Below are 72089 nucleotides of genomic sequence, written 5' to 3' on the forward strand. Positions count from 1 at the left end.
AACATGCAGAAAAGCAATTTTACGGTTACAGCAAGTGGTACGATGGATAGAGTATCAGACTAGGAGTCAGGAAGAGCTGAGTTCAAGGCCTCCCTGAGATATTTGCTAGCTATATGACCATACAGGTATTTACCCTCTCTCAGTCTCTGTTTTCTCATCAGCAAAAGGAAATTATAATAGCATTTATTTATAGAACTGTTACAAGGATCAAATGAGAGAATTTGAATAACTGCAAACATTACAAGGCATTTAAATGCTGGTTGTTGCTGCTGCTGCTGGTGCTGCTGCTAATGATGATGTCCCTCCTGAGAAGGGGATCTCAGTTGGGCAGGATGATCTCAGGGTCCATCCTTCTCCATAGTTCAGCTCCATAGCTCTGTCTTAAGTACATAGCCAACTCTCTTCCTTACAGCCAAAGGTCATGTTCCTTGAAGCTGCTTCTAGCCTCAGATGGCTGTTTCGCTTTCTTCTTGGTTTTTCTGGAGTGTATTTGTGTGTTTTCCCTCAACCGTTCCTCATACCCTTCTGCTACATTTGCTTGGCTGATGGGAGAGTGTGAGGGAGGAGAGGAGAGAAATTCCCCTCCTTCTCTCTTACAGGGAAATAACTGGCTCTCTCTTCCTCTGACTCAAACTGACTAAACTGTGTCTTTTCAGGTTATCTTGGGGGAGAGCATGACCAATCATCATTATGTTCTATGATGTGGCTCCCTTTTGAATCACAAAGAGAGAGAGGTTCATACTTTATAAAGGTATAAAAGAGTGTTAGCATATTAACAGCTTATCATATGTGGTTACATTCTGTGACTACATCAAGTGAGTTGGTGAGGCAATCAAATCTCCTCCCAACTCCCTGTCTTTATATCAATAACTAGAAGGATCAGGAAAAACCTCATATGGGAAGTGATATCTTAGTTATCCTCTGATAGATACTAGAGATTCAATGAGATACAGACAAGGATGGAGAGCATTCTAGAAAGAGTGGGACATTTATGCAAAGGCAGTAGATAAAATGTCATGTTTTAAAAAAAAACAACCAGCAGACTGGTTTAATTGGAACAGAGTATGAATGAAGTAGCACAGTATAAAAAATTAAAAATATAGGTGGGAACTATATTTTGCAGGGCTCTGTATGCCAGGCTAGGATTTTGCATTTCATCTCAAAGACAATAGATACAGGTAATTTAGCAGGAGGCTGAGGCAAAGTGTCTGTGATGTGGTCAGATGTAAGTTTTAGGCACATCAGTTAGTAAGTTGTTTAGAAGGTGAACTGGAGAAAGTACATACTGGAGACAGGCACCAATCGGGAGGCTATTGTGATAATCCAGCTGAGAGGTAATGGGGACTGAATGGTGAGAGAGACTTTGGGAGTGAAGAGATGATTACAGAGATTCACGAGGCTTATTTGTGGAGGTAACATTAACCAGATTCGATGACTGATTATTGCAGCTTTGAGGATGTAAATACAGTGATTAGAAAGACGGGAGTTCCATAAACAGAAACAGGGAAATTTGGAGGAGGGATGCATTTGGGGAGAAATACTATGTGTTCTATTTTAGGAATATAGAACTTGATATGTTTGTGATACAATCAGGTGGGCATATCTAACAAGCAGGTAGTAATATAATACTAAAGTTCAGGAGAGAGATTAAGGAAGTATATTGAGATTTTGGAGTTGTCTAGGTAGTGTTGATAATTAAACTCATGGAAGGTAATGAGATAATGAGGAGAGAATATAGCAAGAGAAAAGAAGAGTCTGCGGAACCGAACCTGAGGGAATGCTCATAAGAAAGAATATTAATGATTCAACACAGAAGACTGAGAAAGAGTATTCATACAGAAAGGAGGAGCACCAAGAGAGAATAGTATGTCACCATGTCAACAGAGGAGACAGAGCCCAGGGGAGGAGATAGTTGACAAGGTCAGAAATAGCTGGATGTCAGGAAAGGTGAGGACTGAAGAAAGGTTATTGGATTTAGCAGTTAAGAGGTCATTAGTAACTTTGGAAAGAGAAATCTCAGTCAAGAGGCTAGAATTCATGAGATTGAGAAGTGGGAAGTAGGAAATGGAGACAATGAGTATACTAGTGTACAAATACCCCACTTTGAGTTAATTCTGAGGAAAGCATTTCATAAACTTTAAAGCCCTATGCAAATGGAAGTTAGTATTACTTAGCTAGTACCTTAATTAATATTGAGCATGGAGCATGAAGGTGGAGAAACTTACCCAGGGCTGATCTTCTGGATGTTAAGAATGAAAGGGTTAGGATGGCGGCTGGTAAGCAAGGAATAGCATGAGCTCCGAGTTCCTCCAAAAACCTATAAAAAATGGCTCTGAACCAATTCTAGAATGGCAGAACCCACAAAACAGCAGAGGGAAACAGGGCTCCAGCCCAGGACAGCCTGGATGGTCTCTAGGTGAGGTCTATCCCACACAGAGCTGGGATCTGGGAGCTGGGAGCTGGGAAAGGAGTGGAGCAGAGCCCAGCCTGAGCGGCGTGGACCAACAAGACCAGCAACCAGGCGGAGCATGCCCTAGCGCCCTGAATCAGTGAGCTGCGGCAGTTACGAGACTTCTCAACCCACAAACACCAAAGACTGCGGATAAGGTTAATGGGAAAAGCTGCGGGAGTAGAAGGAGTTCACCATTCAGCTTCCAGCCCCGGGGGCAGCGGAGGTGGGGCAGCTACGGCTGTTGCTGCTTCCCGCTCCAGGCCCACCTGGTGGGAGGAATTAAGTGGCGGATCAGAGCAGGGGTGCACAGCCTGCTGAAGATCTAAGCCCAGTTCGGGTTGGGGGTTCTTGGGGAAGGAGCAGTGCTGGTGTGGCAGAGCGGGCACCTCCCCCCCAAACGTGGAACATAGAACTCTGTAGTCTACAAGCAGTCATACCCCACTGAAAAACTCAAAGGTCAAGTTAGTTGGCTGGGAATATGGCCAGGCAGCAAAAACGCACCGAGATTCAGTCTCAGACTTTGCATTCTTTCTTTGCTGACAAAGAAGACCAAAACATACAGACAGAAGAAATTAATAAAGTCAAAGAGCCTACAGCAGAAACCTCCAAGAAAAACATTAACTGGTCCCAGGCCATGGAAGTGCTCAAAAAGGATTTGGAAAAGCAAGTTAGAGAAGTAGAGGAAAAATTGGGAAGAGAAATGAGAAGGATGCGAGAAAACCATGAAAAACAAATCAATGACTTGCTAAAGGAGACCCAAAAAAATACTGAAAAATACACTGAAGAAAACAACACCTTAAAAAACAGACTAACTCAAATGGCAAAAGAGCTCCAAAAAGCCAATGAGGAGATGAATGCCTTGAAAGGCAGAATTAGCCAAATGGAAAAGGAGGTCCAAAAGACCACTGAAGAAAATACTACTTTAAAAATTAGATTGGAGGAAGTGGAAGCTAGTGACTTTATGAGAAATCAAGATACTATAAAACAGAACCAAAGGAATGAAAAAATGGAAGACAATGTGAAATATCTCATTGGAAAAACCACTGACCTGGAAAATAGATCCAGGAGAGATAATTTAAAAATTATTGGTCTACCTGAAAGCCATGATCAAAACAAGAGCCTAGATATCATCTTTCAAGAAATTATCAAGGAGAACTGCCCTGATATTCTAGAGCCACAGGGCAAAATAGAAATTGAAAGAATCCATCGATCGCCTCCTCAAATAGATCCCAAAAAGAAATTTCCCAGGAATATTGTCGCCAAATTCCAGAGCTCCCAGATCAAGGGGAAAATACTGCAAGCAGCCAGAAAGAAACATTTTGAGTATTGTGGAAACCCAATCAGAATAACCCAAGATCTGGCAGCCTCTACATTAAGAGATCGAAGGGCTTGGAATACGATATTCCAGAGGTCAATGGAGCTAGGATTAAAACCAAGAATCACCTACCCAGCAAAACTGAGTATCACGCTCCAAGGCAAAATATGGACTTTCAATAAAATAGAAGACTTTCAAGCTTTCTCAGTGAAAAGACCAGAACTGAATAGAAAATTTGACTTTCAAACACAAGAATCAAGAGAAGCATGAAAAGGTAATCAAGAAAAAGAACAAGAAAAAGAAATTGAAAGGGACTTACTAAAGGTGAACTGTTTTGTTGACATTCCTACATGGAAAGATGATGTGTGTGATTCATGAGACCTCAGTATTAGGGTAGTTGAAGGGAATATGAATACATATATGTTTATGTATATATATGGGTGAATGTGTATGTATGTATATATCTATGTGTGTGTATATATCTATCTATATTATATATATATATATATATATAGAGAGAGAGAGAGAGAGAGAGAGAGAGAGAGACAGAGAGACAGAGAGACAGAGAGAGAGAGAGAGAGAGAGAGGACACAGGGTGAGTTGAAGATGAAGGGAAGATATCTAAAAGAAATAAAATCAAATTAAGGGATGAGAGAGGAACATACTGAGAGAGGGAGATAAGGAGAGATAGAATGGGGCGGATTATCTCACATAAAGGAGGCAAGAGCAAGCAGTTCTGTGGGAGGAGGGGAGAGGGCGCAAGAGGGGGGAAATGAGTGAACATTGCTCTCATCAGATTTGGCCTAAGGAGGGAATACCATACATACCCAACTGGTAATCTTACCCCACAAGAAAGAAGAGGGAAGAAGATAAAAAAGGGGGGGGATGATGGAGGGGAGGGCTGATGGGGGTGGAGGTAGTCAAAAACAAACACTTTTGAAAGGGGACAGGGTCAAGGGAGAAAATTCAATAAAGGGTGATGGGTTGGGAAGGAGCAAAATATAGTTAGTCTTTCACTACATGAGTATTGTGGAAGGGTTATACATAATGATACACATGTGGCCTATGTTGAATTGCTTGATTTCTTAGGGAGGGTGGGTGGGAAGGGAAGAGGGGAGAGAATTTGGAACTCAAAGTTTTAAAAACAGATGTTCAAAAACAACAAAAATTTTTTTGCATGCAACTAGAAAATAAGATACACAGACAATGGGGTGTAGAAATTTATCTTGCCCTACAAGAAAGGAAGGGAAAAGGGGATGGGAGGGGAGTGGGGTTACAGAGGGGAGCACTGGCTGGGGAACAGGGCAACCAGAATATATGCCATCTTGGAGTGGGTGGGAGGGTAGAAATGGGGAGAAAATTTGTAATTCAAACTATTGTGAAAATCAATGCTGAAAACTAAATATGTTAAATAAATTTAAAAAAAATTAAAAAAAAGAAAAAATAGAATGAACAACAATAAAAAAAAGAAAAAAAAAGAATGAAAGGGTTAATGGATATGGTTCCCCAATTGAAAATGGTCAAAAGATATGAACAGGCAATTTTCAGATGAATGCAAGAATACAGGTTTTCAGATGAAGAAATTAAAGCTATCTGTAGTCATATGAAAAAGTCATCTAAATCATAATTGATTAGCAAATGCAAATCAAAACAACTCTGAGGTACCACATCACACCTATCAGATTGGCTAACATGACAAAACAAGAAAATAATAAATGTTGGAGAAGATGTGGAAAAAATGGAACACTAATGCATTGTTAGTGGAGTTGTGAACTGATCCAACCATTCTGGAGAGCAATTTGGAACCATGCTCAAAGGGATATAAAACTGTGCATACCCTTTGGCGCAGCAATACCACTTCTAGGTCTATATCCCAAAGAGATCATAAAAGTGGGAAGAGACCCCACATATACTCATCAATCAGAGAATGGCTGAGCAAGTTGTGGTATATGAATGTAATGGAATTGTTCCATAAGGAATGATGAGCAGGTGGACTTTAGAAAAACGGATGCTGAGTGAAGTGAGCAGAACTAGAACATTGTACACAGTAACAGCCACAACTAACTTTGATAGACTTAGCTGTTCTCAGCAATGCAAGGATTTCAGACAACTCGAAAAGTCTCATAATGGAAAATGCTATCCCCATCCAGAAAAAGATCTGTGGAGTCTGAAAGCAGATTGAAGCGTACTATTTGCTTTTTTTGTTTTGTTTTGTTTCTTCTTTCTGTCATTCCTCCCATTGGTTTTAATTCTTCTTTACAACATGACTAATGTGAAAATGTTTAATATGAATGTATATGAAGAACCTATATTAGATTGCACACTGTCTTGGGGAGGGGAGAGGGAAAGTAGAGGAAGAAAATTTAGAACTCAAAATCTTACAGAAGTGAATGTTGAAAACTAAAGATAAATCAATTAATTTTTTAGAAAAGAAGTTCATCTAAGGATGTGCCCCCAAGAAGAGTACCAGGAGCTCTTCCACCTCTTCAGCTAGTAAGCCAGGAAGCAGTTTTTAAATTAATTTTTCAATGCCTCTGTTCTGATGTACCCTCATCACACTTGTCCAACATTTGGGCAAGTCACTGTGTAGTATATAAAAGAGTGGGGAAGTTTGTAGTAGCTTGACTGTGGTGGTCCAGAGTTTTCACTTCCTGTTTTCCTTGATGCTTTATGTGATGCTAACTTTGAGGAGTAAACAGGCAAGAGTTCATGTGTCCACATTTGTGCACTGTACTGCTTGGTAGCTAGGACACAGAAAATATCAAAGTAGGAATATGAGACATCATGACAGTCTGCAGATTCAGTCTCAGAGCTGTGTATCTGAACCTTCGTTTTGCTGGATTGCTACATCTGAAACAAGTAAATAGAATATGAAATCTGTAAACAATTACTTCATTTCTCATGTTTTGTTTTTGTATTAATTTAATGATTTGGCAACAACAGTGGCTAGGAATGATATCACAATGACCTCGCCTTTCTGGGCCTCCTCTTCCACCTCTCATATTTGGTTTGGGATCATTCCATAAAATACTTCTTTATTGATACATCTCTTATGTCTGGATCCTTCCTAGAAACATTCTTAAGTCTGACACACTGTCTGGACCAAGTAGAGGAGATAAAGCAGAAGGAAACTGATCTTCCTTTCTGACGCATTCTTTTTTCTTCTGATGTAAATTTTCCATTTGAGAATGAAATTTAGGGTAAGAAAAGGAAGATATTAGACAGAGAGGAACTTCCAGATTTTCCAGTATCTATAAGTGAACCATTACCATCCATGGATTCTTATGCAATATCCTTCTCCCCAAACATCTAAAAGCAAAGAAATTTGGGATGGGGGAAGAGTATGGAATAGGATGTAATTTTTCCTTATCCAAGGGTAGGATAGTACCAGTCCGAGAGAGCATCATGCTGTGGGGTTAATTCTATAGGCATCTCAAACTCAACATGTCCAAATCAGAGCTCATTATCTTTCCCCTAAAACCAATCCCTCTTCTAAACTATTACTATTACTACCTAGGGTACAACCATCCTTTTAGTCACACAAGTCCACAACTGCAGGGTCGTACTTGACTCTTCACTCTCATACTATTTAATCAGTTACCAAATCTTATCATTTTTATCTCCACAATATCTCTTACTCACAACCTCTTCTCTCATCTCAAACAATCACCACTTAATTCAGTCCCTCACACCTCTCACTTGGACTATTTCGGTAACTTCTCACTGAGTGTTCCTTCCTCATGCCTCTTCCCACTTCAATCTGCCCTTCATACAGTTGCCGAAGTGACTTTCCCGAAGTATCGGTCTTATCACATCATGCACTATTTCGAACGCAATTGCCTCTATGATCAAGTATGCATTTCTGTTTGGCATTTAAAGTTCTTCCCAACTTTAGCCTATCTTGTCTTTCCAGTCTTCTTAAACCTTACTCCTCTCCACAGACTATACAATCTAGTCAAATGACTGCACTTGCTGTTTCTCATGTACAATATTCCATCTTCTGCCTCCATGCCTTCTCACTGGTAGTACCCCCATGCCTGAGAATGTTCTCCCTGTTCATGTCTGCCTCTTTGAATCTCTGGTTTCCTTCAAGATTCAGCTGAAGCATCACTTTCTGTATGAAGTCCTTCTCAGTTCCCCCAGAATTCAAATGGGAATTTGTTCTGTGAAGTTTGGATTCAGTCAATGGGCCAAACTTGAGGACCTAGAGAGCCACATGTGGCCTCGAGGCCACAGGTTCCCCACTCCTGTCCCAGATTCTAGTGCCTTCAAAGTTACTTTGTATCTTCTTTATATATGTTTTTAATATACCCATAAATGTTTTTACATATAATTATTTAATGAACTAGAGAACTCTTTCCCAGTAGTAAATACTCTTAGTTTTCTAGATAAATATGAAAATTACTAAGCATATATGAAAGACCCACTCTGGGCTATTTTCCCTAACTGCCACTTAAATTGGTGGGCTGTGTCCAGAAGACAGCAGATTATTTCTTTCCTAAGGGTTCTATGGATAGACTTAAAGGGCTAAGGGTATCTAATATTGTTAATCATGAGTTCCCATCTAGTTTGCTTCCCACTGGTTATCAGTCAAGGTGAATTAACTTTTAGAAAAGGTATTTACAAAACAGGGATAGCAAGGATAGTTGTTAGAGAAATATTATCCCCAAATGGGGTCACATTCTTTCCTTACATACACAACATCTCTAATGAGAGTGAATTCAAACCTGAAAATTATACGTGGCCAAAGAGTAAACTCACAACTTTTGGTTAATGAAAGTTGTTTTTTCCCTTTTGATCTTCCTTCCTGGTCACTCAGCTACTAGAGTTCTCCCTCCCAAACTGCCTTCTGTTTAATCATGTTGTATTTCTTCTTTTTATGTTTATTCTATGCATACATAACAGTGTTTTTCCTGTTAAAGTGTAAGTTCCTTGAGAGGAGGGATTGTTTCATTCTTTGTATTTCTATCTCCAGAACTTAGCACAGTGACTGGTAGATAGTAGGTATGTAATAACTATTTATTGATGGGTCAGCTCGCTTTCCTAGTTGCATGACATGTATAAATTGGATAAGCATCTATGCCTTTATCCAAGTGACTGATAAAAATGTAAACAGCACAGGGCCAAGCACTGATCCCAGAGTCCTTCACTGGAGATCTCCTGGCAAGTTGATCGATAAGAACTATGTTTTAAGTAGGCCGTTTGACCACTTCTAAATATATACAATTGTTCTGTATTATTGCATGGTGTAACAACAATGTTGCTAGCAGCTGTTGTGGGGGTGAAAGGTCAACAACACCAGCACACAGGAAGGCTGCTAGCACAAGTTCTTTCATCTGCTTTTATAAGGAAAGCAAGTTTAAGGGGTTAAAAATCTCACTTTAATCAAACATACACATATCATTCATTTAGTTCAGGGGGAAAAGCCAGCACCCTGAACTTCAGAGCAAACACAAACAGAAATTACAAACAGAGCAAATAACACAATTCAACAGACAGGCTTTGTCTGATCAAGACATCATATACATAGTTACCAAAAAGAGAAGCACCAACATCTGGGTTTTTAAAGCTGGGGGGCTCTTAACAATGGCTACCCAGAGTCTTGTCTGGTCAAATCGCATGACACTCTTCCAGTGAGTGAGAGCACCAAACAAAATGCTAACCTCTGAGTTTATATACCCTATTCAGGGTCAAAGGGTGTCACAACCATGGGACTCAAAACCATGTGATGCTTCTTCAGGCATCATAACTATGTGACTCAAACCTATGTGAAATAGGCTTTCTTGTTTCTTTTTTTTGGGGGGGGGTGGAGACTTGGTTATTTTGGCAGGGCAATTGGGGTTAAGTGACTTGCCCAAGGTCACACAGCTAGTACACGTATCAAGTGTCTGAGGCCAGATTGAACTCAGGTCCTCCTGACTCTGGGGCCGGTGCTTTACTCACTGAGCCACCTAGGTGCCCTGGCTTTCTTGTTTCTTAAGCAGGATATCAAAGACTCCTAATTTAATCAAAGAAACAAAGCCCAACTCATCAAAGGCGCTTGATTACTTCAGTGGTCCAAAAAGGAAAACAGTAAAAATGTACCATCCTAATTACCATTACATGTGGTAGTAACTACTAAGCAGCCCCAAATCAGACTATAGGCACACCTTAAACCCTGTAGGTCCTGAACACAGCCCCAGTAATTATACTAAACCTATGTCACTAAAGGCTATAAGGATCCCCCATGTGCTTTCAACCCTTATAATTATTCAGTTGTTTTTCAGTCATGTCTGACTCTCTGTGACCCCATCTGGAGTTTTCTTGGCAAAGATACTGAGTTGTTTGCCACGTCCTTCTCCAGCTCATTTTACAGATGAGGAAACTGAGACAAAACAGAGTTAAGTGACTTGCCCAGAGTCATGCAGCTAGTGAGTGTCTGAGACCATATCTGAACTCAGTTCTTCCTGACTCCAAGTATACTGCTCTATCTACCTTGTCACCTAGCTGCCCCTACCACTTCCCAAATGGTCAAAGTCCAGTCAGGTAACTCAGGAATAAGGGCAACTATTTGCTCTCTGTATCCTCTTTAAGGGCAACTACCAACAATCTGGATTAGGTTGTTCATCCCTTCTCCGACTAACACTACGTGTTCACTACTCTGTTCCAAAGATGCCCCTAGCCTCTCCTGCCTCCCTTATTGCCTCGTGAGCCTATTCTTGCTGAGAGGCACACTCCTGCTATCTTAAGGCCTTTCCTAAAAAGTGGCTGCAGGGCCAGAAATAGGATCTCTTCTACTCAGAGTCCAGCTCAAATCTTGTCTTCTGCAAGAGGCCTTTTCCAACCTCTCAGATGTTAATGCCTTCCCTCCCACCATGAGATTTTCTTCCGTCTATTCTCTCATTATTTCCATATTATCCATCTATTCATCTCATTATTTATATGTTGTCTCCCTCATTAGAACATGAGTTCCTTGAGGGTAGGGACTGTTTTTGCCCTTCTTTGAAATCCTAATCATTAGTTCTGTGGCTGTTATATACCAAGTGTAACATACTAATACATATACTAATATGCATACTAAGTGTAACATGCTAATAAATGCTTGTTGATTAATGGATTTGGGCTATCTTGCCTACCAATGCCTTTCCTTCTCCCTTAAAAAACTTGAACTCTGCCCACTTCTCTTCTCCCACCTTCAGCTCGTTCCATAGCTCCTTCAGAAGTGTCAGAGATGAAGTCAATCCAACCCACTGGGTCCATGCCTTGGTCTTTCCTCCTCCATCTCCTAGTAGAGAAATCAAAAGGGGCTACAAATACATATATGCTATGTTAAGGTGATGCTTTCTACATCTGATCAAATTTAAGTTCCAGAGATCAGTGGAAATGTTTTCCCCTTTTCTTCACCCCACTCCAACTAAAGCTTTTGATGCGATGTTGTTGACTTTGGAACAAACATGGAAAGGTGTGAAGGGAGTTTCCAAAGGTGTAGGTGCTCACTTTTATTCTCACTAGCTCTTGGGGAAATTTGATCTCAAGAAGAGACTGTGACTGTGGGTTTCTTGATGGAAAAGAGGGGGCCCAGGACAAGGAGGCAGGGATGGGTAAAGTTGAGCCCCAACCTTCAAGTTTCCTTAAGCTCTCTTTGGTAACTCCATTTCCATCCACTGTAATCTTATAAAATAAAATCCTTTTTGCCCCTATAGTTTCTAACTATAATTTTTTCAATACAACTTGTTAAAAGAGTAGCTGGACTTTTTCCAGATAGCCAAACAAAAAAGGAAATTACTTAATCGTGGCAGGCAGCAAGAGCTGAGAAGATTTCTCTAATAAATATTCTGCCCTGCCCTTCCAGACTTGCGTGCGGGCGCGCGCGCACACACACACACACACACACACACACACACACACGTCCCATATCTGTCTTCTTCCGTTCCTCTGAAGAGAAAGAGAATCAAACACTTCTCTACCCTCCTCCCAACCCATTTTGGAGTTGACAGTTCCTGGAAGACCAATTTACTGATGGTGTAGCACTTTGGGTTGCCACTCACACATGGATCCCCTAAAAAGCTAGCCCACATTTGAAGTCCTTTCATAGCCATAATCCTCTCAGAACCATGGCTTATGAGCCCACACTGACATGTTCATGTTTGCCAGCCTACCAAAGGAAACATTAGTTCCATACTAAAGATATTTAATCAAAAGGTATGGCAAACAAAATGAGAAAAAAAATCATGTGGACATCAGGTATACACTTTCACTCTGCCAATGGGAAGGGTGGCATACCCAGAAAAAGACACATGCAACCACGAAATAAGCATCAAGGGGCACATGTCACGAATCTGTATGGCCAGGACATATGCAGATGGAACAACACATATCTCCTCTACTGTAGAGCTGACAGTGTCCTCTGGAGATGTCATCATGCTGCTCTTTACCACACTCATTTTGGTTACTTTGCCTGCTTTCCACCACCCCCCATCTGCCCTCCAAAACACAGGAGAACTGTGTGGAGTCTGAGACCACAAAATCTGCCATATCCCCAAGGTCTTCTCCAACTGGCAAAATGCTTTCACTATGCATATCTGCCAGCAAAACAAACAAACAAAACCCCAAGCTTTTACCTATGTTCAATTCAGTACAGCATTTAGTTATTTTTTTACTCTGGGCAATGGAAGAATCCTACAGTTGGGGGCAGAAGAGGCAGAGGAAAGTCATGGAAGGGAGCAGAGAAAGATTCCTGCATCATAACTTGAAGCTTTAGAAATATTGATGAATAAAGGAATTTCTGATTTTGAGAAGGAATATGGGGTTTGAGTCAAACCAAATAAATTCAGACCTGAGCAAGAAAAGTGAGCATTTCACTGTGGGCCCCAAGGACCAAACAGCCCAGCTTGCACCTCTGACCCCTCATTGATAAGCTAGAGATATAACAGGAACGTTATTTTTGATTGACTCATAGACTCACAGAATATCAGCACTGGTGAGATACTTAGAACTTAGGAAGCAGAAGTCAGAAGATAAATGTCAGCATTTTGCCCAGAGTCCCCCCAATTCAAAACTGAGGCCAGTCAGGTCCCTCAGACTAGTTCATTTTGGAAACTTTCTCAGGAATATATGACAGGCATATTAGACTCTGATCTCATTGCCCCAATGGCTGACTCCCATCCAATCTCGTTGTGTTTAATGATTGCAATCAAAGGAGCTTTCACAGACTTGGGGAATTCCCTAAATGTGAGAAAAACATGAGATGTGTCTGGACACAGAAAGAAGGTGGTATAGGCACAGGAGGTGTAGGCCTAGTAGAAGAAGAGAACCATAGGGAGAGAGTATGGATGGTAGTCTCTCTTGGCTGCAACGAATCTTGAACTGTCTCCTTTGCATGTTATATAGAGCATGCTTAAGAGGGTCAAAAGTTGGAATTATCTTAAAAGAGATGAGGTTTACTGAGCGAGGAATAACGACATACATCCCTCAATTCAGATTGTGGGGCAATAACATAGAGAGATCAGCTCCATACAGAGGGAATGGGCTACCCAGCGCCAAAGCTAAAACCAACCCCTGACTCAAGGTACATTAGCAGATCTCAACGCCAGCACGGAAGTGCAAGTTTTATCACCAGGCATTTGAGTTTCCTTAGGAATTGGTTACTTCCTCCCTGACACATGAACCTTTGGGAGGCTGTGCCCTTGTTTATATGTGGGGTTGGGGGCAGGGCAGGGACTGAGAATGAATCTATTGTCTGTTTCATTTCCTATGTATTAACCCTGCTGTTCTTTCTTTAATACTTGGCTAATTTGATTTATGGTTCCTGTTGTCACTGTGAACAGAATGTGCATTGTAAGAGAGGTACAACCTGTATTTACAAAATTAGGATTATTCAACACATCTTATCAAACCTGAAGTAACTGAAGATGCCAGTGCTGTGGAGGACTCGGGTTCCATGAGAAAGGGTTCATGGGATACACAGTGATTCCCCAGGAGGTGCAGGGAGAGAAATAGAATGGAAATGCACACACACATACTCCCTCTCATCTATCCTAGCCATTTTCTGGCCCACTTTTTACTCTGGGTTTTTCTGGGGAGGAGGAGAAAGACGCACAGAAAAAGCAAGAATAAGGAAGGGAAAAGTTGGGATTGAGAAGCACTTAATAGCTAGATAACTAGAGAGATAGCAATTAGATGGATAGAGCATTTATTAAACATGAAGCAGTGAGGATACAGTTACAAGAAAGTATAAATCTCTGCCCTCAAGGATGAGAGAGAGAGAGAGGGAGAGAGAGAGAGAGGAAGAGAGAGAGAGAGAGAGGAAGAGAGAGAGAGAGGGAGAGAGAGAGAGAGGGAGAGAGAGAGAGAGAGAGAGAGAGAGAGAGAGAGAGAGAGAGAGAGAGAGGAGAGAGGAGAGAGGAGGAAGAGAGAGGAGGAAGAGAGAGGAGGAAGAGAGAGAGAGAGGGAGAGAGAGAGAGAGAGAGAGAGAGAGAGAGAGAGAGAGGAGAGAGAGAGGGGGGGGGGGGGGGAGGGAGAAAGAGAGAAAGAGAATTTATTAAACAAGAAAACATGAAGCATTAGGGATACAAGCACAAGCAAGCACAAGTTCCTGACCACTAGGACTTTAACATTCTAATTGGAGAAGACAACATGTAAAGGCAGCTATGTAGAAGGGTAGAAGGGAAGGGTTTACACACAGAGCCATGGTGTAAAGAGGGTTAAGATGTAGTATGGAGGCCTAGTTCCCAGCAAGATAAGGCGACAACTCACCAATCAGCCGTGGTCTGAATAGATTTGTTGGTGTGGTACAATGGAAAAAGAGCTGGATTTGGAGTCTAAGGAACTAAAGTAAAGTCCTAACTTTGAGACTTATTGCTTATGTAATCTTTGGGGAAAGCCACTTAACCCTTTGGGCTTCATTTTCCTTATCCACAAAATGAAGCAGTGAACTACATAAACTCTATGGTCTTTTCCAGCTCTAAATCATGATAATCTGATTGACTGGATGAACCAATGAATGAATAAATTAATTTAAAGGAATAGTTGAAGGGATGGGAGGTTTAGCCTGGGGTACAGGACAGATGGCTTTAAATATGTGAAGGGCTCTCATGTGGAAGAGGAACTGACATTATTCTCTGTAGTTCCGGAAGGCAGAACTAGCAACAGTATGTGGGAACTACGGCAGGTTAGAGTTCAGCTCAAGATAAAGAACTTGCTAACAATTACAGCTTTGCCCAAAGTGAAATGGGCTGCCTTGGGAGGCAGATAGTGGGCTCCCTAATCAGCTGAGATCTTCAAGCAGACATTTGATGGTCTCTTGTTGACTCCAATTTCCAGGTCTCCACTTCAGGAAGGGATCATAGAATGCTAGACCTGGAAAAGATCTGGTTCATTGTAGTCCAATGGCCTCATTGTACAAATGGGAAACAAAAGGGAAGTTCCCTTTCTAAGGCCATATAAGTGTTGGTGCCGTACTTGAGCAAAGATCTTTTAATTTCAAATCCAGTGCTTGTTTGTTTTACTATTGCAGGCTGCCTACTGTTTGTCTTCTAAATACGCCTTGAGCATCCCTAAATCCAGGTTTTTATTCCTGGGGTTCTCCCATACCTGAAATCAGGGGTGTGCAGGAGCCAATTCATAGCTAAGCTAATTTGTAAGCCCATTCCTAAATTTTCAAGTGTGAGCACTTACTCCTCAGAAATTGGCAAACACTACAAACCATGGGCTTATTTTGTTGATTGTCTCAACTTCCAAAAGTGGTGTAGAAGATGTCAATAACAAAGAATAAATTTTAAAATGTATAGTGTTTCTTTTTTCCCCAGAGAATCACTTGTTAAACATTTATCATCACGCCCTTCCCTGAAATGACCTCTGCAAGTACCCTTGAATACAAATTCTTAACCATTATTTGTCTCAGTCATGAGGCCCCACTGGAACAACTCATCCCTCATTGAAATCTTTCTTCTATGAATCAAAATCTTTGAACTCTTGCAGTCCTCACTTGTGTGTATCATATATTTTGGCCCTCATTGAATTAATGGATTATTTCAATTCAATTCAAAAAGAAATATTAACCTATATGTACTAACCTACAGAAGAGATACTAAATATTCTAAGATATTCTAAGATGCTAAATAATTACTTGCCGAAGATGAGAAGAATACACATCAAACCCAATCTCCCTCAAAATTACTGTGGAGGTGCCTAAACGTCCCTAAAAATTACTGTGGGGTAATTTACATTGCAGTAATTTCAATAGCAGCAATGTACCCAGCAGAAACAAGAAGCATCTAGTAAATATGTTGAATGAGTGAATGAATGAATGAATGAATGAATGAATGATCAGGCCCTTTAAGAGGTAAGACAGTCTTACTGACCACCAGAGGGCACTATATAAGCACTTTCAAATCATTAGCATTTTTAGGCTTTTAGGATTTAGAGCTGGAAGGGGCCTTAATGACTATAAGATCATAGATATATGCGGTGGTGGGATTCGGCCTGTTCACACTGGTTCGGCAGAACCGGTACCTAATTTTAGGTTTAGTTCTGCTAACCGGTTGTTAGTGGGGACAGGCCCTGTGAACCAGTTGCTCGGGGTGGGGGGGGGGGCGGGAGGCTGCTCTTGGGTAGAGCCTCAGCTCGATTCCATGGGGAACCAGTTGTTAATTCATTTAAATCCCAACATTGGTATATAGCAGGAAGGAGTTCCAAGGGTCCCAACTCACACCCCACTTCAAACACACATACAACACCATTTTACAGAATTGAAAACCAAGGGAGCTAAGTAACTTAACCAAGGTCACAGAGGGGATAAGCAACAGAAGTAGGATTTTAAAGTAAGTCTTATTATCTAGGCCAATGGTTTCCAAACTTCATGTAGGAAAAAAAAAAAGGTTGCCACATCATCCCAGGCTTTTGATAAAACCGTGTGTATGAATAATTCTCTTAAGTAACAGTGCTAATCAGAGGACTTCTGCCTGGGGCAGGGAAAGATAGAGGGAACATCCCATGGAGGGATGGGTTAGAACTCTGGGCAGCTGTAGGAGAGACATGTGCTTTGGTTCATCACTGAAAGACTTGCACACTGTGATTACACAGCAGTCTTGTGTTAGTACTTCAGTGTAATAGGAGTGATGAGTGATACATCTGCTCTGCATCCTATGCAAGTCAGGAAGGCTTCCTGATTACTCTCATTATATTTAGCTTGTATTTTACTAAATGCAAATAAGAATTTGTTATAATTTTATAACTCTAATGATTTTTAAATCTTAGACATACAATAAAAGTGACTTAATTAATTATTGCTTTGCATTCACAGAATCAAAGATCTAGTGATGAAAGTAATCTTAAAAGTCACATAGACCAATAGTGTCTAAAGGCAAATTGAAAATGGGTCATTGAACCATACATAAAGATCCCTGTAGGCCACATATTAACTTAGAAAAACATATGTTAAGATTGCCTGTAATCTGATGTATTTTTATTTATTTTGTCAAACGTTTCCCAATTACATTTTAATCTGATTCTGAACACACTAAGGAGCAATGTTAACCTTGTGTATGACACCTCTGATGCAAATTAATCCCATTATTTTGGAGTCAAGGAATCTGAAGTCCAGAGAGCTTTGGTGATTTGTCCAAGGTTGTCTTGAGTATCAAGACTAGGCCTTGACCCCCCAAACCTCTGTCTCTGAATCTAGCACACACATACGAAACTGCACCCTAAAGGCAAAGGAGAAAATATCACATTGGGAAGGGTAAGATCTAGGATTCCCCTGGCTGGGGAACCCTGTACTTCCCTCATAACTGTGAGGGGGGTGATTCTTTTTATGCCAAAGGAAGAGGCCAAAAAACTCCAGATTGATCAATCATTATAAATACTTCCAAACAGGGGCAATCTGTGGTGTGGGGCAGCAGCCAGACAATTCTGTGGATCCCCACTCAAGAACCTCAAAATTCTCATGGTACTTACAGAAAACAGACAAAGGCAGGAGAAGCTAGAGAGTGCATCACCACTGATTGGTGGATATTTTTTGGTTTTCTGCCTAGTAATGAGCTTGGCAGTTAAGCCAATGTTATATCCAAACATAAGTTTGTGTATTGATCATGTCCCAGTCACAATATCCTTATTTTGGCTTTCATAGGTCATAGTATCTTAACTTCTGACTCAGTAACACAAATAAAATTTTGTAGCTAAATTATAGTTGTAAACAGGTCACCATGTCTGCCCTTCCACCTTTTACAAAGTTTTTATGGCTTTTCACTTATTACTGTATTTTAGGGCTTTTTCTCAATATGAACCCTATCGCAAGTAACCTCCAAAGTCTTTAAATCTTGGCTTTTAGATGGATTAGGTACCTGGAACCAAGGACAGTGAAAAAGTGAAGTGTTATTATCCCACCTCCAAGCAATGAACTTGAATTGGGCTTTAGTAGTCTATCACACCTTTCTAGCTGGTTCCGCAACCTACTATCCTCCTTAATCCTAGGGTTATAGGGGAAAATAGAGGTCTAGGACTCTCACTTATGTGTAAGGGGAATTGGAGTGGACTGACTAACATGGGCCTAGTCCTTAGGTTTGCCCTTCCTAGTGAGTTATTCAGAGAGCAAATGCAGGTATTTCCCAGTAGGCTAGAAACAAAGGGGTCCACAGAACAGCAGCACCCAAGTACCTCACTTCCAGAAAGTCTCTGCAGACCTCTATATCCATAGGAGTTATCAGAGCCTCTGGCCTCTCCTGTCAAGTTTTTTTTTTAGTTGTTTCAGTTGTGTCTGACTCTCTGTAACCCCATTAAAGGTTTTCTTGGGAAAGATAGTAGATTGGTATGCCATTTCCTTCTCCAGCTCATTTTATAGGTGAGAAACTGAGGCAAAGAGATTTAAGTGACTTGAACAGGGTCACATGGCAAGTAAGTATCTGAGACTACATTTGGAATAGTTTAAGTACACAAGACTCGGTAGTAAATGACACATAGTAATATAGTGTTTGATAAACCCAGAGATCCCAGCTTTTGGGACAAGAACTCACTATTTGACCAAAACTACTAGGAAAACAATATGGCAGAAACTAAGTATAGACCAACATATGTATACTAAGATAAGATTAAAATGGGTACATGATTTAAATATAAGGGATGGATAGCATTAGCAAATTAGGAGAGCAAGGAACAGTTTACCCGTCTGATCTATAGAGAAGGGAATACATTGTGACCAAACAAGAAATAGAGAGCATTACTAGGTGTAAAATGGGCAATTTTGACTGTATTAAATTAAAAGGTTTTTGTACAAACAAAACCAATGCAACTAAGATTAGAAGGAAAGCAAAAAGCTAGGAAACAATTTTTATAGCAAGTATCTATGATAAAGGCCTCATTTTTCAAATACATGGAGAAATTAGTCAAATTTATAAGAATACAAGTCATTCCCCAATTGATAAGTGGTCAAAGAATATAAACTGGCAGTTTTCAGATGAAGAAATCAGTTATCTATAGTCATATAAAACTACTCTAAATAACTTTAATTAAATAAATTAAAATTAAAATAACTCTGAGGTACCACTTCACACCTATCAGATTTGGTTAATATGAAAGAAAAGGAAAATAATAAATGTGGGAGAGGATGTGGGAAAATTGGAACACCAATGCATTGTAGGTGTGGTTGTGAACTGATCCAACCATTCTGGAAAGCAATTGAGAACTATGCCCAATGGACTATAAAACTGTGCATACCCTTTGATCCAGCAATACCAATACTAGGTCTGTATCCCAAAGAGATCAAAAAAAGGGGAAAGGGACCTATTTGTACAAAAATATTTACAGTAGTTCTTTTTGCAGTGGCAAAGAATTGCATGTTGAAGGGATACCCATCAATTGGGGAATGGCTGAACAAGTTGTGGTATTGTACTAACAACCACACTGGCACAGTCAGGATGGCTGCTAATGCAGGTTCTTTTATCTGCTTTACTAGGAAATCAACTTAAAAGGGGTCAATGACCTTCTTTAATTACATAAAATACAAACAGAAAAAAAATACAAAGAAGATAAATAAAGACCAGCAGACAGGGCTCTACTGCATGAATCAAACAGTACTGCTATGTATACCTTACATTCACCACTGGATCAAGAGAGCCTTTACCTCTGAGCAACTGAGGAGCTCTAAACACAGTACTACTCAGAGTCTCAACCATTGAATCACAATATTCTTCTTGTAAGCAAGCCCCCAAAGCAAAAGCTCACCTCTCAGAATATATATTCCTTCAGCTTATTAGCTGAAGGAATACACTGACTCAGTGTATAATTAGAAATTAACAAAAGGTGTGGAAGCCTTCCTACAAGCAAGAAAGCTTGCCTTGATGGGCTCCACATGAGGCTTATTGATGGGCAGGGAAGATCTTATTCCCCATTAACCTTACAGATACATAATTGTAATGGAATATCACTATGCTATAAGAAATGAGCAGGTGGACTTCAGAAAAACCTGGAAAGACTTACATGAACTGATGCGAAGTTATGAATATGCTCAGATTTGACCTTCCTGATAAGTTATAAAGCATATGTAGAAATGTCCCCACCTGCTTCCAATCCAACCATATGTGGAGGCATGGTGAGCCTACATCTATCCATGAGTAACTAGGAGCCTAATGCTATGTGATAATGAGGAGTCTTCTAACTGGCCATATGCCCAGAAAAGTTGAGTCAAAACTGAGTTAAAATACAATGGTATTGATATAGCCCTCCCTCAACCCCTTTTGTTCTTCTATTTCCTAGCAGTCAATTGGGCAAGAGTGGCTGTGAACTGCTGGGTGGAGGAGTGCCAGTGGCTGCCTTATTTCCTGTCTGGCTGCCATGTGTCCATGAACTCACAGCACCTCTGTTTGTTTTGTGTTTATTCTTTCCTGATCTTAGGTGAATGAGTATCCAGAAAAAGAATTAATCAGGACCTAAAAAAAGATCAGAGGGTCCATCAGAGAGATCCATCCCCTAGCAACCAGAGTTGTCAACAGAGTCCATGGGAGGGAATAGCCATGGCCAATGGCAGAGGAATTGCCTGAAGAAGGAAGTAAAAACCAGCAACCTGTAGGTGGTAGCAACTTTAGAGATCTGATGGAGGGAAGTGCTGACTATGGACTCAAGGAAAGCACAGATTTTGAAGCCCAGTACAAAACTGCACCTTTGGAGTACATCATGATGACTCCAGAAAAGAGAAAATGACTCCGAAAGCCCAAAGTCCTGAGGTATCCCTCAGCCCTATGTGTTCTCTACATGTGTATTTCACTGACTCTATACTTTTAAATCTGAAGTCATTCTTCCCTGAGATCTTTTGGGTACAAAGGTGGAGTGCCTTCCACCCGTTTGGGAAGATTGTTTTATAACTACCGCTCTTGCTATTTTCTTCTTAATAAATGTCCTTTTCTAAAAGCTAACAGAATTCTACTGGCTCATTCATATTGAGGAGGGGCACAACAGATAGTGATTATAAGCAAGAGTGTTAGAAATCCCAACCTCTTAGGATTACCCATGGAACCCAGAGGAAAGAAGTCAGCCACCTTCTGGGGACCCAACCTGCTGGGCAGGTGCACAGTTAAAGAAGGAGCCCAGAAGAGATATTAAAAATGCATTTTAAAAAATCTACAGTAAAATCTCGCTAACTCTGAAATTGTGATAATTTGCCCTAGGGCTAGCTGAAGTTTATCTTTGGATTATATAAAAAAAAATGTTCCCACTAAATAAACAAAACAAAAAATAAACAATAAAAATAAACAAAATAAAAAATAAAATCCAAAAGGGGGTTGGGAACATTGTAAAGGGATTGTGAATTAATAGCCTATTAAAGAAGAATAAGCTGCTTTTAAGCATATTAACATCCTGTTAAGTACAGAATTAGCCAAAATTATTGGAATTAAAAATTGATTTTAGCTAATCACTTAAGCAAGCCTAGCAGATCTATTCCACAGATATCAGCTTAGGCTACTATAGTTGTCATAGGTAATAAAGACTGCATATTCCCCTCAGACTTTACATAAGCCCCTGTCTTGCATCTCTTTAAAGTATTTATCATCTAATATCGGAAATTATTATAGTTATCAGTACGTATGCAACATTTTCCCTACTAGAATGCAAGTTTCATTTTTCAGTGAATAATTGCTACTAGTTAAGTGAAAATAACTCTGGCTTTTCTGGGATTTTATACAGTGATGAGTTTTGGTTTCCTTTACCACCATAGCAGTGGTTGTAAGAGAGTTAAAAACAAAAACAGAACTCAGAACTGTTTAAGGAGGATCTTATGCATTGCACAAATAACAAGAACTCCTATTTCTATAGCACTCAAGGGTTTTCCAGAACTTTTCCTCACAATAGCCCTACCTATAAAGAGTGTAAGCATCATTGTCCCCATTTTATAGATGTGAAAACTGAAGCTCAGAGAGCTTGAAGGACTTGCCCATGATCCCCAACTGGTAAGTGCTTGAAGGAAGATTTGAACTCTACTCCAAATCTAGTGCTCGGCTCACCTAGAGAACCTGCAGTTTCAAAGAAGCCACTTTCCTAAGAGGAAATGCCTGGTGGCATCTTCCATTAATGTCATGAGGAAGGGGTTTTGTGTGTTTTCACATATGACAAGGTATGGGCACAGTGGGTGGGGGAGGTAGGCAGGGAAGCAGGCTAAACAATGGCAAAAAATAAGAAGATTCAGGACTGCCAAGGAAGAGAAGAGAATTAAGGTGAAAAATTGGGAGGGGATGATTTACCTCTAAATTGATGAATTACTGGGAAAGTAGAATTGCTTTTTCACATTGATGATAGAACATCTATCATCCAACATAGGTTGGGGCCTGATGGGAAATCATAGGAATAACTTTGCCCTTAGGTTCTCATCCAAAGACCTATTGCATTTATTTGTCTTTTACAATGTACTACCATGTAGTGTTATGTCCCTGGTGCTCTGCAACCTTAGGGTATTTCAAACACTTGGGCTACTGTTCCCCACCCTGAAACTTCCCCCTTCCCTTTTAAAGTATACACAGATATCTCAGTTCTCCCCTAGGGGATTGAATGAAAACAAGCAAAGATATTCTCAACCTGTTTCTGGCTCCGAATTAGATCCTATGATTGATTGCTAAGCAGGAAGCACTGATGACAACAGGTTACCATATCAGGGTAGAAGAACATAGTAGTGGTAGTAGTAGTAGTGGTATTGATAGTAGTAGTAGTAGTGGTAGCAGTGGTAGTAGTAGTAGTAATATAGCAAAAGACAGTTTCAGTGTGGGCCCTACCTGTAGTGAGGTCCCTCGTTCAGCAAGGGCCTGTCATTGCATGATTCAAAGGGAGGAAGAACAGACATGTCTACCCTCTTCTCCTCCTACCCTTATCTGATGGAGATTTTCCTTCCTGCCCGGAGTGGAACTAGGAGGTCAGGGCCAGGAGTCTCCATTTTGCTCTCAGATAGGAAGGGGCACTGAACGAGAATTCTATCTATCCGCTCCCTTAAAGACTCTTGGTCAGCATATGTGATGGGGTTCCATCTAACTTCTTATCGCTTTGTCATTTCTAGGGGCAAGGGGGACTCCAAGCTCTGTATCCAGGGCTTGTCCCTTTTCTGGCCAAATACCAGTTCCATAATGGACACACATAGAGAATAGCAAAGAAATCCGTTCACCCAAATCATAGCGACATAGAAATCAGAGAAGGTATGTATAGGACGATATATATCAGGCGATGCAAGTGAAGAAGCTCTCCCGTTGTGAGTGAGATAACTCAGCTCCACAAAAGGAGAGAGGAAGCTCTCCAAAATCTCTAGTGTAACAAGCTGGGAATAAGGATATGATGAACACCGCCGGTTCCTTTCATGTTTTCCCAAAGTCTTTTCCTTCAGCAATCTGAAGTGGGATCAGCCTCTTCCATCTTTCCTCTCAAAGCTGGAAGCCCAAAGTACCCAAAGTGCCTCAATACTTAGAGCCCTGAAGAAGGCTGGCACTCCAAGAGTCCCAAAAGGACCTGGCTCCAAGGAGTCCCAAAGTGGGGCTGGTGAAGGCTGGAGCTCTCTCACCTTTCACCAACTCCACCTTGCCTCTCACTCAGGGCAGGGCCTTCATCTCTACCAGTCAGGAGAGAATCCCGCTTTATTTTGCTTGAAGAGAAAGAACTCCCCTTGTTTAGTTGTTGCAAACTATTTTAAGTGCACTGGCTTTTTTCATAATAATTACAAAAGATATTCAAAAGACACCAAAATGTACAACCCAGCTGGTTGGTTTTTTAGAGGCATTTGAATAGAAAAGATAACACAAGGCTGACTAATTGGCCACAAAGTGAAGGTTTTAAAATTCGACTCTTGAAAATGCGTTTCTCTTAAATTGTTTTTCAAGCCGACTGAATGATTATTTTAGACTTGCCATCGGGAGCAAAGAGGAATACAATGGGAGGGGCAGGTAGAGCTGTGGGATGTGGTTATAATAATAATGTTTATATAGTATGGTTTATATATATGCTCCAAGCACTGTGCTAAGCCCTGTACACACATCATCTCCCAACAACTGGGACTATCATCATTCTTTATTTTAATAAACAAAGATAAAAATAGCTAACAGATGTGCCAGGCATTGTGCCAAGCGCTTTACAATTATTACATCATCTGAGCCTTACAAGAACTCTGAAAGGTAAGTGTGGTTATTATCCCTGTTTTACAGATGAGGAAACTGAGGCAAACCAAGGTTAAGTGACTTGCCCGGGGTCACACAGCTAGCAAGTATCTGAGGCTAGATTTTAACTCGGGTCTTTCTGACTCCATCCATGGTTCCACTTAGATGCCCTGTATCTTCTTCTTGGTGAGTCTTTTTAGGGTAGAGTTTGAGAAGACCAAACATGACTCCAGTTGGGAGATAAAGGAGGAATAATCCTTCTCTCCCTATCCTGACATATGGGTGCGGCTGGCACTTTCCGAGCCCTCGTTTCCCAAACGTAGCGTGACCAGGCTTGCGTGGGACTTGCTGGCTGCCCTGTCTCTACTTTTGTGTTTCCTTTCCTTAATATTGACCTTGTGAACATCAAAAGGCCTGTCAGTGCTGGCGGTGAGGGCAGGGTCTGGGCTGCAGCAGCAGTAGCCAGAGCAGAGGGGGAGGACCTGAGAAGGAAAATACCTTGTTTGCTGTCTGTCTGTGCTCTGCAAGGTGAAATGTGAATGGTTTATTAGCAGCTTTGTAAAAAGGCTGTACATGTCTCACTGAGGCTTGGATATTAGTGTCCTAACCGATTGTACCAATGTTGGCATTGATAGATTCTGTTCTAAGCATTCTATGATTCTTTAATGCTTATCGTTCTCTCTTCTGCCTCTTCCATACCTGATTCATATTTGTACACTAGGTACCTTTTTGTTTTTAGTACCCCTACACCCATCTCCACCCCACATTTGGGAAAATGCTAGCCTTTGAGACCATTTTTGTTGTTATTGTCCGGTCTTTTCAATCATGCCCAATTCTTTGTGACCCCTTTGGGGTTTTCTTGGCAAAGATACTGGAGTCGTTTGCCATTTCCTTCTCCAGTTCATTTACAGGTTGGGAAACTGAGGTAAACAGGGTTAACTTGTCCATGCCCATTCCTGTAATTAGTAACTTTCTTTGGAAATCTGATGTGGGGATGGAGTGGAGGGGGTGTGGGAAGAAGTGCTGGGGCAGCTTAATTCTTCTATTAAGAAGCAACCCCAGAGCAATGAGGGCAAACTGATGGCAAGTAAAAGACAGGGCAAGTCTACAACCCCTGTGACCTCAGCTGAGCTGGTTATCTATTGTGATAGACTCAATTCTTCAAGAATCCATGATTTTTTTTTCTATTTGCCTTTCCTATGTCCAAGTAGTCCACAACTTCTTAGCACCTTAATAGATAGCCATCTTGAGTTTCTTCAACCAGACAAGAAAAGTCATCACCTGGTGGCAAACCTAACAATGAGCATCTCTGAACTTTGTTAAATTAGCAGACACACAGGTCTTTGGAGTTACCTGCTTGAAGCCTCTTCGTTGTCATACCCCCCTTGGGAGATGCCATTCTCTCCCCCACCTCCACTCCTTAAAAGCAGGAACAGATGCTCTAAATGTTTCCTGACAGTCATGAGGACTCTTTTAATTGGCTGCCAACCTAGAAGCTGTATTGGTAATTAAGATGGGACTTTTTTTTACTGTTTTCTATTTTAGAATACTAAAGTAATCAAGTGCCTTTGATTAAGTCTTACTAGGTGCAAAGCCCCAGGCCCACACCCTTTTGCTGATTAGGTTTGCAGCCTCCAGGCCCTAAGAAGAGCATATAAACTTAGAGGTCAGCATTTTGTTTGGGGCTCTCGCTCACTAGAAGAATGTTGGTATGGAGACTCTGGGTAGCCGCTGGAGCCCCTTGGCTTTGAAGAAAACCCAGATGTTGGTGCTTCTCTTTTTGGTAACTGTATGTGATGTCTTGATTAGACAAAGCCTGTCTGTTGAATTGTGTTATTTTATCTGTTGATATTTTCTGTTAGTAATTTTTTGTTGTTGTTATTTTTTTTTGGAGGGGAGAAGGCAGGGCAATTTGGGTTAAGTGACTTGCCCAAGGTAACACAGCTAGTAAACATGTCAAGTATCTGAGGCTGGATTTGAACTCAGGTCCTCCTGACTACAGGGCAGGTGCTCTATTTACTGTGCCCCTGTTTGTAATTTCTATTTGTATTTGCTCTGAATTTCAGGGTGCTTGCACTTCCCCCTGAACTAAGTGAATGGTGTATGTACGTTTGATTAAAGTGAGATTGTTAACCCCTTAAAGTTGCTTTCCTTAGAAAAGCAGATCAAAGAACCTGCCCTGGCAGCTCTTGTTGCTGGTCTTGGGTCTTACACCTCAGCAGCAGCTGCAAGCCACATTGTTGTTACAGAACTCCATAATTACACTAAAGCGGCAATCTCTGCTCCTCAGGCTTCTTCTCCCTGCTGGCATGGAAGGATAAGAACTCTAGAAGCTCCAGAGAACCAGAGAGGGTGATTCACTTCTGTTCACCTGGCCACAAACCATGAGCTCACAGCCTCCTATGTAAACCTGTACCTGGGATGGGGCTACCTCCTGTTGATACCTTCATTCACAGAGCCTTGTGAGATCTTGAAACATAACTTTTGAAAGGTACTGACTACTGGAGTAGGTTCAGCAGCAACGACAGCAATCTCACTGGCTGGGAGGGAAGGAATAATTTTCCCCAGAGAAAGAGAGAATGAGGAAATAAAAGCCTACTTGGAACTGATCAGTCTGTTTGCAGTAACTATGTGGCAGTCCTTTCCGATAAACTATTTGCAAGTGTTCCAACAAGGCTTGAATATTAACCTCTCAATTCATTGCAGTCATTCCATGATTCCTTATTCCTTAGCATTCTTTTTGTGATGGGAATACAATTACTTTTTCCATAGCTGATTCATTTTTGTACTCTAGGTACTTTCCCACCCCTTCCCCCACTTTGTTGGGGAGGTTCCCTTAGAATAGAGTCAAAAATGAAATTGTCCTTTAGGAATCTGAGATGGAATGAATGAGGCATGGGGAGCTTAGTCCCCCTCTTGAGGATACAGGAAACCCCAGAGCAATGAACCCAAAGCAAACTAGATCAGTGAAGATCTCCAATCTCAATGGCTCAACCACCATCCTCAACTGCCACTGTGCTAGATGAGCTTGTTAGGACCTTCCACAGCTTGGGCTTTGCTGGCACAGCCTTGAAAACCCACTACCACTTCAATCCCTTGATGGGGGATCAGAAGAAGACATTACATTCAAAAGATGATAATGATGATGAAGATGATATCACCTTCTGTGGTTTCACAGGTCTATGGAAAATTAATTTATCTTTAAACTTCAAAAAAAATCTGAGGGGCAGAGGCAAGATGGTGGAATAAAAGCAGGGACTTGTTTGAGCTCTCCCCCAAATCCTTCCAAACACATGTAAAAAATGACTCTAAAAAAATTCTAGAGCTACAGAACCCATGAGATGACAGAGTGAAACAAATCTCCAGTCCAAGATGGCTGGGAGGGTCAATGGGAAAGGTCTATGCCAGCTTGCTGGGAGTGGAGCGCAGCCAACACAGAGCAGGCAGGAGCAGACCAGGAGCACGCCTCAAGGCACTTAATCACTGAGCTGTACGAGAAATCAAGAAATTATAAAAACAGAACCAAAAGAATGAAAAAATAGAAGACAATGTGAAATATCTTCTTGGAAAAACAACTGACCTGGAAAATAGATCCAGAAGAGAAAATTTTAAAATTATTGGACTAGCTGAAAGCCATGATCAAAAAAAGAGCCTAGACATCATCTTTCAAGAAATTATCATGGAAAACTGCTCTGATATTCTAGAACCAGAGAGTAAAATAGAAATGGAAATAATCCACCAATCACCTCTTGGAAAAGATACCAAAAGGAAAACTCCTAGGAATATTGTAGCCAAATTCTTGAATTCCCAGGTTAAGGAGAAAATATTGCAAGCAGCTAGAAAGAAACAATTTAAGTATTGTGGAAACACGATCAGGATAACACAAGATCTAGCAACTTCTACATTAAGGGATTGAAGGGCTTGGAATATGATATTCTGTAGGTCAAAGGAGCTAGGATCAAAACCAAGAATCATCTACCCAGCAAAAATGAATATAATGCTTCAGGGGGGAAATGGATATTCAATGAAATAGATGACTTTCAAGCATTCTTAATGAAAAGACCAGAGCTGAATAGAAAATCTGACTTTCGAACACAAGAATCAAGAGAAGCATGAAAAGGTAAACAGGAAAGAGAAGTCATAAGGGACTTATTAAAGCTGAACCATTTACATTCCTACATGGAAAGATGATATTTGTAACTCATGAGACCTTTCTCAGTATTAATGTAGGTGAAGGGAATACACATATATAGAGAGAGCACAGGATCAGTTGGATGTGAAGGGATGATATCTAAAAAATAAAATTAAGGGGTGAGAAAGGAAACATTGGTTGAAGGAGAAAGGGAAGGATAGAATGGGATAAATTATCTCACATAAAAGAGGCAAAAAAATGCTTTGATAATGGAAGGGAAGAGGGTGAAGGTGAAAGGGAATGAGTGAACCTTACTCTCATGAGATTTGGCTTAAGGAGGAAATAACGTACACACTCAGTCGGATATCTTACCCTACAGGAAAGTAAGGGGAAAGGGAATAAGAGAGGGGATGATAGAAGGGAGGACAGATTAGGGGAGGGGATAGTCAGAAGCAAACACTTTTGAAAAGGGACAAAATCAAAGGAGAAAATAGGATAAATGGGGGGTGGGATGGGATGGAGGGAAATATAGTTAATCTTTCACAACATGACTATTATGGAAGTGTTTTTCATAAAGATTTTCATATAGGTTATACACGTGTATAACCTATCTTGAATAGCTTGCCTTCCCAAGGAGTGTGGGTGAGGAGGGAAGAAGAGAGAGAATTTGGAACTCAAAGTTCTAAAAACAAATGTTAAAAATTATTTTACATACAACTAGGAAATAAGATATACAGGCAATGGAGTATAGAAATCTATCTTGCCCTACAAGAAAGTAATTGGAAAGGGGATAAGGGGAGGGGGGAGGGGTGATAGAAGGGAGGACACACTGGGGAAAGGGGCAAACAGAATACGTGCCATCTTGCAGTGGGGGAGGGGAAAGATGGGGAGAAAATTTGTAACTCAAAATCTTGTGGAAATGAATGTTGAAAACTAAAAATAAATAAATTAATCTTTAAAAAAAGAATCTGAGTGTTTGTAATGTGGAGAAAGAACTCTCTGAAAGAAAAAGAGAAAGAAGGCTCTTCTACCCACAGGGAGCCTCGAGATTTTCTAGTACATAGGGTTCTTAAACTGAGGATCATAAGGTCTGTGGATAGATTTTAGTGGTCCATGAACTTGGATGGAAACCATAGTACATCTTTATTACAATATTATTGGTTTCCTTTGCAATTCTTATATATTTCATTTTATCCATTTAAAAGTGTGATTCAGAGAAGGAGTCTATAGGCTTTACCAGACTGACAGAGTAGTCCAGGATACAACAAAAGTTTATGAACCTCTGATCTAGCCCAACCCAATTTTACAAGAGAAGAAGCCAAGCCTAGAGAGGGGAAGTGACTTTCTGAACCACGAAATATTTATGTTTTGAAGAAAAGTTGCAGAAATGTTGCCCCAGAAAAGAAGAAAACTAATGATTCTCCTTCCCTCCCCCTCCCACTCAATTCCTTTGGAATATTTACTCTCATTTCATCTTTTTCTGAACAGCTCCCACCTTTAGGAAACTGGAGGAGGGCCTCTTCTGACCTTTCAAGTAGCCATTTCCTCAACCCAAAAGCTCCAGGGAAGCATCTGCATCTCTCCCACTAGCCCCATGAAAGTTGTGCAGAGAGAATTTATCCCTATTTGGAGTTTGTTTTTCTCTTCTTGGAGTTTGTTCCCAAAATAGGTATTCAGGAAACATTTCCATTTTACCCACTTGGGGAAAAGGTGTGTCTCAAACATCACATATATGTTTGAGATCCTAGCTGGGGAAGGAAAAGGAATAGGAAAAAGATACTGGTCTCTGGCAGACATTAAGGTAGGACCCTCATGTTAAATATCAGTTAGGTGGGGAGGAAGAGGACAGGGCCTGAGCTGTGGCCAATTAGTTTTACCCAAGTATATGCCATAGTTAAGAAGGTTTTGTTTTCTGTAAATTGCCTCTACTCTCCATAACTTGTCTCCATAACCTTGCTTGTATTCTTCCCTATACCGGCAATGTCCTCATTCTCCATTTTTGCCTTTGGAGTTCCTATCCATTCTTTAAATAGCAGTTTTGAAAAGTTATCTCCTCCATGAAACCTTCTGGGATGATCCAGGACACCCAATCTACGTACATGTTTTCATGTCCCCAGTAGGATCAGGTTATAAAACAATAACTATGCTATAGCCAGGTTAACAAACCTAATATTCAATTATCCAAGAGTGCAATTAGCAACAGTTCAGCACTTAGAGGGCTGTGGGGCCAAAGAGCCCACAGTAACAGGTAAGAATGCCATTTGGTCAGGGTTGGGGTTTGTGAATGAATTACCACCTAAGGCATGACTCTTGTTTTACCTGACCCTACCACACTTAGGAACTTCATAGTATATCCTGGTTCTTGTAATTTGCTGAGGTTTGTTGCCCATCTCCTTTTGAGGAGAATGTCGCATAGCTGATCAAAAGGTTGCCATTGTTAATGCAAATCATCAGATGTTAGCATGAAATCATCAATAGAATGTTAATAACGAATGCCAAAGGGGCCAAGATGGTATCCAGATCTTGGGCAATCAGACCATAGCATGCAGTTGGGCTGTGTATATATCTCTAGGGTAGGACCAGGAAAGCCCATTGCTGGGCATCCCATCTGAATGCCAATTGCTCCTGCATCACCTCTGCCAAAGGAATAATAAAAAAAGGCATTAGCTAGATCTAGTACAGCATGCCATTGCCCCACTTTGGTAGTCAGTCTCTCTAAGTTAATAACTATATCTAGGACAGTCGCATGCATCGGGGGTGTGACCTTGTTTAATTCGCAATAATCCACTGTCATTCTGTAAGTCTTCTTGGTTTTTTTCACAGGCTATACCAGACTATTAAGGGGGGTTCTGAGTTCATGGTATAATATTTATACTAGCCAATTCCAGAATTGTTTTCGATGTTCCTTCACACCCTCCTGGCCGCTCATATTGGCTACTGTTTACCATCCTTCATGTTGGGGAGAGGAAGTGGGTGTCCATTTGGCAAAACTGCAAAGAATCACTTTAACATTCATACCCATAACCAGAATTTCCCTATGGTAGTTTGCAAGGCTACCCCCAAGAATAAATCTATTCCCCTATAACATTTTCAGGAGTTAGTGAAATACTCATATGTTCTTGGTGTGGCAAATACCCAATTTGTAACACAACCTTAGTTCTCTTTGCTAGGGTTACAGCATTCCCATAATCATCAATGTAAACCAGGGGACCAGAGAACTTATGTGGATTTCTATGAATAAAGGTGCATCCAGGCCCAGTGTCTACTAGGGCAGTCGTGCCATGACCAATGTAAAGTTATTTCAGTGGATGTTCTCCAGTCTCCTTCTATCCATCTTACTCTTGGGGAGCCTGGGCCCCACCACTAGTCCTTTAGAGGCTCAGGTGACCTATAGACAGCAAGAGAAGGGTATAAATTTTTTATCCCCTTCCTCAAATCTGAGGCCTTACTTTCTTTAGGAAGGGCTAATGTAGTCTTTCTTCTACATTTCTGGTGGGGTCTCAGCATCCTCCTCCTCCTCCTCTTTACTAACACTGTTCTGGGTTGATTATCTATTTCTTCTCACAGTACACTAGCCCATATCAAATCAAGCCACATTTGCTCCATTGTAACTGTCTTTGGCCTATTTGTTGCTGAAGTCTTTTCTGACTTCAGAAGACTGTATTCAAGTCTTACTGTAGTAGGGTTTAGATCTTGAGTCTCAGTCAACTTGTCCAGTGCTTCCCCAAATTTATAGGCCAATGCTCCTTTCAGGTGGTCTAAAATAGCTAATTGGGGTCCCTTCCAATAAAAGTTTGTTCTTCCTCCCAGCTCTAACAGGTTCTGCATCAGGCCCATGGAATTCAAGGGCATATATAGTAGATTGCATGACCATCTCCCTAATAGTAACATGGACTTTCTCCACAATCCTCCAAGGAGTCCATTCTAATGGTATATCAGTAGGGTCTGACCAAACATCCCTACAGGCAATAGTAGTCCAATCTAAAAGGCAATGATTCTCCTGAACTCCTCTTGTGCCATTCAATCTTTGTCATAAAGCTAGGTGTGTGATGACCCTACTCTTCTTTTCAGTCTGGGACCAGATAATCTAATTCCACCTTTTCCACTATCCCATAACCAAATGACCCACCCAGGACTAGATTCCCTTAGTTTCTAATGATAGCTGGCTACCAAATCTGTTAACTCTCCTGGGGTATAGTCTCTGAGGCTCATAATATGTTGTGACCAGGGTGGGGGACATTAATGATTCCCCATGTCTCTGCTTCATCTGACTCAGTAATAACTGGTTTAACTTGGTATAATTACAGAGGGCCTGCCTCCTCCAACTCCTTCTCAAACTCAGAAGCTACCTCCCACTCCTCCTCTGAATTCATTTCCTTACAGGCCCATATCCCCAGGCCCAATTCTTAGATGTTACAAGAGTTCTGATCTTTGCCTTTGTTGTTCAGTCCTGTCTGACTGTTCATAATCCCATTTGGGGTTTTTTTGACAAAGATATTGGAGTGATTTGCCATTTCTTTTGCAGGCTCATTATACAGATGAAGAACTGAGACAAATAGTGATTAAGTGACTTATCCAGGGTCACACAGCCAGTAAGTGTCTGAGGCCACATTTGAACTCCGGTCTTCCTGACTCTAGGCCCAGAATTCTATCCACTGCACCACCTAGCTGCCCCATCTTCACTCTGATCTTACATTTGGTATTTGGCACTTTCTGGTCCTAGCAAAATGACACACTAAGACAGAGAGGTAATTTTCTCCCCTTTCGTTCTTTTCAGCCACGTTCTTCATCAAGGGGGAGGTGGTAATCTGAGAATCTTTTTCTAGTCCTGGATCTTTTGTGACATAGACAAAACAATTAACAAAGGCCAAGTTATTTGGGCAATTGCTGCCCTAGCCTCTTTGCCAACCACTGCCAATTTAACATCAGCTAGCAGGGTATTCAACCCTTGTGGAGTCTTGAGGGTACCCCCCCACTCCCCAGGTGACTCACATGAATCTATAATTCATGCTACCAGTGCCCACATTCCTATGGACAGCCATCTGGGAATGTCCCCAGTACTTTCCTCCCTTCTCCAGCCCATTTCCCAGGAATCCTTCTGACTATGCCAATTGTTGGACATCAAATGTCCCTATCGCACCTGCTTGCGAGGCAAGAATTCCAAAGAAGGAGGAATACAAAGCCAGGGTGATCATTCCAAGCTTATTAAGGGATTTACTTACAGGAGGCCCTAGCAATAGCACTTTGCAATGAACTGTGGGGGTACAAGTCCATGTAGAGACCTTGTTCTCAAGCAATTTATGTGTTTTACTAAAAATCTTTCAGGAGGGAATAGGTTGAGTCAAAGTAAGCAGCACCTGTAAATGTTCGACCAAGACAGAGTTGACCGCTAGCCACACGTCATCTTGACCTAAAGAGAATACTTATGAGCTTCTAGCTTCTAATTGCAACCACTATCCATTTAACCATCACTCACTCAAAGTTCTTATCTTCTGACCCGCCTGACCTATGTTGCTCATTCCCCTGTTGCTGTTCATCATCTCTTCTGAGAAGTTGTAGTACCAATAAGGAACACCCAAACCCCTGAATTCTAAGGTAGCCTCCAAGCTAGAAAGGTCATCCTTCATAAACTCTTTTTGGTGACCCATCAGGGGGCCTTGAAATCCAGTCTCATGCTCTCACTGCCACATGTGAGGAGCTTCCATAGCTGCTAAGGGAGTGGGGAGGAGTCCCATTCCACACTCATGGAAAGCCTGAAGGATAGGTTCAAAAAGTCTTTGAACACTGGACAAGTAGCAAGAGAGAGCCTGAGAGAAAAATCAGTCCTTTTAAAGTCTGCTGAGTACAATGCCTTTTATCTGACTCAGGAAGCAAACAATCCTGTTGGATTTAGCCCCACTTTGGAAGGGAGAGGGCTAGAGCACACGCAGAGACATGTACATGTTCTTTATCAAAAAGCCTATAAGAATGGATCAGAGAGTGACATCCTGGTCCTATGTATGCTCCATGGGGCAACCACTGTGTCTACTAATAAAAAAAGACTGAGCTAGCTCTTGTCAAGGAATAGAATCACCTCTGATTTTTAATCTATTGTTTCATTTCTTCTAGGTATCCATCTAGTGCTTGTCAGATCTCTGTTTGCAGTTCTTAGGGAGTTATCCTGTTCTTCTTTGGGGGAATCTAGAGAGCTACAATAATTTTCAATACTGGTTTTATCTTCTTTAGAGTTTACTCATCAGTCCACTCTTAATTCTTGAACTGGGACTTTGTGCCAGGCTTCCCCCACACACACACACACACACACACACACACACACACACACTTCTGTTACTTTTTTAGATGGGGCGGTCAGACTTACTTATTCTTGCCCTAGATTGCCTGGGTTCCTGCACTGACCTCCACCTCCAGGCTACAGGACTCCCCTGAATCTGTGAAGTTCAGAGCACTGTACATAGAGGGCTCTCTATGATATTTCAAATCTAGGTTCTAAGGACCTTGTAGCACTTGGGTATCTGAGATGCCCTGTCCAAGTGCTACCATACTGCCCTGGTTGCTACCTCTTGCTCCTTGGTGTTTGTCCAAGGACTTTCTCAGAAAAGACCTTTTCTATTGCTGCTTCCAGAATCAGACAGAATCTGGTAGGCTACATATATGTCTCTGGCTGGCCCATGATCCTGCTCTGCAGTTGCTGCCTTGCTTCCCTATGCTGGCAGCCCCCTTTCCTATTATCCATGGGCTTCTGGTGGGCTTTTTCTTCCATAGTTTTTGTATAGTATAAGGAGAAAGTTCTTCTAGTTGTTCACTGGATTTATCATTCAGGACAGGACAAATTTCAGATTGTAGAATTATATCTCATGAAGATCAGGAAAAGGATGTTTGGAAAGAGATGTGATAATCTCAAGAGGACTTTGAAGCATTTTTGGCAGGAGAAAATTAAATATAAGCCTCATGTTGGAGTTTCCTTCCTGACATGACAACTCAAGCATAATTTGGAGAGATCCAATTGCACAAATCCCTTTGACTTATGCCCCACCCAGAGAAACCCTGGGAACTTGAGTATCTGACTCTTTTTACTTCTGCAAAAGACAACAGGCTCCCCTAGAAATACTCAGATGGTTAAACATGTTAAATATTTTTTAAAGTTTTATTTGCGTGATTAAGAACAAATGGAAAGGATCTGAATTAGAACAGTCAGGAAAACTTTCTTAGTTTTCCCAAGGATAATAGAATGGACTTGTTGTTCAGTCACTTCAGTTGTGTCCAGTTCTTCATGACCCTATGTGGGTTTTCTTGGCAAAGACACTGAACTGGTTTGCCATTTCCTTCCCAGCTCATTTTACACATGAGGAAACTGAGGCAAACAGGAAAAAGTTACTTGCCCAGGGTTACACAATTAGTCAGTGTTTAAGACTGGATTTGAACTAAGGTCTTTCTGACTCCACTGTACCATGTAGTTGACCTAGAAAGGTCTCATACTCAACACCATAAACACTCAAGAAAAGTCTTCCACCATGTCTGCCAGAGACCTATATAATCTTTCTAACTTATAGAGCTACTCTGTACAGTTCAGAAAAATTAAAGAGTCAACAATCTACTACTGATTTCAGTATCTTCATCTTCTTCACTTCCCTCTGGGGGCCACAGGAGATATATGTAGAGGTGCACACCTCTCCTCATGTCCACAGGTGGCCTAGCTTCTCCGTTGACATTTGGCACCAGTTCCTTCTCTCTGGGATCCTGGCAGAGGTTACACAGGCTTCCTTCTAGATCTGAGGAGTCAGTGCTAAAAATTCTTTAATAGTGCCTTAAGCAGTAAATAATTATAAAGAATTATGAGCGGTACATTAAATTACCCTAGGAGTTCACAACACCTTTTCGAAGTTTGAGAACCACTACATAGACCACCCAGCCACACAGAGCCTATGGACAATATTGTCCTGAATAGCACCATGGTTACAGTAATTGGTTTGATTTAAGCCTAGGAGCAACACATCGTTCCCTCCTCTGCTCCTGTTTGGGTTCATATTAAATGAGAAGTTAAGAGTATTATGAAAATCACTCTGAGCCTCCAATTAGGAATATTCCTAACTTTTTGGTGGGGGTTTGACTCTTTGCCTTGACTTACATGTATATTTATCTCTTGCTAACCCTTGACTTCTTTGTGGTTGAAGCAAAAATCCACATTATCAGAAATATTTGGGTAAAGAAAAAGCAGCATATGTAACAGTGTCTACTAGTAGACAGGCACCTGGAGACAGCACAAATTTATTATAAACAAGTCATACTAATCTGATCCTCCTTTTGTGATGGCCTCATTAGGCTGATTTACTAGAAATATATTGTAACACAGTATAATTTGATTTCACCTAGCATTTGACAAGAAAAGAAGTGTTCAGCATGATAGCCAGTTACATGCATTCTTAGTTTATCATACAACTATCTTCCAAAAGTAAGTTTAATCAACAGATCGATGTTAACCTAGAAAGTTAACAGAAAAGAAACTGCATGAACACTACTGTAAAGGAGGGTGATTTGGTTCCTCTTTCCTCCCACAGTTCATGGAGCAGAAAGCTAGGAGCAGATTAGAGAGTAAAAAATGTGAACGTGTTAATAAATTATAGGTAAGGGGGTGTTAAGGAGCTAACAAATTGTAACAGCTAGTAATTTCTTTACTAAAAGTGAACACTTCTCTCTGGTGGAATTAAAGGAAGCAACATCATCGGATAAGCAAAAATTGAATACCCCTCTGGAAAGGTTTCAATAGCTAAACCTTGAAGGAATCAGGCAGCTCAGATGAGTAACAGGGGTGAGTGCAGGCCAAGAGATGCCTGTAGAAGAGACTGAGATCTGTAGAGGCAAAAGAGAGGATTTTCTCACCTCCCCTTCTCCAAGGGCCAGGTTATGTAGGAGAGGAGACACTAATCCAGATGGAATTATCTCATCCAACATGGGGAAGAGTCAGTCTGAGAGAATTTTAGGTAGAGTTGGGAGAGCAGAGACATTAATTTCAGACCATGGAAACAGAGAGACATTCACTCATGGAAGAGACCAGCTTTGAAGAACAGGAAAAAACATCTGGTAGCAAAGAAGAGGGTTTGCTATAAACTCGAGAGTTAGACCCGATGATAGAGAGTTGAGTTACAGAGGAAATTCCTTGAGGAGAGAAAGGACTTCCTGGATCACTAGTACCAGAGTTGTGAGTAGCCTTGGGCATATGTGTTTGTTACATGTGTACTAAGTTTGTGATTAGTGTCATAAGTTTCAGATATTTCTAGAGAGATGAGGATTGAGAAAAGGCCATTAGATTTAGTGATTAAGAGATCGCTGGCCACTTTGGAGAGGGCAACTTCAGTTCAATGACAAGATGTGAGACCAGATTGCCAAGGATTTAAAAGAGAGTGAGAGGAAAGGAAATAGAGGCATTGGTTAATTAAGTAGAGGCCACAGCAGGTGTTCAAATAGGATGCATAATATAATGGGGGATGAAAGGAATAAAAACATGTTATGGTAAGTAGCTCACATTTCTGTAACACTTTTAAGCTTCAAAGTGCTTTACTCACAACTATCCCATGAGGTATGGAGCACAAGAATTATAATCCACTGTAAGTATAACTGAATTATTTAATCAGGTACTATTTTATTATAATCATATAATCTATATTTTAATTTAACATATTATAACTATAACTAATATAACACATGTAAATTAGTATTGCATTATGTGTTACCTATCATGTTTTATTATAACTACATAATTATAATCTTACGGATATGAAAACTGACAGGCTGAGAAAAATTCCACGATTTGCCTATGACCAGACAATGAGAGTAGAACAGCTGAGATATGCCTTCATGATCGATGTTCCTTCCATTACATCATGTTGCCTTTTCTCCAGATTTTAGCTTTGAGATGTCACAAGGCAGTGCACAATTAACTAACAAATAAATGGTAGAGAAAATTAGGACTCTAGAAGCTCAGAGCAAGGAATACCCTTCTGCTTCTCCAACCTGCCTTTCCAATCTTATTATCCAATACTTTTCTTCATGCACTAGATGGTCCAATTCAGCTGACCTTGCTGTTCTTCACATATAACACTCCATCTTTCCTATATTTGTGCCTTTTAATTCACTTGTAATGTATTCTTTCCTTCAATCAATAAGCTTTTATTAAACACAAAATTATGTGCCAGCCACTGTGCTAGACACAGGGTTAAAATTCAAAAATGTGAAACAAATCTGTACTCACAAGGCGCTCACACATATCCCTTGCCACTTAGAAAGCCTGGTTTCCTTCAAAGTTCAATTCAAAGGCACCTTTGACAAGCACCCTTTCCTGATCCCTCTGCTGTTACTACCTTCCTCTCCCAAATTATTTTGTATTAATTTTGCCGTACTTATATATTGTTTGCCCAAAGAATGCAAGTCACTTGAAGGCAGGGTTATTTTATTTTTGTCTTCACTTCTCTCTGTACTTAGTATGACACTGAGCACATGGTAGGCATTTAATAAGCACTTGTTGGTTGGTTGATTAATTCTCCTGTGGGCAGAGAAGACTTCATAAATGACCTTTGTTCTGTCAGGATCCCCATGCCAAGACTAGCCCTCTCTTTTTACTCCTCTTTTTTTACTATTAGGAGACCCCCTATTTTCCAGAGTTAAGAACAAGCAAGAAAGCTGTCCCCTGAGTTTGGCATAACAAGAATCCTTTGCCTTCACCCTCTGGATGATCTCAGCCACAGCAAAATCCCAGGATTGTTTCACACCAGCATCAGGTGGTCTCTGAGCTTGGACAAACACCTGTAGTACCCATGTTCCGGTCATGAAGTCTTGCTATGAATCAAGCTTGTCTCATTGTTGCTGTTACCCCTCATTGTCAGGGCTACAGCTCACTGCGTAGCCATTGGTATAAGCGTTGAGATTTGTCCACATTAAAGAGGGTGTCCTGGTAGTGGGGGGGGGCAGCACATATGTATCTAGGACTAAAGAAAGCTTTTTGTTTATAACTACTCTTAGCTCTTTGGTTTTATTTTGTTTTACTTTTAGAGTTAGCTCTGGTTTTGATAATCTGTGTAAGCTCTCTGGTTTTTTAGAGTTAACAGCAATTACTCATTTGGTCATGATTGATAGTTCAAAGGTGGAAGAAAAATTAAATAGGCAGAGAAGAAGAGGGTAGAGAACATCTCAGATGAGAGCAGGTGAGCAAAGGCACAAGAGTGGAAAAGCAAAAGCAAAAAATATTTAAGGAAAATGAAGATCAGTTTATAACAGAAAGTTCATGGTGGAGACAGGTTCACATAGTTCTCACCAGCCTGAAAGTTGAAAGAAAAGCTAAAGAAATACCCTACCTGAAATTCACAAAGATAATTTTTCAATTGGGTGGTCAGGATCCATCTTTAGCTGTACTGGATGAATTGCGGGAAAAGCCCTGGAGTTGGAGACCAAAAATACAACAAAAGCAAAAAAAAACCAGCTGTGTCCATGTCTGCTGCCTCCGCTGGGTCATCTTGGGCAAAGTCACTTCCCTCTTACAGCTTTCATTCCCCTACTGTAAAATGGAGATGGTGAAACTCAGAGTACTTCAGTTTAAAGGTGAAATCAGATAATATTTGGAAAGTGTTTTGTCAGGGTGAGATGTTGCTACAATTACATCAATGGTTGAAGGAGGCAGGTGGGCCCAGTGAAATGGGCTTTAGAGTGCATTAGAAGCCTGGCTCTAGAATGTCCTGATTGGGGGACCATGGTCATGTTACCTCCCCTCTTGGAGCCTCATGTCTCTTATCGACTTCATAAGTGAAAGCTCTGTGTGTGTACCCATGTACAATATTTATATCTACATGGGTTGTCTAAATTCAGTTTGTACATGAGAGGTATGGGAAGATATACCTGGAATTCAAGCCATTCCTCTCTAAAGGAGACTTCCATCTCTTCCAAAGGAAGAGCAAGAGAAAGGCCATGGATGGGCATTTGCTCCTTCTCCCTACTATTTCCAGGAGGGTTTTTAGACTAGAAGTACATAAACACACACAATACACATAGGTAATATTTACTTTAAAGTATTACATCATAATATATTGGTGTGATAATATAAGAAAATATATCTGTATACAAATGAATATAAAACAACACTCCATTTTATGTTAATGTCATACTAATATACCAACAGATTTTTATTGAATATATAATATTATTACCTAATAATATAATTACCTAAATAATATCTAATAGGCATATATTTGATATAATATACAGAATATACAGAAACATACAAATATATTCTAATACACAAAATTGTGTGACGTATATCGTGTAATTATGTATTATACACTAATATATTATGTTGTGTGCATACTTCTAATCTAATACCCCCTTGGAAATTCTATAAGATAATATTATATATGCCAGGACAGATACGTACAACAAACGCTACTTTGGTGATTACTAACCCTTAGTTTCCACTTTTCAGCTCAACAGTTCATCAAAGACTAATTAACCAAAAAACAAAGAGCGAAGAGCAAGGAAACACCAAGCAAAGAATAAGTACAAATTAGAGAAGTTACACAAAGAATGTATGACAGTAATTGAGCTCTTTAGATGGTAATGAGATAAGATCTCAGCTCAACCAAAAGAGAGGCTCCAATCCAATCTCACCTAAGGAGAAACTCTCTTGTCTATGGAAGGTAAGGTGAAAAATCAGAAATCTGTTGAGGAGCTAGCTTCTCCTGCATGGTCTGTAGCTTCCTAGATTTGTTCATTCTCTGTGTGTGTGTATGTGTGTTGCTCTGTCTCTCTGTTCCTCTCTGTCTCTGTCTCTCTCTCTCTCTCTGTATCTCTGTCTGTGTCTATCTGTCTCTCTCTCTCTGTTTCCCTCTGTGTCTCTGTCTGTCTCTCTATCTGTCTCTCTCTCTATCTATCTCTATCTCTGTCTGTCTGTCTGTCTCTCTCTCCCCAAAAAAAAGTTCTCTTTCCAATGTAGAGAGACATCAAACCAACTCCATTCCTTACACAGGTATTCAGGATTACATCATGCTCAACATTCCCTCCAAAAATCCAGTCACATCACCTTCTGAACACTCAGCAACACTAAAAATTTCCCGGGTTTAGATGAAAACCCACTTACATAAGGAAAATACAACTTGTAGTATCTACTTACAGGGTTAAGACATAGAAGATTTCTAAAATTCACAGTACTGTTAAAACTGCGAATTACTGTGACTACTACTACTATTTTGTCTTTTCAAAAACAATTTTCATTTTGATGCTTTGTTCTAGATCCCTGGGAAGAATTCATTAAGATCCCTAAATCAGAGGTCTTTATAATAGAAGGCAGAACAAATAACTCAGACTCCATGATCACTGAGAGTTGAGTCCCATGCTGGGGGCAGTCCTTCATTACATTTTGCCTCCTCTTGGGAAAATTAAAGGACTCAGAGATAGGAAGAATGAATTGCACAAAATCTCAACCTTGCTGTGAAATGTAGTTCTCTGTTACAAACCAAGAGGAACCTGAAATCCTTACCCATCATTCTTCCTTAGAATAAATGTATCTAGGAGTTATTATCAGATAGTGGAAAGAGCACTGGACTGGGAGTCAAGAGTTCGATTAACATCCCTTGGCTACTAGGTGGGTGACCTTGGACAAGCCATTTCCTATTTCTGTAACTCAGCTTCCTTAGAGGTCATTTTCCTTTCAGAACTCAAAACTATTTTTTAAAGCCCACCTGCATAGCCTATCTGTTTCCAAAGCCTGTTGAAGTTACCTTCATAATGTCTCTTGTATACACTTCTCTTCCTCACATGCTCTTTTTTTTTTAAACACACGAGTAACTTTACAATGTAACAATGTGTACTGCAGTCTTTTTGTTGGCATCTTATTCCCTTATTAAACTATAAGTTTGTTGAGAGCAAGGAACATGTCTAATGGGAAACTCTAAACTCTAGGTAGTTGTCACTGAGTCATTTAAGTCAGGACTGACTCTCTGTGGCCCCATTTGGGATTTTCTTGGCAAAAATACTGGAGTGGCTTGCCATTTCCTTTTCCAGCTCATTTTATAGATGAGGAAACTGAGGCAAACTAAGTTAAGTGACTTGCCCAGGATCACATAGCTAGTATGTGTTTGAGGCAAGATTTGAACTCAGGAAAATGAGTCTTCCTGACTCCAGGCTTGGCACTCTATCTACTGCACCACCTAGCTGCCCTAGGTAGTAGATAGTAGTTACTTAAAGACTGTTGAATTATTTCAAATTCTTTTATTCGATTGTCATCCACTTTTTGAATATATAAAGAGAATTTAAGTTAAAGCTGGACTAGAGGACCCCTGCATTCTCCCTCAACAGAATGGAGCAGAGACTATTTCGTTTTTTGTCATTGTTTTACCAGTGCCTAGCATAGGAAGTTTCTCTACAAAACATCATGGATGAGGGGCAGAGCCAAGATGGTGGTGGGAAAACAGGGACTTGCTTCAGCTCTCCCCCAAATCCCTCCAAACACCTGTAAAAATGATTCAAAACAAATTCTAGAGCTACAGAACCCACAAAATGACAGAGTGAAACAAGTCTCCAGTCCAAGATGGCCTGGATGGTCACTGGTAAGGGTCTATCTCACCATGCTGGGAGCACAGCATAGCCCAGCTTGGGCCATGCTAGAGGAGACCAGGCTAGAGTAGAATGGGCAGAGCAGACCGCAGGGCCCTGAATTACTGAGCAGTGGTACTTTCCAGACTTCTCCACCCACAAATGCCAAAGACAGCTGAGCAGGACAGTGCGAAAACTGTTGAACCTGGGTGAGAGAGGTGCACAGTCCAACCCCAGCCCTAGGGTGGTGGAGGTAGCTGCAGCATTGGCTGTGGTTGCTTCTGGAGCTCCACACCCACAGACGGTGGGGAGAATCAAGGGGCTGATCAGAGTGGGAATGCAGAGATCTCTTTGCTGTCACTGAGGCAGTGTTCTCTTGCTTTGTCCTGCTCAGATCTGGGTCACAGTCCTGATTGACAGTAGTTGGGGAAGGAGGAGCACTGGTGTGGCAGACCTTATGGTAGCTGTGGACAGGGAGTCCTCCTGGTAGTTACATGGGAGAAAGGAGTGCTTGCATTCACAGACCAGAGCACAGGCCAGGAAAGGAGTATCATACCACCTCAGAATAGACATATCTCTGAAAACAGCAGCTCAAAACCCCTGAAGCTTGGGACAGAGCACTCTCCACTCTGGAAGCAGTCATACACTGACAAAAAACTCAAGGGTCAAGTAGTTGTCTGGGAACATGAGCAGGCAACATAAAAGGACTCAGACTATAGAATCTTTCTTTGGTGACGAAGATAATCAAAACATACAGCCAGAAGAAGTCAACAAAGTCAAAGATCCTACATCAAAAGACTCCAAGAAAAATATGAATTGGTCTCAGGACATGGAAGAGCTCAAAAAGGATTTGGAAAAGCAAGTTAGAGAAGTAGAGGAAAAATTGGAAAGAGAAATGAGAGTGATGCGAGAAAACCATGAAAAACAAGTCAACAAATTGCTAGAGGAGACCCAAAAAAATACAGAAGAAAATAACACCTTAAAAAATAGACCAACCCAAATGGGAAAAGAGTTCCAAAAAGCCAATGAGGAGAAGAATGCCTTAAAAGGCAGAATTAGCCAAATGGAAAAGGAGGTCCAAAAGACCACTGAAAAAAATACTACCTTACAAATTAGATTGGAGCAAGTAGAAGCTAATGACTTTATGAGAAATCAAGAAATTATAAAACAGAACCAAAAGAATGAAAAAATGGAAGATAATGTGAAACATCTCATTGGAAAAATCACTGACCTGGAAAATAGATCCAGGAGAGATCACTTAAAAATTATTGGACTAGCTGAAAGCCATGATCAAAAAAAGAGCCTAGACATCATCTTTCAATAAATTATCAAGGAAAACTTCTCTGATATTCTAGAACAAGAGGGTAAAATAGAAATGGAAAGAATCCATCAATCACCTCTTGAAAAAGGTCCCAAACAGAAACCTCCTAGGAATATTGTAGCCAAATTTCAGAGTTCCCAGGTCAAGGAGAAAATATTGCAAGCAGCCAGAAAGATGCAATCTGAGTATTGTGGAAAGACAATCAGGATAACACAAGATCTAGCAAATCCTACACTAAGGGATCAAAGGACTGGGAATATGATATACTGGAGGTCAAAGGAGCTAGGATTAAAACCAAGAATCACCTACCCGGCAAAACTAAGTATAATACTTCAGGGCAAAATATATACTTTCAATGAAATAGAGGACTTTCAAGCATTCTTGATGAAAAAACCAGAGTTGAATAGAAAATTTGACTTTCAAATACAAGAATCAAGAGAAGCATGAAAAGATAAACAGGAAAGAGAAGTCATAAGGGACTCATTAAAGTTGAATTGTTTGCATTCCTACATGGAAAGATGATATGTGTAACTCATGAGACCTTTCTCAGTATTAGGGTAGTTAAAGGGAATATACATATATATAGACAGAAGGCACAGGGTGAGTTGAATATGAAGGGATGCTATCTAAAAAATAAAATTAAGGGGTGAGAGAGAGGTGTGAGAAGGAGAAAGGAAGAGATAGAATGGGGTAGATAATCTCACATAAAAGAGTCAAGAAAAAGCAGTTCAGTCGGAAGGGAAGAGGGGGCAAGTGAAGGGGGAATGAGTGAATCTTGCTCTCATTGGATTTGAATTGAGGAGGGAATAACATACACACTCAATTGGTATCTTACACTGCAGGAAAGTAGAGGGGAAGGGGATAACAGGGGAGAATGATAAAAGGGAGGACAGATGAGGGAGGAGGTAGTCAAAAGCAAACACTTTTGAAAAGGGATAGGGTCAAAGGAGAAAATTGAATAAAGGGGGATGGTATAGGATGGAGGGAAATATAATTAGTCTTTCACAACATGACTATTATAGAAACGTTTTGCATAACAATACATGTATAACCTGTATTGAATTGCTTGCCCTCTCAAGGAGTGTGGGTGGGGAGGGAAGAAGGGAGAGAATTTGGAACTCAAAGTTCTAAAAACAAATGTTAAAAAAAATTGTTTTTACACGTAACTGAGAAATAAGTTACACAGACAATGGGGTATAGAAGTCTATCTTGCCCTACAAGAAAGTAAGGGAAAAGGGGAGGTGGGGAGTGGGGTGATAGAAGGGAAGGCAGACAGGTGAAAGGGGCAATCAGAATACATGACATCTTATGGTGGGGAGGAGGGTAGAGATGGGGAGAAAATTTGTAACTCAAAATCTTGTGGAAATGAATGTTGAGAACTAAAAATCAATTTTAAAAAAATCATGGAGGATGGCAGGAGAGAGAAATTCATCCCCCTTCCTACTTCCATTTAAACACACACACACACACACACACACACACACACACACACACACACACACACACGCACACACACCCATATTTGAGGAATGATTTCTTCTCAAGATTTGGGCACTTTTTCCACAGTTGGGTCTCTTAAAGAAGAGTTCACAGTATGTATTTAGTTCTCTCTCCTTTTTCAATTGCCTCCTTAGAGAGACTCTATTGAATTTTTTAAAGGACCACCTAACCATGTCCACTGCTGATCCTATGCCCAACTAATGGCCCATTTTACTTAACTGATGAACTTCATACTCCATAAATCATAACAGAATGTCAACATCTTTATATTTTGTTTAAGTCTTTAGTATCTTATTGTCTGTATTTATTTCTGTATTCTCCTCTGCTAGGCTGTGGGGAAAGGAGGAAGGTTAAAATGAATCCGTTGGAGATCCTTTGATTAATTGTCCCCTCCCCCCATAGGAAATACACAATCCTTCCTGCAAAAATCACATTTTTTACTGATAAGAACTCACTTCTGGCTGCAGGCCCAATGATACCTCGCATACTTCCCCTTAAAATCCATCAGCAGGTCCAATTACTCTACTTACGGTCATTTGATGATAATGGCATCCATGCTGCAAGTACAAAATGAAAGTCCATTTCACGGTGAAGCCATCAGAGACTTTTCCTGTTTCCTGTATTATGTTTTCAGATATAATTCTAGTCAACATAGAGTTGTTTTGTGGCTTCATTAGCTGAAAATCTTCACAGCTGAGCTAACATACTCACATTCCACACCTCAGAATCAACCCTACCAGATGACTGCCTACAGAATTCAGATCTTGGCCCAGTTAAGTGTGTATTTGCACAAGGAACACATTCAATGAGGAATACAGAAGTCATATAGAAAAGAAAAAAAAAAGCAAAGTGCTCAGGTTTATTCAGAAATTTTTCTGCTCATTAAACCCTCTGAGCTGTTCATAACATCTATTCGCCTAGGGCCATAAAAAATCCTGAATTTTAGTGAAACTCAATACAGGCAGCAAACTAAAAAACCTACGCAAACCGTTCTTGAGCTTTTTATCAACAATTCATAGGATTTAGAGCTGGAAGGGACCTTAGAGACCACCTAGATTGACTTATTCACTTTACAGAGAAAGAAACTGAAGCAGAGAAAGGAAGCGATTTGTCACAAGTCATTCTCAAAGGCAGGGAATAGACATTGTCTTTTCTGTTTGTCACACAGACAGAAGAGGGAGGAAGGAAGGGAATGTGGGAGTACAGACAGATGGAGGAAGGGCCAAAATGTCTGATGGTGAGGAGACTTGAGTATTCAGACTAATTTTTCTCTTAGATCTGCAGCACACTGCAGTCTAGAGAAAATCCCATTGTGAGTCAAAACTCAAAGTATGAATTCTCCTTTGCCTGAACTGATTTCCACACACAGAATAATATTTGTTTTACTCTAATTTTTTAAGGAAATAAATTGTAGTTAAATTTCAGGTTTCCGAAGATTTATAACAAAGAATATACAATTTACCAGAAAGGTAGAGATTTTGTATGTCCAAGTGGATTTTGTTCTTCATGAGATTCCATATCTCCAGCTTCCTCAGCTCCTGCTAACGGACTGCTTGAAACCTGGCTGAGCTACTTTTTATCTATGTCATCTTGGACTAGTGATTTCACCTCATTTTTTTTCTCATCTGTAAAATGAAAGCAGTGAATTAACTCCAAATCCTATGATCTTAAGTCTCTTATATGATCCTTTGGTATTTGAACTCTTTTTTTTCTTGCTGCTGATTTTTTTTCTTGCGGAACCTCTGAATTTTGGCTTTGGAATTTCTGGGACTTCACCTTTTCAGGTTCTTTTCAAAAGGTGATTGATAGATCCTTTCTACTTTGATATTGCCATCTGGTTCTAATAGATTGGGGGAGGGGAAGAGCAAACGAGCTTTCAATGTTATGGACCATGGAAGGTTGCCCAACAAATTTAAAGAACAACCTAATGAACCACTAAAACCATGGTTGCTGACATCATGCTTTTAGGATCTCACAGAAGACTTTTGCAAAGCCAGTTAAATCATTAAAGGCCCCAGATAGAGACCATCCTTTGTCCTATTTTCTCAAAGAGGAACATGGCATCAGGAAGGTGGTGCCATGACTTGCAAGTATTTAAGTGAAGCAGGGCTGTGCAAAGTCACAAGTCTCACTCTCTCCTCTGGAGTCATCTGGGTGCAGTGGCCAGATCAGGATGACTGTAGATGGTCCTGATGCAGTGGAAGACCTTGGCCTTTATTCTGTCCCATTTTGGGTAGCTAATGTCAGGAGTTGCAGCAATTTGGTCATTATGTGTTGACTCGTCACTGCCTCCTAATCCCTATGACTAGCTTGGGCCCACTATCTGAGTTATTAGGCCCTACTATCTGAGAGTAGACCCTCCTAAATGCATCCAGCTTTGGTCTTGGACACCCTCCCATACCTCCATAGAGATGTGAGCAGCGACAATGGCAAAATTTGAGTGGAATATCAGCACCTCTATAGCGTTGGCAGCAGTTGTTGTGAAAATAGCAGCTTCTGCTGCTTTGCTAAGAGGATGACAGTATCCACTCCCATAGGGAGTTTTGTAGTTATCCCCTGAAACATGGGGGTTGTTAAGGAGATCAATGGTCAGGCTATGGGAAAACTAGTAAAACTGGATCACAACATCCTGGATTGGGGCATCTTAAGGTGTCACCTAGAGTTCCCATCTATCAGTCTTGGTAGCCAAGCCTGAGGGATTTCTGGGATGAGTTTCCCTTGTACCAAAGTTCCCTTGGGTCTTGGACCATTCCAACTGTAGGCTCAGAAAATCAGTGCCCATATGCCTAAGCAACAATTACCTAGAAAGAGGATTTCTAAATCTGTAAGAACCTGCTGGCAACCATGCTAGTATCAACTCAGGGTACACCCCAATAAGTCGATCTGAATACCTCAACTTCCATCAGATTTCAGGTGACAAATGTTGATAAAAGGGTTTTCCTTACTCGGTTGGAGGAGGGTAGAGGACTCTGGTCTGGGTTATAGCTGTGGTAATAAATCAGATTGAATATATTGGGGGAATATATCATATGTTCATGCATTTTAGGACCTCATATAGTCACTTGATGGCAAACACCATGGAAGACGTCATGGATAGGGCCAAAAGGAAACACTTGGACTTCCCTGAACCATCTTGTGCAGGTAACCCTAAACAATTCCAGTTCTCAGGAAAGATAAAAGCTGTTTCCTGCCTAGAGACACAGATGAAAGAGGCTAAAATACTTCTTTGACTCCATCCTTCCTTATAATGACTCTGTATAGCTGGTGAGGCACTGGAGACCTATAGAGAACTACAGACCTGAACAGAGTCATCATACTGATCACTACAGCTATTCCTTACCTCTTCATGTGGTAGATAAGCCAGAAGCAGTGACACTCTGGCCTGCAAGCAGCAGGAATACAGGCTCCAGCCTGTGTAGTAGATACTGGTAGTAAGGATAAACAGCAATACAAACCCTGGTAGAGTGGGCAACCTCATGGGTACTAGTAGCAGTGCAGACCAAAAAATAGTGGAGAGATACAGACAGCAGGGTGAGCAACATTGGAGGGAATGGGCCCTGAAACAGACATCCTTACAAGCAGCCATGTAAATAGTGCTGCAGATATCAGCAAAGGCAGGCCCATTGTAGCATTTTGCTCACTCTAATCTAAATTTATAATCTAGAGTTCATAAGACCCCTCCACACTGATGCCATTATAATAGTCAAAGGTCCACCTCATCCATGTATCCAAAGAAGAAGGAGCCAAAGAACATTACAGTGAACTTTTGACTATAAAGATTTGTTATCATGCATCTGATTATTGGAGTTAAGTAACACAACTCCTTGAAACTGTGTCTGTGAAAAAATCAGCCCCAGCCTAGAGTGAAGGAGGGCTCTCCAGTCCAGTGTTTTCCTGGATGTGGCCTTCAAAAACACTTAGCCAAAAAAGGATAGGCTGCTTTGAGACATTGTCTCAGTTTATCCTCTACTGATCACATTGTATGTTCCATCCTCTGCTTGGAGTCTTCTTAATACCTTGAGGTCCCTGCCCTCTCAGAGGTCCATACATCTGGAGGAACAGCTCAAATCTGCTTCAATCAGCAGATTTCCTCTCACTTGAGATAGTGGAACTAACTTTTCAAAGGAAGGGCTTGGGTAGACCAAGGAGTGGAACTGTTATAAGGTGCCTTGCTTTCCAACAACTTGAGGTAGGTGAAACTACCTGGAAGAAAGGAAATCCTTTAAATAATACTGGCAATCTCTAGTCCTGAGGTAAAGGTGAGAGCCCCATTAGTTTAGGACTCGCCAGGATCCCTGCTAAATATAGCTTATTGTTGTAGCCTATAGTGACCTTTTTGTACTTGGATTTTGTTTTTTAACTTATGGGCTACCACTGCCATCTTTGAGTCACTCATAAATTTGCAAGTCATGGATTAAAATGTTGAACAGCATTGGGCCAGATCCCTCAGGCACCGTACTGAAGACCTTCCTCCACTTTAAAATAGCTTCTTTTGTGATTCAACCAGTGCAGAATTTACCCAGCTACAGGATCACTCTTCTCATACTGTCCATCTTATCCACAAGGATATAAAACGGCTTGCTAAAATCTAAATATATTACATCAGTTAAAGAAACCAGGAAAACTTGGACTTAGGGAAGACATAAAAGCTGTCTTCAAGTATTCAAAGGGAAGCCATATAATATGAAAGGATCTTAGAGACTTGTTCTTGGACCCAGGAGTTATAACAGCAGCTGAATGTTACAAAGAAGAATTTGGTTAAAGATTAGAAAAAAAAAACTTCCTTATGATAAAAGCTACTTTATACCTTTGCAATATCTCCTGAATACACCCCCTTCTCTCCTCTGACACTGTCTCCACTCTAGTACGGGTCCTCACCACCTCATCAGCTGGACTATTACAATATCCTGCTGGTGGATCTGCCTGACTCAAGTCTCTTCCCATTCCAATTCATGCTCCATTTAGCCACTAAAGTGATTTTTCTAAAATGAAAGTCTGATCATATCACCACCCTACTCAATAAACTCTAGTGGCTTCCTATTGCCTCCAGGAGCAAATACAAAATATTCTGGCATTCCAAACCCTTCATAGCCTAGCCCCCTCTTACCTTTCCAGTCTTATACCTTACTCCCCAACACATAATCTTCAATCCAGTGACACCAGCCTCCTGCTTGTCCCAGGAACAAGACACTACATCTCTCTGCTTCTGGTATTCCATCTGGCTGTCCCTCATGCCTGGAATGCTCTCCCTCCTCCACTCTGACAACTTATCTCCCTAACTTCCTTTAACTCCCTCCTAAAATCCCACCCCCTAAAGGAAGCCTTCCCCAAGCCCTGTTAGTTCCAGTGTCTTCCCTCTGTTACTTCCTATTTATCCTGTACATAGCTTGCTTTCTATATATATGTTTTCATGTTTTTCCCCCATTAGACTGTAAGCTCTGTCAATCTCCAGAGTTTGATCTAAGAAAGACAAACAGAATTAGGTTGCATGAGTGTTAATTTTTTTTTCAAAGCAGTGGGCATGAACGCAGAGGTACAGTCATAACTGAGCTCACTTTGGTGTTAAACTGCACAGTTATAAAGACAAAAAGAAACTGCAAAACTGGGTGGGAAAGGCCCTGTCATGGCCCAGTCGGGTACTGCTACAGTCCTTTGGCTTGAGCTTCTGTTTCCCAGGGAGGGGCCATTTTCACAGAGATCATGAGACACCTATATGGAACAAGGAAGAGGGTCAGGATAAAAAGTCCCTAAGGTCCCAGAACTAGGATGTTTGTGCTAGTTCTATCCATTAGAGCTGGTATGAACCAATTTAAGTCAGTTTTGTACTCACCAGCACAGCAGAGGGATTTCTGGGTTTAGCAAGTGAACACTGCAAAGGATCTCTGGTATGTCAAACATAGTGGATGCTCAGTCTGCCTCCTGATTGGCTGATTCTGATTTCCAGGTCAGTCCAGCCTCCTCTGGATAATAAGGAAGCTCAAGCAAATCAAGGTAGTTACTAAAATCACTATTCACATTTCCCTGAGGGTAAGGACTGTCTTTCTTTTTTGTATTTGTACCCCCAGCACTTAGCACAGTGCCTGGCACATAGTAGGCACTTATAAATGTATATTAAATTAAATTTGATTATGCAACTCAATCAAAGAGTTCTCACATGACAATGGTATCAAATTAGGGTTGAGGTATGGGCCACGCCCCTTTTACAATTTAGTTGGTAAAGTAAAATTTTTAAAAGTCTCCTGTTGAGTCCACCTCAACTTGGGTTTCCCCCTTAGATTTAATTAGGGGGTTTTAACATTTTTCTTTTTAATTCCTGATAGTTGAGCCTGGAGTCACAAAAGACCTGAGTTAAAAATCTAGCCTCAGAAACTTATTAACTGTGTGTCTCTTCCTATCAATTAACTGCACTCTGCCTAAGTTTTCTCATCTGTAAAATGGGCATAATAATGGCCTCTACCCCACAGACTTATTGTGAGGCTCAAATAAGATAATATTTGTGAAGTGCTTAGCACAGTGACAGGCACATAATAGGTACTTAATAAATGCTTATTCCCTTCCCCTTCCTCCCTTCCTGTCTTCACCCTTCACTCTCCTTAGCATTTATCCCTATGAACCAAAATATGATTAACTGCTAAAAATCCCAATCTCTCCTCTCAAAAGACATTTACAGACTAAATTTGAGAATCCCAAATCACAAGGAGAATCACTTCCTTTTTAGGTCAACAGTTCCCCTTCCCCCTCCACCCACCCAGGTCTTCTTTGATCTTAAATTTTCTAAAGCAACAGTCACAGAAAAGATTAAACTTTAGACCAGTCATCATCTGAAATTCCTGAATTTTATGTTATCTGTATTTATCTATAATAAATGTTTGTTAACAATGTAAATATTTTAACAGCTGCATGTCAACCCCTAAGCCTGCTCTTCTTCAAGCTAAATACACCCAGTGGATGGAGGAACATGGATTCAGAGCTGAAAGGGATCTTAAAGATAACCTAATCAAATCTTGCCCAATTTTACAGTTGAGAAACTGAGGTCCAGAAAGATTACATGAATTGCTCAAGGTCACACCTGAAATGAATGGCAAAGCCAGGGTTTTACCTCAGACTCAATCCTCTTTACGTTGTACCACCATTCCTTCCCACCAATTTCCAGTCCTTTCACTGGACAGCAGTAGTTAGGTACTCAGTACTACCCATTAAAATTCAAGAAATAACTCATACCCAAGCTAACCAATGTTTATAACCACATACATCAATGGAAAGCTCCACACATTCCTCTTGTTTTGATGGCCTCTGGGTGGGACTGCTTAGATCACAGAAGCATAAACTCTAGGCCTTTAAAGAGACTTTAGGAGTAATATGGTCTAGCGTCCTCATTTTATAGTTGAGGAAGTGAAGGCCCAGCAGGATTAAGAGATTCAGTAGCATAGGACCATAATGTGAATTGTACCAAACACGTACAGATATATCAGTAACCCTGAGGGAATTTTGAGGATGAGCTTGTGGCCATGACTGAGGGCTAAGATTCAAAATTTGAGATGAATACCTTAATTGGCTGCTGAGCCTGAAGAGCTGATAATTCAGTGGATATACAAAAGACATTACCTGTCCCTCAACCTTGCTCCCCTTCTTTTCCAGCTATTTTCTTGTCTTTGACCCTGTAGATAGAATGATATAACTGCAGCAAAGCATAGGAGAACAAGGTATATTGCTAACAAAACGTCAAGAAGATTTCACCCCCACTGGAGCTAGTACCCTGGATTCATGACTAGGCAAGCTTATGCTAGGGTCCCTATCCGCTTCTGATTCTTTTGTGTTTGTTCTCTCCTGATCTTAAGTAAATGAGTATCACAAGGTAGACACATCTAGGGCTGGTGATAACTTTGCGAATCCAAAAGGTCCTGGGACCACAGAGAAAAGCATTTGATTATGACAACATCAGGGGTGGGCTGTTGGCAAGGGGAGCTGTTATTGTTATTAGGGTGGGAATTTTTTGCTGTCCTTCCCTTTTGGAATGCTAAGGCTATCCAGTGCCTTTAATGAGTCTTGCCTTTGTTTGAATGGGGCCGGTAAAGTGGGACCCTTTTGGCTTTTGTTTTGGAGTGCTTCTCAGCACTGAGGTAATCAAATACCTTTGATGAGTCTTGCCTTTCAAATGTAATGGCAAGCAAAATGGGACTTTTTGCTGTTCTTTTGTTTGAGTGCTTCTCAGTGCTGAGGTAATCAAGTGCCCCAGGGCCCTGAGACATGTATATAAGATCTGAGGTTGGCATTCTGTTTTGGGGGCACACTCATTGGAAGAGAGTTGTTGATTTGACCAGACGAAACTCTGGGTAGCTGTTGGAGCCCTCCCTTGCTTTGAAAACCCAGATGTTGGCTCTTCTCTCTGGTAACTATGTAAAGATTGTGTTTTGGTCAGACAGATAAAAGCCTGTCTGTTGATCTGTTTGTAGTTTATTTTTGTATTTGCTCTAAAGTTCAGGGTGCCAACTTTTTCCCCTGAATTAAGTGAATGATATATATATATGTTTGATTAAAGTGAGATTGTAAACCCCTTAAAGTTGCTTTCCTTAAAAAAGCAGATCAAAGAACCTGTGCTAGCAGCCCTCCTGTATGTTGGTGTTATTGGCCTTGCACAGCCACAGTAGCAGCAAGCAGCATTGTTGATACAGGAGCTTCTGCATTGGAAAGGTGGCAACCAGAAAAAGTATAGTCTAAGTTTAGCCATTTGATAGGACAGTGCCGAGATAAAATTAAATGTAAAATGCCTCATTAGCAGTCTTGTAAAACTACTTTATGTTCTTAAGAATCTTAAATATTAACTTTTAAATACAAGAATCAAGAAAAGCAAGAAAAGGTAAACAGGAAAGAGAAATTATAAGGGACTTACTAAAGTTGAACTATTTACATTCCTAAAAAAAGTCAAATGAAATATACTTCATTATTATGCTTTGATGGATCTAGATCTCTACACTCTGGGTATACCCTCCCCTCAGTACAGATTGCAACTCATCTGGTAGCTTTAATCTGGTGTAACCTTTTTTTTCTTGGAGAAACATATTTTAATAGTTTATTTGTGACCTAATAGGAAACATATGCTTTAAATTCATCTGACTTATACTATATATCTGTAGACCTTTTTCCCCGTTAGTATCCCCAGGAATCCTTAGAATGACCTTCTTGGGAAGTGGTCCAAGCACATGACAAATTACCTACCTGCCTGAGTGCCTCTCTACCCACACGCCTACCTGGAAGCAAAGGAGATGGCAGGTATCAAGGCTAGAGGGGAAGACAGGAGGGAGAGGGTAGGGGAATAACCTGATGATTCATGGGAACCACTGCACAGTTCCATCTGGTGTAACTCTTACCCACATGTACTGTACATATACATTCTACATAGAAGATCAACACAATGCACTGAAGGCCTTTTTCTAGTTCTTAACACATCATGGGGTACCACCGTTAAGTTTCGAGTGGCTCATCCCTTACTCTCACTATCAAGCTGACATACCTGCTTTTCTGACCGTACATGTTCCTGATCATGTCTCCTACAGTACTTCTTGTATTCAAGTCATTATTTGTAATATGCTACAAGCTACCATGTGTCTTTGCATTGTCCTGTGGGTCACCCAGTTTTGATTCTTTGGAAATCATGATATAGATGACTTGTAGCCACTCAGCATCACTAGGAGAATGTTGATGTTAAAACAATGGATTTTTTATAAAGGAGAAATTTCAAAATTATTGAAAGAATTTTCCAACATTAAAAATATAATCCAAAAACAGAATCTTAAATGTTTAGCCTCCTAGCTAATTGCAACAATAATTATAAGTTAAGCTACTGAATCATAATCATGTGTTCTATGGGGGTTAGGGAGAAGGAAAGGGAACAAGCACTTATATAATGCCTACTATGTGCCATGCACTGTGCTAAGTGCTTTATAAATATTGTTTCATTTGATCTTCACAACAATGAACTAGGTACTGTTATTATCCTCATTTTACAGTTGAGGAAACTGAGGCAAACAGGTTAAATGACTTGCCCAGGGTCCCAAATATCTGAGGCTGGATTTGACCTTAGGTATTCCCGACTACGGGCTCAGCACTCTATTCACTGAGCCTCTTTGGAAGAATCCTTTAACTTGTTTGAAAAAAAGAGCCCCCTCTCACCAGAGGCAGGCTCCCCAATACTAAACCTGGTCTGGGTTTAATAAATGGGTACAAGACAAGGAGGGATCATACCACAGTACCACTAAACCCAGAAGAGCTAAAGGATCACAGATTTATTTCTGGAAGAAATCATGCCTTCCTAAGTAGGTCAGTCTTCAAAGGTATCAGTGTTTAGAGCTCTGGAATGGTTCTTATTCCTAGACTTTAGAATGGCAACCACGTTATACTCTCTAGTCTTTGTATTTCCTTGGTTCTCATTTGTCTGACTTGCTGCCTGTACTAAATTTCACTATTCGTACACGTGCTTCACTTTTTAATATGATATTCTATTGTCACAAGCCCATTAACATCTATTATCTCCTTTGGCATTCTGGAGTCTAGATCAGGGGATCAAACACACTGTTTGCCATCCATGAGCTGCATGTAGCCAGCAACACTCCCAAGTGAGGCCCAAACCAAATTCAAGTGTAATTAGGAAATGTTTAACAAAATAAAAATACAGTAAACATGGATAATATTAGATTTTAAAACTAAGTCAGTATGTGGCCCACAGGGGTACTTATGTAAGTTAGTGGTCGCCATTTCCATTTGAGTTTGATGTCATTTGTGTCAGTGGTGTAATATAATTCTTCCCCCGCCCCCAACAGATCATTTCAGCCTAAGCTGCATTCAGAGAAGCGTGGTAGATATACTGAGAGGTAGTAACTTTGCTGCTCTCTGACCTGGCCAGACCATATCTGAAATGCTCTTGAAATACAAATTTCTTTGCAATTCTAAATGTATGATCCTTTGATTTTTAGGACAGACACAAACTGGAGGGCATCCAGAAGAGAGCAGTCATGATGGTCCTTGAACGACCACTGAGTCCAACCAACTAATTTTGCAGATGAGGAAACTGAGGCACAGAGAGATTAAGTGACTTTCTCAAGGTCATGTGGGTAGTAAGCAATAGAATCCACTACTTTGAACCCAGATCCTCCACCTCCAAATCCAGCATTCTTTCAATCATACCATGCTGGTGAGAAGCCTAGAAACTCTGGTATATATCACAGGATCCTTCAAGGAGACTCAAGTGTTTCGTCAGAAGCGAAGATTTAAAAGGGCAGGTGATCACTGCCTCCATGCATTTGAAAGGCTCACATGCAAGAGGGATTAGATTTGTTTTGCTTCGCCTAGGAGGGCAGAACTGGGAGCAATGGATGAAAGTTTCAAGAAAGCAAATTTCAGCTCCATATAAGGAAAAAGTTTCTAACAAACTAGAAGTGTATCAAAATGAAATGAGCTGAATAATAAAAGGAGAATGATGTCAGCGGAAGCATCCTGGAGTTGGAATCAGATTGACCTGGTTTCCAGTCTTCTCACTGACCCTGCTAGATGAAAATGGGCAGATGATCTTATCTCTGTGCATCTGTTTCCTCATTTTAAAAAAAGGGATAATAGCAGTAAATTTTAGCATCTAGGCTTGTAATAGGATCAAAAGGAATCCTGTATAGAAAGAAGAGTCCTACGTCTTCCAAGAGCCCATGACTCTTACCATTTTACCAGATTGTCCCTCATGGGAAAGCAACAAAAATTATAAAGTGTTAGTCAAGAAAAAACGAGGTAAAGAATTGTGCCTTATTTAGTCTTAGTCTTCCTGCCAGAGCCTAGCACAGTGCTGTGAATATATTGGAGAGAGAACTGGACTTAATCAGGAACCATCGGTTCAGCATGTTAGCTCTGATGTCTCCTAGGTATATGTGTGCAGAAGAGTCACTCCCTCACCCTGTTTTCTTGTCTGTAAAATGGGTACAATAATTCCTGCACTGCCTACTTCAGAGGGCTGCTGTGATGACAGTGTTTTGTAAACCTTAAAGTACTTGTGAATTACTTTTTTTATATGGTTGTTGAATGGTAAGCCATGATGCTAGGCCTGGAGAAACCTGGTGATCGTCACAAGTACATAATACGGTCAGGAATATAAAACCAACAATTAAGATGGTATGTGAGGTCTTGAAGAAACTCCACTTAGAGCAGATGTTTTTCACTTTTTTGTGTCACAGACTCCTCTGGCAGTCTGGTGAAGCCCATGGACTCCTTCTTAGAATATGCCTTTTAACGTACAAAATAAAATTACAAGGGGTTTACAAAGGTTAGTGAAAATAAATCCTTTCCCATCTGAGTTAGAGGACCCCCTGAAATCTACCCATGGACCTCAAATTAAGAGCCCTCTCTTAGAGGTTTGGTTCTTTTGTCTTTTCCATTCCCACTTATTTACATTGGAGAGAAAAACATCATCCCAAGAATAAGAAAATGGATTTGGGAAGCTTTGGAAAAGGAAATCCCTTGGCAGTTTGTTGAAAGTCAAGCCCCTAAAATGTTTCTGAAGGAGTACAGCTTAGCGATCAGATATTCAGCAGGAGTTACAAGGATTTTCTAACCCTAACCCCAAAAGAGGCTCAGGATAGAGATACTGACTGTGATGAGCAGCAAGTTCAAGGCTTAAAAATGGATTTAATATCTCCGGGCCCTACTTAGCTGGCTGGATTCTCCATGCTCCAAAGCTTGTCAAGCAAGTTGCTTCCCTTTCTGAACCTCAGTTTCTTCATCTATAAGATTAATAAATTGGGCTAGATGACATCTGAAGACCTTTGAACTCAAAGGTTCTATGGTTCTAAGTTCTTTTCCAGCTCTGACTTTCTATGATGCTTCCTGACTCATCTACCACTTGACCCTGCCAAGAATACTGAGGGAACTAGGGCGTAGATTATTATCCTCATCTGCTGATGAAGATACTGGGGTTCATAAAGCTAAGGAATGTTTAAGAGACTTAACTGAAGTTCACAGAGAGGTCAGTGGCAGAGCTAGGACTTAAACTGAGCTGCCTTGATGCCTATTCCACTGTTCTCTCCACTGCATTATTCTGCCTCTCAATGGAAACAGTTCTGGGCGTCATTCTTGGGTTTGAATTCCACCTTGTCAGCTGTGTGACAGCAAGCAGGTCACTTAACCTCTCTGAGTCAGTTCCCTCATCTGTAGAATGAGGGGAGACAACCAGATGACCTCTACCATTTCTTGCAGCTCTAAATCTGTGATCTTCTGTGCCCCCACAGGTCTCTGGTAATATCACTACACCCATTGCTTGATTTGTCTGGCTGCCTTTCTTCTAGTGAGGAGATAGAAATGCAGCCAGTCACCCTGGTACGAGTCAGTTGTTTTTTCCTTTTCATACACACGATGACAAAATGGTGGACAGACCACCATTTTGAGACAGAACAAGCCACTTGACCCAGCAGAGGAATTCAAGACAGACTAGACATTCTCTTTATGGAGGACCAAGAGACAGAATACTTCTAGGCTTCTACTTCACGGATACCTTGAAAATAATGTAAACTCCTGCCTTCATCATTCAATCTGCTTTCATCTGTCAATATTCTTCCTGGATTCATTCCCCAATGGCTAATAAACATTTTCTACTGTTTTTTCTCTCAACCATAGCAACACTAAATCTCTGACTGCCTAAGAGTAAACCACCCCCCTCCTAAACCTCTACTGTCCATCCTCATCATTTTCTATCTAAATACTGCTTCTCCCATTCCCCACTCCTTCTACCTACACCTCTGAAACTCTGATTCCTTCATCTGACAGCCACAGAGACCTGGTTTTCCCATGGCTCTCTGTCCTTTGCTATCCTTTCCTCTTGTCATGCCCTAATCACTCGGCATCCTCTCCTGCTTTGAGGTTCACTGTAACCACATTTATTACCCAGTGCAAATCCTAACGACTCTCCCGCTTCTACTCCCCTGATATTGAACAGAGCTGGAGTATGTCACTCCCATGCTAAATGGGACCACGACAGTTTTACGTTGTTTAATATCAACTGGGCTCTCACTACATCAAAACAATCCTGTATTCTTTCTTGACCTTGCCTCATACTTTACCAAGAAAATTGAGGCTTTCCCTTTTTTTCCTTCGTACAATCCCTTGATGTCTTCTCTCACTATCTCCTCCTCTCCTCCAATCTCTGAAGAAGAGATGGCTCTTCTCCTTGTCAACAACAATATCTCATTTGCCCTTGATCCCATTCCCTCCCCTTTCTTTCATCTCCAATCTCCCTTTTATTTTCATTCTCTCTCTATGTACTGGTTCATTCCCAGCTGCCTACAAACATACTCAAGTATCTTGAATCCTAAAGAAGAAATCCTCACTAGTTTCTACCTTCTTCATTAGCTATCATCTTATATCTTTCCTCCCTTTCTCAGCCAAAATCCTTGAAAAAGCTGTCTACATTCTGAAAGCTGCCTCTGCTTCCTCTCCTCTCACTTGTTTTTCTAATCCCTCTGCAATCTGGCTTCTGAACCCTTCATTCCACTGAAACTACTCTTCACAGCTACCAGTGATCTAATTGCCAAGACTAATGGCCTTTTCTCAGTCCTCATCCTTCATGAGCCCTCTGAAGCATTGCACAACTGTTAACCACCCTATTTTGTTGACTACTTTCTCCTCTCCGTTTTTTTGTGACATAGCTCTTTCTTGGTTCTCCCCCCATCTGACCTCAGCCTCTTTGGCTGGGTCATCATCCATGTCACACTCACTAACTGTGAGTATAGCAGCTCATTCCTGTGTCTTCTTTCTTTCCTCAGTATACTCTTTTGCTTACTGGTTTTATTAGGTCCCAAGAGCTCAAACATCATCTCTATGCAGATGACTGAGTCCTGTCTATCCAACCCAAGTCTTTCTCCTAAACTCCAGTTTCACATCACCAACTTCCTATTGGACATTTCAAACTGGACACTGCATAGACATCTCAAACTCAATATGCCTAAAACAGAACTTTTTATTTTTTCCCCTAAACCCATCCTTCTCCCAAACGTCATTATTTCTGTGGAGGGTACCACCACTATCCTTCAAGGACTCACAGTCTCAGTGTGATGCTTGACTCTATCTTCCTCATCTAGTCAGCTGCCAAATCTTATTGCTTTTCTCTCCACGTCTTTCACATAGTCCTTTTCTCTCTACTCGCACAGCCATCACTCTAGTTCAGACCTTAATCACCTCTAACCTGAACTATTTGAAAGTTTTTTAATTGGTCTCTCTCCCTCAAATCTCTCCCTAATCCCTTCACCCACCCAGTTTCCCAAGTGAGTTTTCTAAAGCACATTTTTGACCATTTAATAATGTTCATATACACACAAACACACACATACTCAATTAACTTCAGTGGCTACCTATCCCCTCTAGGATCAAAATAGATACTCCTCTGTCTGGCATTTAAACACTTTGCCAACTGACGCCATCCTACTTTCCAGTTTTATTATATATTGCTTCCTTCTACATACTCTACAATCCATTCATATTGTCTTTTCTGCTGGACCTCATCCACAGCCCTCCATTTCCATCCCACTGACCTCCACCACACACACACACACACACACACACACACACACACACACACACAAACACATACCCCAACACCCTCTTGCCTTTGTACTAGTAGTCTCTTCCCACCTGCCACTCTTAACACCTACAGTGTCCACCTTTCTCACCTCCACCTCTTGGAATCTCTGGTTTTCTTCAAGACTATTTGAAGTGCTACTTTCCCCATAAGGTCATTACTGGTCCCATCTCCCACCCCAATCCCAACATGCTAGTAACTTCTCCAAAGTTACTCTGTATCTGCTTTGTGTCTCTCTTATATGTACTTTTATTGGTACATGTTGTCCAACTTGTTTGAAATATAAGCACCTTGAGGATAGGCTTCTGCTTTTAACATTGTATCCCCTGAACATGATACATAGTAGGTATCTAATAAATGGTTATTAATTAATTGTTATTGACTTCAAGGCCTGGGAGAGCTAATGTAGTTCAAAGACTTCTTCCCAAGACTAAGCCTGAATTTCCTAAATTATTTTATGAGAAATAATTAATAAACTTGATTTAGTTTGTGGTTTAGCAGGAGGAAAAGCAAGTGGCACAAACTTCCCCAGGTAATTCCACTGTATATAAAAGGAACTTTTGTTCCCTAGAATAAAAGCCCATTTTTTAGAGCTGGTTGGAAACCAGTCCAACCAACTCTTTTTACAGATGAGAAAACTAAGGTTCATAGTGGGGCAGTGATTTATTCAAGGTGACGTAGCAAGGGTCAAGAACTCAGTCCTCAGTCTTCTGACTCCCAGTCTAGGACTCTTACCTTGACACCCAGTCTAGGGCTGTTACCATGACGCTGTGAATCACGACAAGTGGGGCAGAGTGCGAGAGGAAAGGATACTTTGAAAATTATAAAGGATTAAAAGGTGGATGCCATGAGAAAAGGGGCTATGTGTTTTTAATCTTTTATCTTCCTCCCAGAGCCCAGCCTATGTTCTGCCATAAAAGGTTATGTGGTATAGTGAAGAGAAAAATGGACTTGGAAGGACTGGGTTCAATTCTCCCCTCTGATACCATGTGACCATGTGTAGAGCATGTGCTGTTTGGAGCTTGAACTTAAACCCAAATTTCCCAGTCTAGGAAAGTTTGAACTCCTTGGAGTCAGGAACTATTTTTTTTTAATTTGGATAACCAGTGCCTGGAACATAGGTGCTTAATGAATATGTGCTGAATTTCATATAATTTGTGAAATAGGAGTGATAATAAGCTCCCTGTCTCACAGGGTTGTAAAGAAAGTATTTTGTACATCTGAAAGTTCTATAGAAATATGTGTCATTATTATAGGGAAGAAAATGACTACCTTGTGCAGTAAGAAATAGTAATTCAAATTTGTATACTATTTTCCTTAGAACAGACAGCTGTTTGAAGGAAGTAGTACCTATCATTGTCCCCAATTCACAGATAAGGAAACAGAGGTTCTAAAGGGTTAAATGACTTACTCTTGACTGCAGATAGCAAGCTTCTGAGGCATGGGGGCCACCCAGGTTTCCCAACTGATCCAGTGATCACTCTATCTGCTGTGCCATAATGTCACTTAGCAAACTTAGGTGGCATAAAATTCTGCCATGCCGATGGGAGTGTGATTGCATGTGTGTGGGTTTGCATGTGTACACACAATCACATGCAAAGTAAGGACTTGCAGGGCATTCAGAAGAAAACTCTCATCATAAGTTGTTTTAGCAGCTGACACAATCCTCCCAGAGCTTGATAGATTTTGCAAACATGTTCCATGTTTATACTTATCCAGATTCTGAAATATGCAAAAGATAAATTCTAAAAGAAATGCTCTCATGGAGAAAGCTTCAGACATTGGAAATAACATCCAGGGGTTTTCAGTACTCTGGGCCCAGTTCTACTTGGCAGAGTTACTCAGCTAGTGTGGGATAGAGCTCTAAGTCCACTTGGGGCTAAGTTATACCACACACACACACACACATACACACACACACACACACACACACACACACACACACACACACACAAACTATCCTGACCTTTTAGACTAGGGAAAATAACTTTTCCCCCTATGTCTTCAATTTCCTGTAGGGCACAGTGGAAAGAGAATGGGGCTAAGACTCAGAATACTCAGAATTAAATCCTGCCTCAGTCACTTATTAGACTTTGGGTTATAAGCAGGATATCTAACCTCTTAGAACCTCAAGTTCCCCATCTGTAAAGGGACAATAACATTTGCCCTACTTGCCACATGTGGCTGTTATGAAGACAGGGCCTTGTAAGACTTAAGGCATTATGGAAACATAAATTATTATGAACAGTCCCTCAAACACAAGCTCTTTATTTTTCTTGCTAAATTATAGACCACCACCATCCAAAAGAAACCCACACTAATGCTTCCTTGTGTTTTGGAAGCTTATGTTCTATTGACATAAGCTCCATGGCCTCCTGCTAGCCTGGAAAGGTTTCCAGTGGGACCAATGATGCCTCTAGACTGCTCTCTGAGGACCAGCCTAGTTAAGTTCAGAGAGATTTGTCACCAGTTTGACCACAGGGTGATGATTTTTTTTTCCATACAAACTCAGAGAGGCCATCTACTGAGGAATAGAGAGCTCACAAGCTGTCTGGTAAGGGACAGAGTTCTGGACTTCAAGTCAAGCGCCCCAGGCGCTTGAAAGCTATTTGACCCTGAGCAAATAGTTTCACCTCAATGGACCTCAGTTTCCTCATATGTAAAATGGGCGTGGTGGGCTTGATGACCTATAAGGTCCCTTCCACCTTTAAGTCTATGATCCTATGAGTGCCTACTCGACGAAATAATAATATGAACCAATTGAGGATGCAAAGGGAAAAGTGAAATAATTTCTGCCCTCCAGAAATGTCTATCCGAGGAAAAAGCAAGTTCACAGATAAATATATGCAAGATAGGGATAGGGACTAGAGAGGGAGAGGATATATAAAAATGAATACACAGTGATTGTAGGACAAGAAGGGGAATTAGCAACTAAGGTGACCAGGAAAGTCTTCTTGAAGGAGATGTACATGAGCCTTGAGAGGAAGTAAAGATTCCAAGAGGTGAGGGAGGGAGAATATTCCAGACATGGCGGGCGGAATAACAAGAAATGGAAAGTCATGTACAGAAAACCCCAGGTTAATTGGACTGTATAGAATAATAAAGTTTGGGATGGGGTGCAATGTGTGATCATCCCGAAAAGACAGGCTGAATCCACATCGCTAAGTGCCAAACAAAGAGGCTTGGATTTTACCCCATTGGCAACAGGCAGTCACTGAGGTCTTTTGTGCAAGGTAGGGACATGGTCATACTTAGGCACCACAAAACCACATTTAGTAAGCACCTAAATGTCTATTATGTGCAAAGTATTGTCCTATGCATTGGGACAAAAGGGACAGTCCTATTCTCTAGGAGTTGGTATTCTACTGGAATTTTATTGGCAGTAATGAAATCTTGGATGCAGGCAGGATAAAAGGGATATAATTGTCTCTGAACTTCCAAGAGCAGGAATTGTGTCTTCTCTTTTGTCTTCTAAGCTTTATTGTAACTCTCCTACTTGGATGCAAGCATCCTCAGGGCAGGGATTTAATATTATATGCTACTGAAAGCCTACCCAACTTCTAAATCCCAACTCAAATATCTAACTGTATCTACTCCCAGACTCCCCCCACCCTGCTCCAGTTGGTTGCCACTTTCCCCTTTAGATCTCATGCAACATTTTGTTTTATACCACTCTAATGCACTCACCAATCAATCAATCATTATGTATTATGCACCTACTATGGGTTACAGGCACTGTGCTAAGTGCTTAATATTAAAAAGAATCCTCGAAAGACAGGCCCTACCTTCAAGGAGCTCACATTCAGATGGGGGAGACAACATGCAAACATATATAGGAATCAAACTACATGCAGGATAAATAGAAAATAATTAAAAGGGGGAAGGCACTGGAATTAAGAAGAATTGTAGAAAATTTTCTGTACAAGGTAGGATTTTAGCTAAGACTTAAAGGAAGACAGGAAAGTTAGCAGTGAGAATGGAGACTGCTCCAGATATGAGGGACAGCCAGAGAAAATGCCTGGAGCAAAGAAATGGAGTATCTTGTTTATGGAGCAGTCATTTATTAGGTATATTATTCTGAAAATACTTACATATGTCCTTGTCACCCCCATCATAATGCAAGATCCCTGTGAATAAAGATTATTTCTCTTACTGCATTTTACCCCCAAGAGCCCCTTAGTACAATGACTGGAACATAGTAGGGGCTTAATAAATACTGTAATTGATTGTGACTTATACTACTCTTAAAATCTAAGTCCTCTGGGGGCAAGAACTGTCTTAACTCCCTACTTGGATGTAACCAGCCTCAAGGCAGGGACTTATTATCTTTGTATTTCTTCTAAAATGAATTATTTCCTCTAGTACATAGCCTAATATTCTGCCCACAGTTGGGGTTTGATAAATGTATATGGTTATTGTTACTTAAGAAAATCAGTGAAGTCCATTCCCTGTACCCCGTCCTGTCACAGGCAGTAAAGTGGGTAAAAGGGAAGTGAAGACCCAACCCTTGGGCAACTCACAGATTATTAAAGAAGACAGGACTATCTAGCATGCTAGCATCACAGAGAGAGATGGAGGCAACAAAAGCTAGGAACAGTGAGTAAGGTCAGCTTTATGGTAAGTGAAAGTGCCTGGCCACCTGCAATCGAGCTGCAATCAATTGTCATTATGGGAAACCAGTGGTAATGTGTAATACAGGAAGCAAAGTAGTCCACTACACTATAGTTCATGCGCTGGCTACTGTCGTGTAACCTTGAGGTAGCTGCTTACAGAGTGAACTGAGATGGAAGCAAGCCTCAGGAGTTTGGGAAGGTAGAGGCCGTATCACCCAGCATTTCTGGGACCCTTTCTTAATGTAGGTGTGTCTCTGTGGATCACTTTTATTACTAATCAACACTTTGAGAACTTGGCCAAAGCAGCCTTTATCTGGATCCATTCTACCCACTTTCCTTGGGCATTTTGCTTGACATAGTCACACTTGGCACTTGCCCTCTGGTTGGAGCTCAGTGTTCCAAGACAAATAAAACCAGGTCTGTGTTGTCTAGACTATGTGGAACTAGCCTTTTTTCACATTTTTGATGTGACAACTATTTAAGATTCTGCCCCATCCACCTATAAACCAAGCCAAACCCTCTCTTGAGGGAATTTAGATCTTCCCAAAGGGAAAGATGCCCAGAGAATGCAAAAGCCAGTTCTCGAGATTTAAATCCACCATTTCCCTCAAGGAAGAAAACCAGAGGAAGATGATGTTCCTGAAATTAAAGAAAGGTTTTTGTTAAACAGGGAAGACAAATGGCATGTACATGGGTACTATCCAGCCTGTTCTGAATAGGATTCCAGGTAATAGATGGGAAGAGTTTATATACCTTTTAAACAAAAGAAGGCAAAGAATTGGGGGAGGAGGGTGGAAAGGTGGGCTTAAAAAGGAATGAGTCAGTGAGCTCCATCCCTAAGGAGAAAGAGGAGTGAGAAATTCCAGGTGTCAAAGCTGTGACACAAATCAACAGTGTGGGGATAAAAATTATCCAACTTACAATAAAAGAGACAAAGGCAGAGCTCTGAGCCAATTGCACTTTACTAAAGGGTCCATGGTCCTCTCTAATGAAGTGGATCTCAGATTTTCCACATGATCTGAGATGCCCCCTCCTTCTAGGGCCCTATTTTTATAGGGTTAGAATCTAGACATTCAAGAACAGCTATACCAAATACAGAATAATTCCATTGGTTGACATATGATACATAGGCTAAGATAAGAAAAAAATGATGTCAGCAGGGTTACAAGTTGGATGAAGCAAAGAATATCTCCACTGGTTAGGTAGTCACAAGATGGATGGGTGGTCATGGAATCTGAGCAAAACAGGATGGAGATATCTTCATGGGCATTCTTATGGTTGTGCAAGTAAGTTCCACAGCTCGTAAACAAGTAATGAACATTGCATTAAAGTCTGAGGACATTACAGGGCCCTTCTATTAGAAACCATATTCCAATGAGAGCTATACAAAGTGTGGATTAATACATTGCTTATTCTTGCCCACATATGAAAAAGAATCATGGCAAAATACAGAATCTTATTGGTTGATGGACTTTACTCTTGAGGGCCAAAAATGGCATATTAGCAGGGGAGTCACAGATTGGGTGAAGCATGTGACATCTCCACTAAATGGTCATAAGATGGTCACTGGCTCATGTTGTACAAGAGAGAATGATCTGGAGGCATGAAGATAAAATTGGGGGGACTTTCCATGTAGTTGAGTCATCTCTCTCTCACTGGGCTTGGTCACAATGACAAGGAAAAACAAGGAGGGGGAGCCTCCAGTCAGCTTCCTATGATTAAGCAAGTGATCTTGTAACATGTAGCTCATAATTCTGGGGCACAATATACAGAATTTATAATCACTATCCCTATGGAATCATAATGAACTAATACTGACTAGAGTTTGAGTTGGGGTCCTCAAGGAATCAACTTTCTCAGAAGGCATCCTTGGTGATAAGTAGCCCATAGTTCAAGGCTTGATAAGGAGATGTCTCCAAAAACGTGATGATTCCAGAGCCCCGCAACCAAAGTTGGGAAAGTCTCTGGAGATAAGAGTATCTCCTTTAGGACCATAAACCACCAATTGGCTCAGGGTCTGCTTCACAGCTGATATGTGCTTAACTGGCTTTAGAGTTGCTGACTTTCTATACACCCAGCTGGGTTTACTCTTGGTCACTGCAAAAGAGTGTTGTGTGCCAAGCTAATACAGCCAGTCCTCATACAGTTCTTCTGGTTACCTGGATAATGGGGTGGAGGGCGATGAGCTTGAGCAAATCGAGGTATCCATTTTCACAAACCTCTTATTATGCCGAGAGCCCTACACAGAGAAATCACACATAATTAGAGAGTAATTAGAACTACATAAATATAACATAGAGAATGAAGTTAATTCACATTCATTATTAATGTCAATTAGAACATAATTAACACTAGAGAACAATTGAAACCCTAAAATAATAAAGGGTTAAATAATTCTGCTGTAGATTTGTTTGTAAATATGCTGTCAGTTCTGAGGAGAGAAAAAGAAGATCAGTGGGGGCTAGAGGAAAGGCTTCATGAGAGAAGTGGTACTTGAATAGGGCCTCTAAACATAGACACAATTTAATTAATGATAAATATATTTATAACTCAATAAGCTGGTCCAGAGTTGGAAAAGGGAGAATAGCAAGCTAGGTTGCTTTAGGGAAATTACAAAGCTCTTCTACTAACCCCGAAGCTTCCTATGAAAGCAAAGGCCCATCTTATCAGTACTAATGTAATACCTCCATGTAAGGATAGTAAAACTCCAAGGGAGGTAGCCTCCACATGTAATAGGGGTAATTTTGCAAAATAGGCAGTGGATGAGGTATGTCCCTAACAGAAAAAATCCTTACCCTCTGGTAGGCTGCTGGTACAGGAGGTATAGGAGAGTAATAGCACAGGATCCAAAGGGCAATAACAAGTTACACTCAGAAAACAAATCTTCCTTTTCCTGATGTTTCTCCTTTGCTATCTCCTCTCTGCCATTGCTTTCTTCCTTCCCTCATTTGTTTTTTGCCCATTCCTTCCAAATGTCTGTAGGCTAGGCTAACGTTAATTATATAATAAGGTTTAAGGGCTGCTATTTTCTTTACATAATAGAATAAACAGTAGTAAAGAAGGAACAGGGAGCACAGGGTGAAAGGGCCAAGTTATGATTAAATGCAGTCAGTGCAGGACATGAGGCAGTGAGCAGTTGTTACTTCTTGCCTCTTCTTACTCAGTTGTCTGAAGAAAAGGTTATGGTCTCAGAGGGGGCAGTTGGCATCATCTCAACAAATTTGGCCCAGACAGCCCAACAAATATCCCCATTGTCGTCAGTACTAAGACATTTCAAAGTCTCTGTACAGAAGAGCACAAACCCATAGGCCAGGCAAAAACTTTGATTCTGGGAAGTCCCTGTGTTGCCAAGATGGATGAAAATTCCAAACTTCTCAACTCCTAACACAACCACTCCTCTTCAGGTGTTCTCTCTGAAATTTCTGCGTAGCTGTCCCAGAAGCTTTCATACAGCCCTTCCCAGGAATCCCAGCTGCAAAACATTTAAAACTATTGGATTCTGAGGTCAGTCACTAGGTCAGAAAGTATTTAAGGACCTACTATATGCCAGGCACTGTGTTAAGCATTTGAGATCCAAAGACCAGTACACACACACACACACACACACACACACACACTCTCTCTCTCTCTCTCTCTCTCTCTCTCTCTCTCTCTCTCTCTCTCTCTCTCTCCCTCTCTCTCTCTCAAAGAGCTCACAGCCTAATGGGGAGACAATATGCAAAGAACAAGGTATGAACAAGATATACACAGGATTAATTGGAGGTAATCAAGAGAGGGAAGACATTAACATTAAGAGGGATCAGGAAAGGCTTCTTGTAGGTGGAATTTTAGCTGCCATGTAAAGTAACACTAATTTACTGGTGTTGCTACATGACAGTGAATTATGAATAACAACTGTCCATCAATAAACTAGAGAAAGAGCAGATCAATGAATTGGGCATGCAATTAAAAAAACTAGAAAAAGAACAAGTTAGAAATCCCCAATCCTGAAAATTAAAGATAAGGTTAATAAAATTGAATGTAAAGAAGCCATTGAATAAATGAGCAAAGCTAGGAGCCTTTTTTATGGGGGGGGACAATAAAATAGATAAGCCATTGGTTAATATGATTTTAAAAAGAGAAAGAAGAAAACCAAATCACTAGTATCAAATTTGAAAAAGATGAACACACCACTACTGAAGATGAAATTAAAGCAATTATTAGGAGTTACTTTGGAGGGGTGGAGCCAAGATGGCCACATGAAAACAATGTCTTACCTGAGCTCTCTCACAAGTTCTGTCAGATACCGCTAAAAAAGTGAATCTGAGCAGATTTGAGAGCATTAGAAGCCACTAGTAGACTGAGTGGGGCAAATTTCCAAGCCAGAAGAGTCCCCAAGGTTGACAGGTTAGATGTGTAGTCTGGGAGAGCACCTGGCTCACGGAGCTGCACCAGACTGCACCAAAGTGGAAGCAGCTGCAGAAACCAACCAGTGATCCAGGCTGAGAGAAAGCTGGGCCCCGGAAAACCAGCGGAGATCCCCAAGCCTCCAAGCACAGGACGGGAGTCTGTCGAAGTGACAGGAGGCGGCAGCCCAGTGCCTGTGGCTGTGAGACATCTACTCCTGAGGCTTGCAGCCCAAAGGTTTGAAACTCACCTTCTCGAACTTCTGGGAAACATGGTGGCCAGGTAAACATCTCTCATCCCTCCCTCCCTGACTCAGAGAGAATACTTTGAGAAAAACCCTGGAATAGAGGAGACAGAAGTGGGGCTTCTATAGCCAAACAATGGGAATTCCTGATTCCCAGAAGGGTGGAGCCAGCAAGGGTCAACACCAGAAACCCAGACATGCCTTTGCCAGGGGAAGTGGCAGACACCAGCACAGACAATGGCTGAGACCACTAGTGCTGCAGAGCAGCCCCAGGGGCAGCCAGACGACCCCTCCCCCACACCTCAGGAAACCAAAGGCCATAACACACTTAACCAGTAACTAGGCTCACAATTCCCAGAACAAGAAACCTGGGACAGACTCCATGAGCCCCAAAAGCAGAAATATGCTGTAAACCAGGAAAAAGTTAAACAACATGACGAAGAACACACAAAAAAACAAGGACCATTGATTGTTTTTATGGAAACAGGGAAGATCAAAATACCAATTCAGAAGAGGACAACATTGCTATACCCACATCTGATACCTCGAAAGGGAATGTGAACTGGTCTCAAGGCCAAAAAGCATTCCTGCAAGAGCTAGAGGAGGATTTTAAAAACCAAATTAGAGAAGTAAAAGAAAAAGAAAAAATGGGGAAAAAAATCACTAACGAGATCAAATCTTTAAAAAGCAAAATTGGCTAAGAAGATTCAGAATCTAAATAGAGAAAATGACACTCTGAAAGGTAAAATCAACCAATTGGAAAAGAAGACTCAAAAGCAAAATGAAGACAGCAATTAATTAAAAATTAGAATTGAGCAAGTGGAAGCTAACTCTATGAGGCATCAAGAAGTAGTCAAACAAAATGTAAAGAATGAAAAAATAGAAGAAAAAGTGAAATATCTGATTGGAAAAACAACTGACCTGGAAAATAAATCCGAGAGAAACAATTTAAGAATTATTGCTGTACCGGAAAGCCACAATGAAAAAAAGAGCCTGGACAGTATGTTCCAAGAAATTATCAAAGATAATTGCCCAGAGGTCCTAGAACCAGAGGGGAAAATGGTCATCAAAAGCATCCACCCATCACCCCCTGAAAGAGATCCCAAATTGAAAACGCCAAGAAATATTATATCCAAATTTCAGGATTATCAAGTCAAGGAGAAAATACTGCAAGAAGCCAAAAAGAAAAAATTCACGCATCATGGAACTACAGTCAGGATGATGCAGGATCTTCCAGCTTCTACAATAAATGACAGGAGAATTTGGAATATGATATTGCAAAGGAGCTTGGACTACAACCAAGGAACAACTACCCAGCAAAATTGAGCATAATTTTTCAGGCAAGGAGATGGACATT

This window comes from Trichosurus vulpecula, chromosome 3 (genome assembly GCF_011100635.1).
Source record: "Trichosurus vulpecula isolate mTriVul1 chromosome 3, mTriVul1.pri, whole genome shotgun sequence".
NCBI lineage: Eukaryota > Metazoa > Chordata > Mammalia > Diprotodontia > Phalangeridae > Trichosurus > Trichosurus vulpecula.